This window comes from Hemiscyllium ocellatum, chromosome 5 (genome assembly GCF_020745735.1).
Source record: "Hemiscyllium ocellatum isolate sHemOce1 chromosome 5, sHemOce1.pat.X.cur, whole genome shotgun sequence".
Lineage (NCBI taxonomy): Eukaryota > Metazoa > Chordata > Chondrichthyes > Orectolobiformes > Hemiscylliidae > Hemiscyllium > Hemiscyllium ocellatum.
In genome coordinates, this window is record NC_083405.1 from 35,443,822 (window position 1) to 35,515,910 (window position 72,089).

General features: G+C 40.6%; 3 protein-coding genes across 6 annotated transcripts in view; 1 reads left to right on the plus strand and 2 right to left on the minus strand.

The window, feature by feature from the left end:
* LOC132815656 (thyroid hormone receptor beta) overlaps window positions 1-16,055 on the plus strand; it is a 188,108-nt gene extending 172,053 nt beyond the window's left edge. For both annotated transcript variants that reach the window (XM_060824646.1, XM_060824647.1), the window contains exons 6-9: window positions 1-10; window positions 2,485-2,631; window positions 5,237-5,495; window positions 12,361-16,055. The exon at window positions 1-10 is cut by the window's left edge and continues 196 nt beyond it. In XM_060824646.1, coding sequence (XP_060680629.1) covers window positions 1-10; window positions 2,485-2,631; window positions 5,237-5,495; window positions 12,361-12,602 — 658 coding nt within the window. In that variant the 3' untranslated portion in view covers window positions 12,603-16,055. The remainder of the gene's footprint in view (window positions 11-2,484; window positions 2,632-5,236; window positions 5,496-12,360) is intronic.
* A 4,795-nt stretch (window positions 16,056-20,850) lies between these two features.
* nr1d2b (nuclear receptor subfamily 1, group D, member 2b) lies at window positions 20,851-48,889 on the minus strand. Of its 2 annotated transcripts, none has more exons than XM_060824649.1 (8): window positions 48,619-48,889; window positions 41,303-41,578; window positions 41,059-41,147; window positions 33,809-33,953; window positions 33,093-33,652; window positions 32,643-32,828; window positions 30,355-30,565; window positions 20,851-23,081 (listed from the first exon to the last, which is right to left on the minus strand). In XM_060824649.1, the coding sequence occupies exons 1-8, from the start codon at window positions 48,635-48,637 to the stop codon at window positions 22,885-22,887; spliced, it is 1,683 nt and encodes a 560-aa protein (XP_060680632.1). In that variant the 5' UTR covers window positions 48,638-48,889; the 3' UTR covers window positions 20,851-22,884. The 2 variants fall into 2 exon arrangements, with proteins under 2 accessions (XP_060680632.1, XP_060680631.1); XM_060824648.1 differs by lacking the exon at window positions 48,619-48,889 and adding an exon at window positions 47,064-47,120.
* Window positions 48,890-68,080: 19,191 nt separating this feature from the next.
* rpl15 (ribosomal protein L15) overlaps window positions 68,081-72,089 on the minus strand; it is a 5,127-nt gene continuing 1,118 nt past the window's right edge. For both annotated transcript variants that reach the window (XM_060824651.1, XM_060824650.1), the window contains 2 exons: window positions 70,995-71,131; window positions 68,081-68,438 (listed from right to left, as the gene is read on the minus strand). In XM_060824651.1, coding sequence (XP_060680634.1) covers window positions 68,133-68,438; window positions 70,995-71,131 — 443 coding nt within the window. In that variant the 3' untranslated portion in view covers window positions 68,081-68,132. The remainder of the gene's footprint in view (window positions 68,439-70,994; window positions 71,132-72,089) is intronic.

The following is a 72,089-nucleotide window of genomic DNA, read 5'->3' on the forward strand; positions in this document are numbered from 1 at the left end:
AAAATTCCTGGCAAGTTGCTGAGCAGCTGATGAAAAATTAGATGTGTTAATTCCCAGTATTCCATGAAATAAGCAGTGTCCCTTGCTGTTTTACATTTTGCAAATGCTTTGGTTATCAACTTTATTTCCAAATGTTTTGAAAAAAGAAACAATTTTCACAGATATATAGAGAATCTGTGAGAATCTGAAAACATTCCTTGGTACTAAGCCATTTAAAACAGTTAATACGAAAATACATGTTAATGTACTATTTGCATTCACATAGTTCCAACAAGTTGAAGTTGCCAGTTTTAGTCCATTATAGCAGGAAATCATCAGCAATGATGGTTTATTATTACCAAAGCAGAGATAAGATCACGTAACATTATACAAGGAGACATGTCAGAATTATAACATGACATTTGACATCTTGGGCTGAACAATCAGTCTCCCCTTCTGAACAGTCTCCCCTTCTTGGGCTGAACAATCACTGCCTGCCTGTGCAGTGCTTTCTCTGTTAGCATTGTTGTTGTGTCCTGATGAGTGTACATTTAAGTGAAGCAACTTCAAGCAATTACAACCAATGTAATAGCTGTAATTAAGTTTTGAAAGAATTTTCTCATCTCTTATACCATGTAAGTTTAATCTTGTACATTCTTAAATTTAAATTCCATCTTAAATGGAATATTTTTCAAAGTAAGATCAATTTTAAGATCCAAATGAAATATGTTTAAAAGTAATATGGGGTGGAGTATTATTGCTAGGCTGTTAATCCAGAGATCCCAGTTCTGGGCATCCAGGTTCGAATCCCGTCACAGCAGATGATGGAATTTGAGATCAAACCCCAATAAAAATCTTGAATTAAGAATCTAATGATGACCATTGAAATAAATGTTAATTGTTGGAAAAACCGGTCTTATTCACAAATGTCCTTTAGGGAAGAAAACTGCAGTTCTTACCTGATCCACATTCCATTTGTCTCCAGATCCACAGAAGTGTGATTTACTCTTAATTGCCCTCTTGGATAGACAATAAATGATGGCTGAGCCAGTGACACCCTCATCCCATGAATGGATCTTTTAAAAAACCATCTACTTATGTTCCATCTCATCAACTCTGTCCTTATTCCCTGGCTTCTCCCACTAACCATTTTCCTCCTGTTTGCCATCATCTCCCACTCACCACTTCCCTCTACAAAGCATTTGCTGTGAGAGAGGATGAAGAAGATAGTGGGAGGGCCAAGGTGGGAAGTGGCTATGGTGAGCGTGAGCACATCAGGGAACAGGAGTGGCATTTCCACAATGACACCAAAATGAGGACGCGTGACACTATATTGGCTCTGGCCAGAAATGGCACTTACGCAGAAATCCCAATGTTAAATGCACACAGAAGTCTTATTATAATCCATGGTGTGAAACAACTCTGTATGAGGCACCTTAATATGGGGATTCACTGCACTTGTAAACAGAAGGCTGAATAGACACAATATACCAACATACTTCATTAACTGATCTCATGCAAAATATTATCCCAAGATTGCAAATTTCTCTGGAGTCAGAGTGAACAAATTACTGGGATCAAATTTGGAATCATAGATTCTAAATTCCTAACAAACTTGTCATTAATTCAGAATCATTTAACCCTGTTTATGAACTCTTGGTATCATACTCAGCCTTTTTAAAGTGATATACAGGTTTATCCATATTCAATGGGGAGTGTGGGGGTGGAGGGGGAATTACCTGAACAATCATTCCAACTAATTGTCATCCTTTTCATTGTCACATTCTCTCCTTCACCTCAATGCTGTCAGTACAGACACTTCTCCAACTCCTCTCACTGCTCCATGCTGTCGGTATAAGAAGTTCCTCTTTAGTTCCCAATTTGCATGGACTTTCCCAATCATTAATTTGTTTTGACCGTGACTCCGGAATGATTTTGTTACTTTACTCAAGGATTTGATTCAATACTGCAGGTAAAGCATTAATTTATTCACAAACCCAGGATGCAGCACAAAATCTGGTCCTGAAGTAATGCAGCAGTTTTAATTACAATTTCAGCTGAGATGGATTTTATCAGTGGATGAATCACAAGTGATATTTTTTGGCTAGAGCCTGGCTTGCAGGCTCCTAGAATAAAGAATGTACAGACTTTGCTGGATCTGACAACCACAATCCATTTAAAAGAGACTGGCTTTGTAGGTCTGATAGACTTCCTCTTCTCTCCCAAGAGCCCGATAAGTTAACCCAAAGCCATATGAGCAAATGGCACCCAGGATCCCTGGAATCCGATCCCTGGCCAGTTAACGTCCTGTGAAAGACGTATGGGATGAAGCTGACATTTGAAAATGTAGTTGATGGTGAATTGGCAAAAGTAATGTTAAATGCATTGATAAGTATTAATACTAATTGTTGCCATAATAATAGGACAACATAGCAATATTGAGAAAGGGACCAGCACAAATCAATTCATGAAGCAATTACATGTGTGGTTTTTTTCAATCTCTAGCCTGAAGATATTGGGCAAGCACCAATAGTGAATGCACCTGAAGGGAGCAAGGTAGACCTGGAAGCGTTCAGTGAGTTTACAAAAATTATCACACCCGCAATTACAAGGGTAGTGGATTTTGCCAAAAAGCTACCAATGTTCTGTGAGGTAGGGATTTTTGTTTCCTTATTTATGATATCTGTGTTAATGGACTATTTGAATCTCATTTCTCCAATGTTAACTAACTGGGAGGAGCTGCACTGATCTGGTTCCACTGCTATCGGTCTAACAATAGGCATAGATTCACTCGGCTGGTACTCTTTCCATTCTCACACTGTTATCTCTAGTGTTCGTAGTACTGATTCACAACTATTTTTCATCTATACTGGTCCTTAGTGATATCATCCAAAAGCATGGCGATTTTCAAATGTCAAATGGCTGAAACCCATCACCACTGCTGTCTGACATCCAGTACTGGACTAGCAAAAAGTCCCTCCAGTTAATTATTTGGCAAGAACAAACCCATTGTCTTCGATTCTGATCACAAACCAAACTGTCACAAAGTTGATGTAGCATGTGATTCTGAAATGAGTTTTCAATGACCTATCTGCACTATCACTAAAACAACCATTCCCAAATCCTAACATCGCCTGACACCACCATTACCTCAGCTCATTGTTGCTGAAACCCTTCTCCTTGTCCTTGTTACCTCTAGACCTGATTGTTTCAATGCATTTATGGGTGGCCTTCCGAATTCTAGTATCTACAATCATGACATAATTCTGTGATCCTGTGTTCTAACTTTCAGGTAGTGATGTTCACCCACATCCTTGAACTCATTTATCCACACTGGCTCCTGGATGAGCAATGCCTTCATGTTAAACTTCACACACATCTGTCCAACTCCTCCACTACCTCGCCTGTCTATCTTTAATCTCCACTAGTTTCACATCCCTCCAAGTTAACTGCACAGTACTATTCCTGGTCTTTAGCATTCCCTGGTTTTACTCATATCACTATTAATGACAGTGGTTTTAGCTGCTGATGCAGCTCCTTTATCCACTGAATCTCACAATCCTGCTTTTCACCTTTAAGGAACCACTTAAACATATCTTCTTGACCAAATGTTTGGTCATCTGCCAAGTGTCCAGACACCAGTTTTATACTGAAATAACTGATTTTGGATGTCTGGTCCCATTCCAGTGCAGCTTGTCCATGTCTGATCGTCTGAAAGATACGCTGTTTATAATGCCACATGACTATCCAGGAGAATTCCTGAGTGGACATTCACTGATAAACTTAGTCCAGATGATTCAATAATGAATAGTATCCAAGTAAACCAGTCAGAGCTTGGGCAGTTTTTTTTTTCTTTTTTTTTCCTTACCCCCGCACTATTGCCTATCTGCAGTAGTGCTTATGTTTTCCCCAGCACCCAGAATGTGTGTGTGCAGGTGTGAGACACAGTGAGAGAGACAAAGTGCACAAATCCTTATTCAATTTCCACCACCAGGAAGATAGGAAAACACCCGGGTGGCCAGTGACAAGCAGTGCCCTTCACATCAAAGGGCAATGCTGTGTGATCAAAACAGTGAAGGGGAGGGCAGGGATTAAATCAAAATAGAGTTGGGGGGGGAAATGATGCACTCCACTCCCTGCGGCGCCCACCTCTCCCTGAACAACTCCAGGGTGTTGGTGGACACCGCGTGCTCCTTCTCCAAGGACACCCGGGCTCTAACGTAACTGCAAAAGAGGGGCAGTCAGTCGGCCCAGCTTGGGCAGTTCTAAATGATCACCTTCCCAGCCTCATTGGTTCAAAGTTGACCATAATCATCTCCAGATCAGTGGGGATGCAGCTAAGGTAGGTTGAAGCGGTCATCTTTTCAGACTGAGTATTTAGACTCCTCCAACCCTTTGACCATGTTGAATTCGCTATTGCTCACAGAGTCTGTTCTGACAGAGAGAACAACAATGACCCAGCAGGACCCAAACCAGCATCTATAGAGTTAAAGTTTGAGCTGTACTGGTTGTAGACTGAATCTCAAGCAAACTAGACTCGAGAGAAATCTGAACTCTCAGCTGGATGAACCATACCTGGCACAAAGGAAGATAGTTGTGGTTGTTGGAGGTCAGCCATCTCTGCTTCAGGACATCTCTGCAGGAGCTCCTCAGGGTAGATACTTTCTAATCAGTCTGTTTAGAGATGTGATTACACATTTCTGGAGCTGATAAGACTTGAACCTGGACCTATCTGGTTTAGAGGTAGACCACATGAAACTCTCCTAGATGCAACCATTTTCAACTGCTTCATCAATGACCTTCACCAATTCAGTCACCATTCACCTCAAATAGTAAAGTCTCTTGTTTAATTTTCCACCACAGTTCACCGCTGGATTTGACAAGACGGCAGAATTAGATTTGAAATGTTGGTTGTGGGATGACTCTGCCCTGTCTATTGTATGATGCTAGCACTCTGGCATGCAAAGTGTTGTAGCTTCAGCAGATAGACACCATGTTTTATGCTGTGTTTGGTACTGCTCCTGACAAGCTGTTCTTCATTTTCATTGAATCTTTTGATACAAACCTTGAGTGTGATTTCCCTTGAAATATTTTGGCAGGAAATTAATTCTGCGAGCATTATGTTTTTCTGTCATTGTTTTGTAAAAAAATTACAAAGCAAATATTATTAATTAAATGTAGAATGCAAACTGCCATCGGTTTTCAAGTACAACTGCCATTTTATGTTGTGAACCGATTGCTTTGTTTTATTTTCTAGCTACCATGTGAAGACCAGATTGTCCTTTTGAAAGGCTGCTGTATGGAAATCATGTCCCTGAGGGCAGCTGTCCGCTATGATCCTGAAAGTGAGACTTTAACTTTGAATGGAGAGATAGCTGTCAAGAGAGAACAGTTAAAAAATGGAGGCCTTGGTGTTGTATCAGATGCAATTTTTGATCTGGGAATATCTTTGTCTGCATTCAACTTGGATGACAGTGAAGTGGCTCTGCTCCAGGCTGTGCTTTTGATGTCTTCAGGTATCATGACATTTTCTGCTGTGTTACATAAAATATTTTTTTTCCCAAATGGATTTGTACCTTCAGAGTTCCCTGCAATAATTCAACACTGATGTAGGTGTTCCTGCAGAAACTCTGGCAGTCACTGAATGCTTAGAGTTAGAGGATTTATCCTTTGTTTAGTTTCTTAACTGAACAAAAGTAGCAAACTAAATAATAGTGCAAATGTAGTCTCTCTCCATCAACCTTGTACAGGTAGGTTACAACTCAGTGAAAAATGCCGAGATTATCTGCCTAAACATTGGATTGTCATTTACAATTCCAGCATTAAATTTCATAAATCTGGCCAAGCTTTTACTGTCAGTGATCTGGCCTTCGATGTAGTGTGACATTTTTAATCATTCTGCTCTCATGTTACATGTGCCATTTTCCAGGTAATTTATGATATTGTGACAATGAAAGAAATTTGATACTGGTGTTACAGAGAATTATATTCCAACAAATCTCCATTAATATTCAGCCAAAGAAGAAATTAAACTTTGTGTAAAATAGAAGAATATTAGAAGTGCACAAAAGGTTGGTTCAAATTTTGGGAGTGATGAAGGAGGTGACTAAATAAGTTCTCTTTGCTGGTACTGTCCTTGCAAAGCTGAAAAACAGCCAAGTGTTTTATTGAACTACGTGAAATGTGGTGGGCACAGAAAATAATTCCAAGCACAAATAGAACATTTGATTAATTGTTGTGCAATGAATGATCTGTAAGCTGTTTAAATGAGACAAGATGTAAAGGTGCATTTCAGTCAATCAGTAAAGAAAACAGAGTAGGAGCACCATGTTACTTTTAATAGACTTGTATTCCAGTGGCCCCGACTAGCCCTCTGAGACGAAAGTTCAAATCAAAATGGAATTTTACTTTAAACACATCATAAATCCAGAATTCATCTTCTAAATAATCATCGTAAAACAGCTGTCCTTCAAATAGAGACCTGCTATTCTTATCTGATCTAGCCTCCATTTAATTCTAACGATGTAGTTGACTCTCTATGGCCCTTCGAACTTCATCAGCGTGCTACTCAGTCATATCAACCTCTACAGAAAACACTGGGCGGACCTACGTTACATGGAATGCCACTTTCTCAAAGACAATTGGGAATGAGCAATAAATTCTGGTCTTACCAACAATGTTCACATTCCAGTGGGATGTGATAGGCCTGTAAAAGGGACTTGTTCTGTCCTGTTCCTCTTGAAAGCAAGTGTTCCCTGCTGTGTGCCCAGCAGTGTGAGAACCTAGTTGGGTTATTTTTTCCAAAGTAGACAGAAGAAGCATGAGTGGGTGGAGTTACGCTCACACAGAGCCACAGTTTGCAGGCTTTGCTTTCATTTGGTGAAGTTAGAATTTTGGAAGTCACAGGTGTGTCTTTGCAAACCTCATGTTCTTCCCCCATTGCTGGATTTGTGTTTTCTTTCTATTTGCCTTCGCCAAGGTTGTTTATGGAACAGCTAATCAGTAGTAATTGACAAATATTATTTTGTTAAGAATTTCGATAGAGTTACAGTTAAGCCAATTTTTGAAAAATTATTTTTTCTGTATTTTAATTGTAGTCTAAGAATAAAGTATGTTTTGCTTACAGCCTCATAGTTTGCCCAATCTGGAATGCCACACCTTAGAGTTGCTTCTAAATAAGAGAAATTAGGGTCGAGGCTATCTCCTTAAAGAATTTTAAGGGGTTTTGGTCTGGTCCATTATACCAGGAACAATATTTTTAAAGTGTCATTGAAATTAAAGATAAAATCATGTGACTAGTCAGTTGTGATAGGAAAAGACAAGAACATGTCAGAGAATTTCAGTTTAAATCTTGCTGGAAGGAGAGATGCATTGCTAAGACTTTATGGTTTGCGTTCATCTACACAAATGCAAGAACGCCAATTGCAAACCATAACAGCAGTTTATGCACCAGCAGGAAAGAATGCTGGTTAGTTGCTAAGTCGACTTTGATTGGCTGAGGTGTTGCCATAGAGAAAACAAGGGGAATGATAACCCCTCATGCTACCAGGTAACTCAAAACTAGTGCAGACATATTGCTTTTGATTGCAGGGAACATTTCCTATTCATGAGATTTCTAGAATGCTAAAGAAACATATGATGAGTTTTTTCTGATTATCTTAGGATGGGCATCAGTGTAGCTATGGGCACACAGGATTATTTCCTCCTTAATTATGAAAATGCATTTAACAGTAAGCATTTCTTTTAGGTTTTGTAAGCCAGGGTTTGTTAAGTATATCTTGTATTCTTCCTATTACAAACAGTCAGAGGACCCTATATTTGAATTAATCAGCCAAATCATTAGAAGAGTACTATCTAGATACCTAGAATTGCACCAGCACTGAAATTTATTCATGATATTGCTCAGTGCAATGGTAGATGGTGAATTGGTTGGAAAGTGAGGAGTCAAAGTTATAATGTCTGTAGCCTGGGGATAAGAGTGTAGTGGAATTTTAAAAGATGCATAAGGCAGAAATATGCCATTGACCTAGATAACTACAGTGATGTTGGTTGCAATAACCTCATTCACTACCAGCACAATGATTCAAAGCACCATCTTCTCCAGAGGGCTGAGGAGACACAGGTACACCTGTGCCTGCTAGTTCTACACTGATTCAAGAAGAAAGAGAAGTGTCAGTTGCTATATGATTAGGGAATGAGCTTGTCATATTTGAATAGTTGATGCACTGGCTACTATGAAATTTGGACATCAAGGTTTCAGGATTGTTAAGAGTGTGAGTTGCGGATATACTGAATGTTAGCAATGGCAGATTGCTGACTTCAGGGAGTTAGCTGGAAGGTTTCTCTCTCTGAGCTCTAGTGAATTATCTCTCACAATTGTCCTCAGCTAACCTCATGCTGTATGCACCAGTTGTCTGTGGTCCTGCCCTCACACTGCGGTTTGCTTACCAATGGTTATAGTAGCATTTGTCATTGCTCTGCATTCTGGGATTTCTGCCCTTGGCACATATTTAAAGTGAAGCCTGCACCATGTTAGTCACTGTCAACTATGAATAGCCTTTCCACGTACACTGGCAAGAGCGTAACAAAAAGCAAGAGATTCTAAGGGCACATTGGTTTCACAGCTGATTTTTAAGAGAGATTAAAGTTGACATTCTTAACTATATTACTTCTTTATCATAGAATCCCTACAGTGTGGATCAGGTCATTCAGCCCATTGAGTCCACACTGACATTCTAAAGAGCATCCCATCCAGACCCAGGCCCCTATATTTCCCATGGCCAATCCACGTAAACAGCGCATCTTTGGACTATTGGGAGGAAACCGGAGTACTCGGAGAAAAACTGTGCAAACAGGAGGAGAACGTGCAAACTCCACACAGTCGCCCAAGGGTGGAATGGAACCCATGTCCCAAGCACTATGAGGCAGCAGTGTTAACCACTGTGTTACTGTACCAACTTATATCATCACTTGTCTGATTGAATATCATTTTAACTGCAGTTCCAAGAATCAAGCCATGTAGCTTACCCATACCTAGTGCCATTCCATCTCAGAGCCATGTCTAACTAAGGCCATGCCCCTCCTCTCTAACACCCAGTATAACATTGCTCAGTGTGGGGCATCATAAGCTGGAAAACTTTCAAGCAGTTGAAAATGTAAGCTTTTATTGAGCAACAGGAAAAGCAAAGAGAAACAAACAAAAATGTTGTATTTGCTTTTGAGAACAAACAGAAGTCATTAGCCTTTGAGCAACAAAACAAAATTACAGTCAGTGGATGATCACTGCACCCAACTCCCATCTGTTGGAAGCAGATTAATCAGACCCTTTCTGGATTATTGTGCCTGCTGCTCCTCTGTCATGCAAAAAGTGATGTTCCTGATGCTCAATTCTTTCATCTTCCTACTCGGAAGGCTGCTGCCACTCTGCCAGCTCTTTAGCATTCCCACTTTGGTTGCTGTAGTTCTACAGGACGCAACATGCAAGGATTATACTGGACACTCTGTACAGTGCAGAAACAGCCCATTCGGCCCATCGAGTCTACGCTGACAGTCTAAAGAGCATCCCACCCAGATCCAGGCCCCCTTCCTGTCCCTATATTTCCCATGGTCAATCCACCTAAATGGCACATCTTTGGACAATGGGAGGAAACCAGAGTACTTGGAGGAAACCCAGGCATACTTGGGGAGAATCTGCAAAATCCACACCGACAGTTGCCCAAGGGTGGAATGGAACCCAGTTCCAGGCACTGTGAGGCAGCTCCTCACGACTAATCCACACATCCAAGCCCTGTCTTTAGGAGGCTAATTGTCTGAGTTAGGGGACTGAGTAATGGGGTCATCTACCCTAGATAGAGGGAAGCAGTAACAAGAGATACTAAGATATAGGTACCATGTCAGCTCCCAGCTTATCTGGTGCAGACTTCTAGGATGTGATGCTAGTGATCACTGGGGACACGTACATTGATGGAATGGAACCTTTTTCTGTCAGGCAAAAGTGAGGACTGCAGATCAAAGTTGAGAGTGTAGTGCTGGAAAAACACAGTAGGTCAGGCAGCAATCAAGGAACAGGACTCTTGACATTTTGGGCAAAAGCCCTTCATCAGGATTTTTTCTTAAAATAACACAGATTCTGACCCATGATCATGACACCATTTGGCTGAAGCCTATGCAGTGTGTTTGCTACATCAGCTGCTGGCACATGCTGGAGCTGTGAGATTGAAAGAGCACACTGCCATACAGCAGCATGTCCACCCCCTTGACTGATCAGTACTGACATTCATGACACACTAGCTCCCTTTATGACTGGACTAAAAGGCAATGCAAAGCAGGACATAAGGACAGTGAACAGTGAGCCTGTATGTTCTGAATAAGGTGGAAAAGTGCAGAAAAGCAGCAGAGCTTCTGTGGGCATCCAAGGAGATGAGGTGAGTAGATGCTAAGAAAACACCTGAAGAGCCCAGAGGTGCTCCGTGCTCTGATGCATGGGATATGTGCCTGTCCCTTGGTGCAAAGCAACCTGGCAGCAGAATTACAGTGAAAGGTATCAGTGCACTGCTAAGTGCAACATTAAAGTGGAGGACTTATCATGAGTGAATCAGAGATGTGCCAACATGATGAGGTTGGCGCATGTCTGATGCCAATCTACACGCTGAGTGGCTGAAGTTCAGGGCCCACTGGTTGAGATGTTGTGGACGATATGCAGGATCTAGAGCCATCAAATAGCCATTCTGACTTTCATGTCAGGATTTATTGCTGTCTAGTTTCTCTCCACACTCTACAAATTCAGATAAATAAGGCAAGAATACGGAATAACATGATATTATTCATGCAAATAGACCTCTCGCCACTCACTAGTAAGAGTCTCATCACGCCATAGAAAACAGGACTCTCTCCCTTGACATCAAAAATCTCATTTTCCCATACCCAACGGATTCAGCATTGCTCATGTCATTCAGGGGTCAGGAGAATTCATCTCTTCATAAAATGAGGCCTCATTGATGCTATACACACACATACGCATACACTCACACACCAGACATAATCACTCACACACCATACACACACACAGGCATTCTCACACCAGACACACTCAATCACTCACACACTCTCACATATTTATGGCAGAGGAAAGCAGAGGTAACATTTTGGCTCCAGTGACCCTTTTTCAGAACTGATTGTATCTAGGCAAAGATTATATATGTGTTTATATTATGTATGTACGATGAGGAGGGTGGAGCAGTAAACATTAGGTGGAGATGGAGCCAAGATAAAGAGAGAGAGAAAAACAAAATTAGACGGACAAAGGAATGGGTAAGGGTCAGTGTGGGAGAATCAAGAGCTGATGATGGGACCATTAATCTTACCCATTCATTTTTCTGTCTGTCAGTTGCTACACTACTGCCGGGCACTGAGCTCCCTATCAGCAGCCAATCAGCAACCTGTTCAAAACGTCAGGGAGAGGAATGGGTAGCATAATGTTTGTGTACTGCCATAAGACCATAAAACAAAGGAGTGGAAGTAAGGCCATTCGGCCCATCAAGTCCACTCTGCCATTCAATCATGGCTGATGGGCATTTCAACTCCACTTACCAGCGTTCTCCCCGTAGCCCTTAATTCCTCGAGACAACAAGAATCTATCAATCTCTGCCTTGAAGACATTTAGCGTCCCGGCCTCCACTGCACTCCGTGGCAATGAATTCCACAGGCCCACCACTCTCTGGCTGAAGAAATGTCTCTGCATTTCTGTTCTGAATTGACCCCCTCTAATTCTACGGCTGTGTCCACAGGTCCTAGTCTCCTCGTCTAATGGAAACAATTTCCTAGCATCCACCCTTTCCAAGCCATGTATTATCTTGTACGTCTCTATTAAAGTCTCCCCTTAATCTTCTAAACTCCAATGAATACAATCCCAGGATCCTCAGCCGTTCCTCGTATGTTAGACCTACCATTCCATGGATCATCCATGTAAATCTCCGCTGGACACGTTCCAGTGCCAGTATGTCCTTCCTGAGGTGTGGGGACCAAAACTGGACACAGTACTCCAAATGGGGCCTAACCAGAGCTTTATAAAGTCTCAGGAGCACATCTCTGCTTTTATATTCCAATCCTCTTGAGATAAGAGACAACATTACCCCTTGTCCAGTCAAGGTGAGGTAGGCAATCATATATCAGAATCCTGTAATCACAAACTGATCTTATTGAACTTCAGCCCATGGGATTTTGTGTGCTAATATTTGTCATTGATTGGAATAAAGCTTCCCCATTGTTGTTCTCACATGATTTAATTTTTTTTGTTATGACTGATTTATGTCCAAATTGAATTAAATTGACTTTTGTTTTCACTGTCTTTAGTAATGGTGGGTTTTCATTATTCTTGTATAGATCGGCCTGGCCTTACCAGCATAGATAAGGTGGAAAGAATCCAGGAGTCCTTCCTTCTTGCATTTGAACACTACATTAATTATCGCAAGCACAATGTGGCTCACTTTTGGCCAAAACTACTGATGAAGGTGACAGACCTGCGAATGATTGGAGCGTGTCACGCAAGCCGCTTTCTTCATATGAAGGTGGAATGTCCAACAGAACTTTTTCCACCATTATTCCTGGAAGTTTTTGAAGATTAGGAGTTGAACTTTGAACGGATGCACTACCCTAATATCTGTGAACTGCATTAGCACTACTGAGCAGTGATTCATGGGATTTCACAGAGTACCTTTTCCAGATATGGTGAGAAACATTCCATTAATGCGGGTACTAGTGATTTTGTGAACGTAGCTTTTTGTACACATTTCTTGTGTTATCTTGTGGACTAATGTTGTTCATGTTTATTTTCAAATAAGATAATATGGTAGAATATTGCTTTGTGGTAAGGAACTCCAATCTCCAGGTGTCATATGAATTTTCTTTTGCATGGGTCTTTAATGGAAATAGTATGACAAAATCTGCTGCAGCTATAGCTGCCAACTAGCTAGCATTGTATAAGATTAAACTCTTAATTCAGTAAGGAAACTGCAGAGCTACACCATGTTCTGGAACCAAAATGCCAGCATGAACACAATAACTGAGAGACTTCCTACCTCTCCACTCACCAAGATCTGAGTTGCCTTTTGACCATTATTCATTGATCATTTAAGTACTCAGTCTGGGTAACATTGATGCAGTTGGAATGTACAGTGTCAATACAATGAATATAAATAAATGAAGGCTCATCACCTTTTCACTACACTACACTGACAGGAAGAACAAAATAGAGGACTAAATAACACGATAATTTCCGCCTTCTCCTTCAAGCTGCCAATTTCAAAATGTAAATGGATGTAAAATTAAACTTTGTGCAACAAATCTCAAACCGAGTCAATCTCCTCAAAGTATCAGCCAGAGATTTCGAATAGAAAAGGCCAGTTTTGCTCTTAGAAGCACTCTCCTTAGATTGGAATTGAGGATTGTGAGCAAAGACTTTTCACAGCTCTGTCCTGGCTTTGGCTGTGCTGCACTGACACTGACATTGAAAACCAGCATTCTTTGATCAAAGCAAATGGTAAAGCTCAGCCTTCAATGTTCAACTGTCATCACATCTGGAGCTGAGAGGAGAAGGAGTAACTTTCTGACTGCTGAAAGTTTATAAAATCATTGGTGGTACACACACACACACACACAAACACACACATTTAAGCTGTTAATTTGGAACTCTTTGTATTAGAGTCATCTTGATCTTACTACACATGAACTTTCCAACTCCAAGGAAAAATAGACACTCAGAAATAATTATTTTATTTAGCTCTTTACATTTGCTCATTACCATACGTTATCTCCCATAGCTTGATAGAGCTCATATTTACTTGGTGCTAATCCATTTGCAGGTAGAGCTTTAATGCCTGCTGCAAAATGGTGCTATAATGTCTGAAGCTTTATCTCTTCAAACTGTGGGAATAAATATTAGCATTAAAAATGTTAATATACATGCCTTGATGCTGAAATCCTTACTGTGCCATTTGGTTGTATTCCTGATTAGCAGTAACACATCCTTGCAACTAGTTATTCCAGTCCTGGTTAGTATTGCTGATGAAAACTGCAGGACTGCAAGCCATGAAAATGTAGGCATTTACCTGCTGCAGTTTTCCCTGTGGTGTACCAATAATAGTTTCCTGCTGAATGCACACCCTAACCAGTCATCTTTGCCATTTTAGGTGCACCTTTGTTGAGCTAATAGGATTATGTTGATAGAAAATTAAAGTTCCATGCATAATTGTTTTAAAAGACCAAAGCCAGACCTTTGAAACAACTGGTAGGTCCTGGCATGACTAAACCAAAGGTTTTTATGTTCGATTGATTTTTTCTTTGGCCACCTATAATTGCACTTCTACCTGGAATGCACTACATAGCAAGAAACAGCAGCAAATTTCCCATGAAACCATTTACCAAGAAGAGAGGAGATAAAACTGGGGATGCAGGGGTATTCGATGGCAGAGGGAAAGATTGGACAAAAAGTTTTAGGGCAGAAAGAATGCATTCAACCAGGGGAGTAAGGTAGGTGATTAAATATTGTTTTAGAGGAAGAATTTCTCACATAACTTTAAATAAATTGGCCTTCTAAACGGACTTTGGTTGATAAGTTACATATACTTTGGCATTCTTTGCAAAGTAACAGATAGGTTATCCAAATGCCTACTAGTCACGACTTAGCTGAACACACAGGCTAAGAATATTGAATGCACAGACAATCAGGATTAAAAAGAAACTGTGTAGAAAGCCAGAATTCTATTTTTGATAAGTGAAGCACATTAATTATTAATTAATAACAGAATGATATGCCTAAGGAAAAAAAGCCACTTTTGTTAAAATAAATCATACCAGGTGTATCATGTTTGCACAGTATCGATTAAATTTATGATATTCCCTGGTATTTGAATAAAAGAACGACCACTTTAAAGAAACAAAGAAAAATACACGTTTTCAATCTTGCTGCAACCCTGTTTTAACAAGTATTTAAGTGCTGTGAAACTATAATAGTTTGTTTTTTTTTCTCTCATTAGCTATAAAGTCCTCTGTGTGAGGAAGACAACATTGCCTAAGGTAGCAAGTAAGCCTAAAGTTGTACTGTAGGAAATATAATTGGTCTGAATTCTGGCATCAGCAACCATTAGAATGTTTTGAATATTCCATAAATTTCATTTCATTTTGCTGTTTGTATACAAACTGATATATTTCTGAATGTAAATCTATTAGGGCCTGTGTCACATAAAGCTAAAATATTCATTTGGGACAGAAATGTTTTGGTGAAGACGTCTTTGCTTTAATTGCCTCTGAACTTAGTATATGTTTGTTGATCAGCTTGCGTTCCTGCCATGTCAACACCACAAAGTTATGTGGTCTTAAAGTAGTCTGTCTGGTCATTCTGAACTTACACCTTTTAAAATGTATTACTTTCTGGTGCTTCGTGAGAAAATTGTATTGTGAGATTCTTGATGCCAATGGCAACTAATATTGAATGTCCTTTGTAACAGAGGGAATGAAAAGCTGATGCAAAATGCTAAACACAATATTAATGTTTCATTACTCTATAACATTTGTATCAGAATTACAACCCAAAATTTTCTGGAATCTTCTCTGATAGGTTTAGGCTATCTAGAGTGCATCATCGCCCCACCACTATTTTCATCCAAAAACTCTCCAAGATTGTTCTGGAACAGCAGATGGAGAATTGGGTAAATTGTAGCAAACTGTATTCTCTGTTCAGTTATGTATGATTTATTAATTCACTCAGTGGAAGACTTTGGAATATGCAGACTATTTCACTCAAGAATGAGGGTATTATCCTTTGATTTTTGTAAGGATTATATCCAGTGCTTAATCTAAATAAACTCTATATCCCTTTGTCTTCAGCCAATACCGTTAGAGATTCAAAAGCAGTGAATGAGCCAAAAGGCTTAGAATTTTCACTTTCAAGTTTTTGGCAATGTATAACTAGGTTAACAGTACCTGAGCACATTGCATAACAGTCCATGAGATAATGAAAAACAGTTTGTTTTTACGTAGAATATTTAAGGTAAATGATGCCAATCTGATAAGTTAATACATTTCCCAAAAGCAAATGGAATGTCATTTTCTTTTAAAAATTAGTCAAGAAAGTGTCAAGAAATAGTGGTGTTTCAGTTTATTTTGTTCAAAACAATTTTCATGTGATATAGTACTTTAATTCTTGGGGACTAATGGTACAAAATAATGCAATCATATTTAAATCTTTACAGAAGTCTGTATTGGATCACCAAAAGTTTGAGGCTAAAATAAAAGAAAGAAATTGCATTTATATAGCACCTTCTGAACCTCAGGCTCTCCCAAAGCACTTTATAAGGCAGACATTGTATGTTTGTTCTCTCCTCCATGGGTATTAGTAATTGGTGGATGAATAATAATTATTTGCAGAAGCTTTGAATAAAAATCATTAATGTACAATCTATAATTTTCTTCAATTGGGGTGGAATAAGATTTGTATGTAATAGTGCACTTCATGAGTAATGTGGTAAGGAGGTATATTGCTAATAGAATAACCTGCGATGCTAGCACTGTAGATTGTAATTGGACCATTTTAAAGCTTAACAGAGTTCAAGCTTCAGTGTTATGTTGTCCTGAATTCACAATTTTGGTTGATAACTTCCAACCACTAATTGTCAAACAATCCAACTTCAAATCTGTCTTGCAGCATTTGTCACTCATCTTGTGTTTATTTATATGCTGCATTACTTTCAGTCCGAATTTTTTTTTTCAGATTTCATTTTACACATATAGCAAATTATAAAACTGCCGCATAAGAACATAGCAATTCTAAAGAAATAATCTTTATTACATTTTTTCTAATCAAATAAATGTCTTTAAGTTTGCCAGTGCATTTAGAGTAAGTCAAAAAGTTACTGTAAATTATACTTGGACCTTTCAACAGTTGCAGAATTTTGCTGGATTGTAAAGATTCTCCAGTTTAGCTCAAGCATGCAATTTTGCCTCCAAAGTCTTTTCATTCTCAACAGGGCCTTAAAAATGGAGCTTCAGTTTTAAATAATGGGTGGTGGGGGGGGAAGATTGGGAATTTTATTTTGGGCCATGTGTGCCCACTCCAGAAACCACCTTCCTTCTCAAGTCAATGCCTATTTTGCCTGTAAATTTGGCTTCTGGGGACTTCCGGATGCAGAGCAAGCCTGGTGTGAATATGGTGGTCAGACCTCACACCTATTTTGTGCTTCTGATACCCAATTCAGCAAAAGCAGGTAGAGCAGCCACTGTGCCAGTCGCACTTGTTTTTTTTTCAAACGTATCATGTTCTAGCCAACGTTCTTGCAAGAATATGCTACAGGCTGCCAAAAACAGGTGAACTTTTTGTTTTTGAATTCTCCTACTGTGGATCTAGGAGCAACAGGAATGTGATTGCAGACCCCCTGTAATACGGAAACGAAGCATTTGTTCTAATTTGGAGCCAGTAAACCTTCCGGGCATATGTCAGGCTTGGAACTGACACAAAGTAAATTCCTGCCCTAAGCTATTTACATCTTGTGGGAGAAAGGGGAAAAAATGTTAGTTTGAACTTCCACTTATGGATTTCATTAATTGGTCATGGAGCAGTCTGATGTCTAGTCTGGCTTGAAATAAACACATGATAGCCAAAAGCATGCAAGGAGAACATTGGGGTCAACAGTAACTTTAAAACGTAATTCAGATTTTGAAATCTCAGTTGTAGAGGACAATTATTAAGCAATTTGCTATTTATTTTATATGGAGCCTATTTATAATACACTATACTTACCTGTGCATGATTGAATTCTAAAGTCATATGTATAAAATTAATAATGGCTGTACGGAGAACAAATATTGTAAGTAGACAGATGAGCAAATATCCTAATATACTTTCTTTCTTTTGTTTTAAGTAATCTAGATTGTTTCCTTTCTGTATTTTCATGCCAGTTCATTGGGAATTGTGCTGGATTCAGTTTCCAATTAGTCTTAAACGAAATCCAATCCAAAAAGCTGAATTCATTATTTGATTAAACAAGAGAGCTTGATTTTTATAACATTGAAATGCAGATGAAAATCATTTTAGCCTTAATAAAGTCCATTAACAGCTTGTACTTTTATTTAGTCAAATAGTTGTATTTTACCATAGGTAATTCACTTCCCTTTTAACTATTGATTTTTCTGTCCTTGACTTTCTGGGACATGTGGATTTATTTTTTGCCTTTGGTACCATGCCCAAGTGGCCATGTGAGATTTGACAATGAATGTTAAAAGGAAGATTCCCTTCTGAATGCTGAAATCAGAGGGAGGGCTAGATATATGAGGTCATGGCAACATGCTGGGGGTGGCTGAAATTCTAAGGGTTGATTCAATAAATGTGAAGATAGATGGCATGCTATCACAATCAAACACAGTCCTACTACTTCTTGCAGAGATCCCTCTGCTAATACCTTGATCCTATCTTCAGTCACCCTGTTCCCTTTCCATTGTAACTTGTCATGAACACACAAGTGCTACACCACTCCTTTTGCCACTTTATTTCTCATCATCCAAGGTGCTAGATGCTCCTTTCAAGTGAAAGTGATTGACCTATAATTTTTTCAATTTAGTATCCTGTGTTTGCTACATGCTATGCAGTCTCCTTTGCAATGGGGATCCCAAAACGCAGATTTTCTAGCCACTTTGTAGGGTCGGCACAGTGGCTCAGTAGTTAGCGCTGATGCCTCACAGCGCCAGGGTCCCAGGTTTGATGTCAACTTCGGGCAACCGTGTGTGGAGTTTGCACATTCTCCCCGTGTCTGCATGGGTTTCCTTCGGATGCTCTGGTTTCCTCCCACAGTCCAAGGATGTGCAAGTTAGGTGGATTGGCTATGCTACATTTTCTGTAGTGTTCAAGGATCTGTAGGTTAGGTACATTAGCCATGGGAAATGCAGGGTTAAAGGGATAGGGTAGGAGGCTGGGTCAGGATGGGATGGTGTGGACTTGTTGGACTGAATGGGCCTGTTTCCATACTGGGGCTCTATATAAGAAATCACCTCCATTCAGACCACAAGCATGACCCTATGCCTTTGGCCACCTCATTTTAAGAATGTATCCACCTCTGACCTTCCTGTCCTTGACCTTCTGCACTGTTCTACTGAAGCTCAGTATAGGCTTGAGAGCCAGCACCTCATCTTTCTATTTGGCACTTTACAACCATCCAGACTGGACATTAAGTTCAAAATAACAGATCATGACCTGTGTCTTATTTTTCTCTTGCCTTCAGATTTTTTTTTTGTTTTCAGACAGATAATGATGATGATTCTGAGTTTTTTGTATACACACCTTCTCTCAACCCATGTTTTGTTTCTTCACTTACCCTATTACCATCTCCCTTTGCCTTACACCAATACCCCGTTTTAATGTTTCCTGCTTTCAACCCAATCACAGGCCTCCCCTTTTGTATTTTCCTTACTCTGCCTTTCCTTACCTCTGAAGTTGCCTACAACCTGTTTCATCTCTTTTTGCATTGGAACAGGGAACAGTCAAATTCAACAAATTCAATGCTGCCATTCCCATATTTGCATCTCCTTCGTTAATTTTGACCCCAACTCTGCTGCTTAACCCCATAGGTACTAAGAACAGTTCTAGTATCCCTATTCACCAAAGGAATTCAATTAACTCAGCACGAGGCTGTCTATTTTTCACAGTTGAGGTGAAGTTTTCTCTTTAATAAAAATCACTCACCCTTTGTTCTGCATTAGTAAAACCTTTGAAACATTATTATGGGCAGGTAAGTTCTATGCAGTTATCCATGATAAATGCTTGCAGTTGAGCATAATTGATACTGAAAATAGATTGAACACACGTGATGGTAGAGTTAAAGATTGTTAAAGGAGGTGGTGCCATCATAACCAGACCACAAGCAGGATTCTATGCTTTTGGTAACCTGTCATTTTAAGACCCAGCAAAATAAGCTTCCTTTGATCCTTTATTCAAAGGTTTGAAAATTGTAATATGGTTTGTACCTGTAACACAGTAACAGATAAAAATTCAATCATTTTAACTAATAATACTTGAGATTGTGATCTTTTTCTTCATATCTTGATCACCCTAAGTGTTAACTCTTATTCACTTGGTTCCCCTGGAACTGTTGAATTCATATTATGAGGATTTATTTTTCAACAAGCTGAGTGTCTGGTGTATAGAAATCTGATCTGCACTCAAATTGCCATAATGAATAGAAATCTTGAATAAATAAAGCTACTAACATTTGCTGATATTCAGGAAAAGATGTTAGAATCTTTATAAAGATGTTCCCGTTTACTTCTTTAAACCTCTGGAATCAAAATAATTTCTGACTGTGTTTAAGAAATTTCCAGTATAACTGATGCAATTGTGTTTTGTTGTTTTGCTATTAAATGGCACATTACTGCTTATGGCTGGTAATTATTATGTACGTGCTGATGACAGGGTATTTTCCTAATAAATTGTAGGATGGAATGCCAAACCCAGAAATGACTATGGTGTAAATAAATAAGCTATGCTGAAGGTTGCTCATCAGCTCTTTGTTAATTATACAAATTTATATTGCACACTGTGAAGAAAGAGGTATATATGATGCAGTTACTTGCGGTCAACTAATATTTGGATAGTTGCTGTTGACAATCACATTGTATGCATTGTGTAATGTGTATCATATACATTTCAGCAATGGTGCAGAACAATATTTTATGTAATTGTGAATGCTGTATTTTAGTATAAATATTTTATGTAATAAAACAAATCTGAGGAAAAAAAAGGCCATAAAATAATTGTGAGCACAATACATTGTTGTTTTATATAAAACATTTAAATTTAAATTTCCAGCATACATACATTACAATGCATTTGAGTGCTTCTAGGAGAGATGGATTTTTTGTTGATTAAGGATACCAGGAAATATGGAGCAAAGATGAGAGAAAGTAGTTAGGTAGCTATAAACCATCATCTAATCGAATGGCAGAACAAGCCTTAAGTGCGATATTCAGTTGTTCAGCACTAGTTAAAATTTACCAATTTTTTTTGATGGTGTTGGCATGTCATGTACTCAGCCCTAATTAATTTCAACACAGCCACAATGGTGGCCATAATCAAAGGAAACGGCCAAGAAAAGGATAGATCTTCTCTATAACAGAATCATCCTGACTGCCTGATAGTTCATCTTTTAGCGGTTGAGAGACCTAGAGAAACAGCATTTGCCTATTTCTTTTCCAATTTGAAATGGTACTTGTCATCAGATGAAATGCTTGTACTGTTATAATAAATTGTTGGTTTTGGTGCCTTTTTCCCTCTAGAAATTGAAGCAAAGATTGTTTTTTCTCCCCACTCCTGTACTCCCGATAAAGAACCTTATCCAATAGCAGTACACGTTTTGAGATCTGAGTGCACTGCTCACCAGTTTCTGATCATAGTCTTGCCAGGCAGACTGACAGGTAGGTAAGTCGTTCAGTTGTGTCTGCAGTTTCATTCTAGAACAAGATGCTAAAAATGTACAAAAGTAGGAGTGCATTTGGCACACCATCTACCAACAATTGCCTGATATAATTCCAAAATTAGATGCACACTTACGTGAAAGGCATTGGATAACCAATTTCCCTGCTCTCAGGTATGCCTCCTGTTTTCTACCTGTCATCTTTTATGTTTCCATTTGCCTACTCATTCCTGATCTGCATTTTCCCATCTCCTAGTGTATCTGCTTTTAAAGCTACAAAATGTGGTTGGAGATTAGAAACTTTTACAATGGCTGCCTCCACAGTTCATCCACTGGTTTACCAACACACTACCTTATTAATGTCATTTAAAAATGCAAAATCAAAAACTTATTAACCAGTTGACTGTCAGCCAACTAGGCATTTTTAGTAATAATTTCTAATGTGTATTTGCTAGACAAGATACCTTTTATCAAGGTTTTTATACTTGCGCTTATCAGGTCAGCTCTCAGGCAAACCCCACCTCTCCTCATAACGGAGAAGTTTTATCTCAGGCAACATCCTACTGAATCTCCTCTGTACCCTCTCCAGTGCAATCACATCCTTCCAATAGTGTGGCAACCAAAGCTGTACACAGTATTTCACCTGTGGCCTGATCAATGTTTTATAAAAAAAACGGATTATCGATTACACAGACAAGAAAGGAAAGTGCATTGCATTGGAAATCATTACTTTACTGCATTGATCCACATCCAAAAATAATACAAATTATAAAGCACATTTTACAGTAGTCAATCCAGGAGGACAATACCAAACTTTAAAATGTTACTCGAGTATAATAACGATTTCATTATATGTAGATTAACAATCAGTGGATGCTGCAAACACAGCTAATAAAGACAAGACATATAGACATGCTGGTTGCAATATGTTATTCAACTGCTTCAATTTGGTGGTTTGAAGAAAAAAGGATCAGGAAGACAACTGGACAATAATCACAGACTCCACAAGTTACTGTCAGGCTGTTTCGAAACTTTTTCTTAACCAGGAAAGTGTTAATTATGGACTTCAGCTTCATTACGCTATGCTCTATTGTCAATCCCACATTGACAGCAATGTTGAATGGAGACTTGCAACATTAAAGCACCAATTTTTTTAAAATCTCTTAAGATTTTAATTTTAAAGTGAAGCCATCATTATCCAAGTCATCTTTAAGGGTGAAATGTAAACAGTGAGTCATATCTATACATATTTGATAGTCTGAAGTTACATACAAGTTAAAATCTCAAAATATATTTTAATTAATATACTTCTAATTTTCAATATTTGATTAATTACTCCCTTTGTAGCTCAAAAATAATGCTGGAGAAAAATGCACTATATATATATAAATATGCATACTCATTCACAAAATATACAGAATAGAAACAAAGGGTGGAGAACTAATTCATAAATTTAAGGATATATTTTGAAGGCCAACAATTCTTCTGAATGCATATTGTTAAGAGAACGCAGGTCAGGTAATTTCAATAGGAGTTTTGTAAAGATGGAGGATTCATTTGGATGATTTTTCATAATTAAGGTTCTGAGTGCTCGAATTAGAGTTTCTTGCAATTGCTCGACTGAGTTAACGTTTTCAATTCCTGAACGATCTAGAAGAGAAAACAATAATTCAAACTCAAAGTCAAACAAAATCATCAAGCATGTTAAAGGTTTTTCTGCAAGGAAAGTAAATTCAGCTACATTTTATTTTTAATGCCTAAAATGTAAGCAAAGCATCTGTCTTACTACAATGCAGAACAAATATAATGAGAAACTGGGCACGTCACTGCCTGAGCTTTGGCAGAACAAGTGCCTTAAGAGGGCTCTAAAGTAGCAACTGTGGTTTGAATTATGCAAGATGCCATATGGGTGCATTGGTAGACATTCCTTGGAAATAAAGCACATGTTGGTGGATGAACCAAAGCTAGTCAGATAAGACAAGGTTTGCAGCAGGAGGCCAGGTTACCCAGAATATTCAGGGATTTCTCCGATTTACCCTATTAGAAATACCATAAGAGGAGTTGAATCTAATTGCAAAGTTCCTAACGCAACTCCATTTTGGACAGCAAATACATCATGTAGGTGTGCAACATTAGTCAGAGATGTACAGCAGGGAAGCAGACCCTTCGGTCCAACACGTCCATGCCGACCAGATATCCCAACCCAATCTAGTCCTATCTGCCAGCACCCAGCCCATATCCCTCCAAACCCTTCCTATTCATATACCCATCCAAATGCCTTTCAAATGCTGCAATTGTACCAGCCTCCACCACCATTTCCCCTGGCAGCTCATTCCCTACATGTACCACCCTCTAAGTGAAATGTTGCCCCTTGGGTCTCATATCTTTGCCCTCTCACCCTAAACCTATGCCCTCTACTCCTGGACTCCCCCACCCCAGGGAAAAAAAAACTGTCTATTTATCCTAGCCATGCCTCTTAATTTTGTAACCCTCTATAAGATCACCCATCAGCCTCCAAATGTTCCAGAGAAAACAGCACCAGCCTAATCAACCACTCCCTATAGCTCAAATCCTCAACCCTGGTAGCATCCTTGTAAATGTTTTCTGAAGCCTTTCAAGTTTGACAACATCTTTCCAATAGGAAGGAGACCAGAACTGCATGCAATATTCCAACAGCGGTCTAACCAATGTCCTGTACAGCCGCAACATGACCGCTCAACTTCTGTACTCAATACTCTGACCGATAAAGGAAAGCATACCAAACGCCTTCTTCACTATCATATCCGCCTGCGACTCCACTTTCAAGGAGCTATGAACCTGCACTCCAAGGTCTCTTTGTTCAGCAACACTCCCTAGGACCTTACCAGTAAGTGTATAAGTCCAGCAGCACCTCGCATTTATCTGAAATAAACTCCATCTGCCATTCTCAGTCCATTGGCCCATCTGACCAAGATCCCATTCTATTCTGAGGTAACCTTCTTCGCTGTTCAATACATTTCCAATTTTGATGTCATCTGCAAACTTACTAACTATATCTATGTTCACATCCAAATCATTTATGTAAATAACAAAAAGTAGTGGACCCAGCACCAATCCTTGTGGCACTCCACTGGTCACAGGCCTCCAGTCTGAAAAACAACCCTCCACCACCACCCTCTCCGTCTTCTACCTTTGAGCCAGTTCTGTATCCAAATGGCTAGTTCTCCCTGCATTCCACGAGATCTAACTATTCTATCAAAGGCCCCTCATCCCGGTGCAGATAGGTGCGGCAGCTGTCCACGACCTGTCCCTCACTTAGACAATCATGTTCATGAGTACCACAACAGCTCTCGGAGATTTTCCTGCCAATAACAAGCAGTCATGTCAGAACAGATCACCAACTCCAAAGCAGAGCTGACCCAATTGACAATGACGTGACGGCATGGTTTTGCAGTCCATTATCAAAAGGGCGATAGTTTGCTAATTTCTAAGTTCCTTCATCTCCCTCCATCCACATATGGATAAGGGTGATGATACTTGCCCAAATGGATTCAGACATGTAGCCAGACAGTTCTTACAATTCTATACTTCCAGCAAGATCTGGTGGATCAAGTTCCACAAGAGTTTAATACAACTCAGCTAGTAATTGTTATTTCCAGCTAATAACTAATTTTACACTTTCTAAAAGGGCTCAAACATCTTAGTCAAATCATCCAGAGTTAATGGTTGTCCAGACTCTCTTGCATACTGTTGCCTAAGATAGTCATGGTAGGGGATTCATCTTTTACAATCTGATATAAAAGGATTTGCTGATCATCTCAATATCAGACTGCAATGAATTTACCAAGCTATTGTCTTCCTTCAGGTTGCTCTCTCTGTCTCGACCTTATGTAGGTAACACGCATGTTTCATTCTACTCCATTGAGCTGCAGACTCTGAACCAGAAACTGGTGCATGGGGCTTCCCCCTGCCACCTGACCTCCTTGCCAACCCACCTCATTAGCTGCAGCCCACCCAGATTCTGCATGCTTTTCTGGAGTGGGCACATATCCTGCAATTCCTTACTTCCTTCCCACTAGAGTCCTGAAGACTCAAAGGAGGTATTCACAGTTCTCCAAATTTAAAACCTTTTCAACAGACTTATGTTTGGTTTCCACGACCCCTAGCCAAGCTTCTGTTCTTCCTGTACGTGACAGTCAGCCAGTAAGAAGCAGGTGGAGAATATGTCAGTAGATCTAACAGTGAATGCACAAGACACAAATAGGCAGCCTCTCCAGAATGAATAGACCCATTCGGTCTCTACCAAGTATATCTACGCAGTGTTCTATCTGCAGCATGATGGAATGGACAAAATGGGCCAAAGAGCCTATTACTGTGCTGCAGACCTCTATGATTCTACACTGGGTTATTGAAGACATTGAGAAGCCTGTTAAATGTCTATTAGGAGTCTGGACGGGTGTCAGAAATTAGGGTCCCCTTTAAACCTGAGATCATTTCCCTACTTCCGGTGTAGCATGAGACCTCATTTAACACATTACAGCACTAGTTAACCATCCACAAGCATAAAGTCATCAGGTGCCACACTTCCATTCATGAATGTAATATTTTCAAAAATAAGGTTGGTTCTTAGCAGGAAACTAATCTTCAGATGGAGGTAGACAAGAGAACAATGGCCAACTGATATTAAGAGCATTTAGCTCCTTTGGCCATTGACCAGGGGACAAGACAATTGCTGGCACAGCTAAGTTACCCACCCATAGAAATAGTATATCAGCAAATGCTCGGGGCAAAGGGCATCCTCATTCAGGCGGTCCTCATCAGGCAGTCTTTATAGAGCTGTTTTCTCCCAATGGAAGATGAACCAGAAGAGGAGGAGAAAGACTTTCCTGACACCTCAGCTGGAGAGCTGGCTTCTGTTTTTACAGCCTTTCAGACTGACAGATTCCATGTCATCAGCCTGCTTGTCCCCAGGTATCAATGAATTTCTAACTATTGTACATTATCGTTTAGCATTTTAACTTAAGCATATCAAGACTGCTGTTTCTGAACAAACTTAATTAACTACTGCATAATTCTCTTGTATCCCTTATTTGTACTGGCTTAAAAAGGTTCTCCCAGCTACATTTTAAGAATTCTTATCCCTCTAAACCTATCACACTGTGACTAACTAGTTAATGCTGGGGATGTTGAATTCCGCACTATCATACCCTATTACTTTTACGCTATGTTGCCTATCTTATCTTTCTATTTCTCACAGACTGTTTTGTGGGTTGGTAGTAAACACTCAACAATGTGAATGCTCCTTTTTGGTTTTTACGTTCTCAACAAATGGCTTCATTTGAGCTATATTCTAAAGATGTCATCCCTCCTTACTGTTATAATAGATTCTCTGATCAATATTGCCATACCCTCTTTTACTTCCATTCCTGTCTTGCCTGAAAAATTGAGCCCCCCGCTTTTAACCTTGCCTTAGTGGCAGCAATGACGTTATATTCCTATGTATGAATTTTTGCTTTCAACTCACCTTCCCTGTTCGTCAAACTCTTGACATGAAAATAAACATCATCCAACTTTGCCAAATTCTCTTGCGTCCAAACTGGCCTCTACTTCCTATAACGTTTTGAATTGCTTGCTGTCTTTTCTAGTTCTGGCTGTGGAACACTTTCAGCTGAACCTTCTCAGGATCCTATACCCTTGCCAAGATAGTTTAACGCTTCCCCAGCAGCACTATACTCACTAGCAAGCACTACTGAAAGTAATCCATAGAATACTATCTTTGAGGTCACTTCCAATACAGAGGAACCTCAATTATCTGAACATCAATTATCCAAATATCTGATTATCCAAAAGAGATCACGAGGCCCAGTTAGAAATATTACATCAAAAGACGTGTTTCCGATGCTGATCATGCCTTTTGTTTACAGTGATTAAAAAAGTGAACTCTGCTTCCTGCAATGCTGCCAGGGAGTGTCCTGGACATCGAAGGGAGCCCAGACACTATCTCCAAATGACTGACCTCCTGTCCTCTCTCTCCACACTTTCCCTGGAGTTCTACACAGCGGTGTACCCTAAACCCAACCTTCTCTGTATAATCTCTCCAACAGTGTCCTTTACAGGGTAAAGATGGAACCTGTCAAAAAGTAGCAGTAAAAAGTTGTGTGCGTGCACGCACGCTATTTGGAGAATCACACCCTTAAACGGCGGCAGCAGCAGTCTTGTTGTTGGTGTCCAGTCCGGCTGCCACAGAGAGGGGGCAGGGGGTGGACAGTGTTGGGGGTGGGTGGGCAGTGTTGGATAGGGCTGGGGGGTGATGTTGGACGGGGTTGGCTTGTGGGTGGTGTTGGACGGGGTTGGGGGCGGGGGCTCACGCGTGGTGTGCTGCTGCCTAGTGTCCTGAACAGGGAGCAGACTAAAACAGAAAACTCTAAGCCCCAGAGGAAAGGCAGTTAATCGATTAACCAAATAATCAATTATCCGAACAAGACAGTGCCTGCCCATCTCATTCGGATAATCAAGGTTCCTCTGCAGGTACCACATATCTGTTTGCCCTCCCCTTCAGGAAACCCTGCAATCATTGAATGCCAACACACCATCTTGGATTATGAGTTGAGTGAGAGAAAGAGAATGAGGGCATGAGTGAAAAAGCACACGTGCATATGAGGGAACTATTCTGTGAGAGAGGGCACGGTTGTGTGCCTGTGTGTAGGAGAGCATAAGGACATATGAGTGCGCATAAGGGCATTTAGGTTGGTGAGGTTTAATGGGCGTGTGAGCGCAGATGGGCTGAAGTGAACAGGTGAGTGGCAGAACAACGGGAGGATGTTTGTGAATTAGTGAAGAGTGCACAGCAGCGAGTGCGACAGTCTGCGCAAAAGGTGTGTGTGTATGGAGGTTCAGAAAGTAATCAGGAAAGCTAATGGGATACTAGCCTTTATTATGGGACAAACTTAATATAAAAGTAAGGATTTTATGCTTCAGTGATACAGGTAATTGGTACCTCATTCAGGTAAATACAGTTTTGGTCTTTTTATTTACAGAAAGAGGAGTAGAGCATTTGGCCCTTTGAACCTACTCTGCATTAAGGATGGACGAAAATGCATTACAGGAACTTTACTAGATTGTTATCTGAAATGGGCAAGGGATCTTACAAAAAGAGATTAGAATTCAGTGGTGCGTGCAGTGACTAGACTGAAGTTTCTAAGATCTAAAATGATCTTGACAAGGTGGCCATGGAAAAGTTGCTGAAGCTTGCTGATGAATCCAGAATTAGGGGACATGCTTTAAAACTGGGAGTCAACTTTTTAGAAGCAGAGACAAGAGGATTTTTATTTCCTCTGAGGTTTGAGAGAATTTGCAATTTAGAGTGTGGGGGACATGGGGTCAGTGAATATTTTTAATGGGAAGGCAGATTGCTTCTCTTACCTAATAAGAACCTAAGGTGTTTAGGGATAGATGGCAAAGTGAAATTTCAAATACAAACAGATTAGAAATCAACTTATTGAATGGTGAAGTGGTGGATCAGGCCCAAGGTCCTACTTTTGCTCCTAATTCAAATGTTTGTAAGGTGGTGCTAGAGGGGGTAAGAGGTACATAAGTGCACAGTTTAGAAGGTTATAAAAAGGTATGGGATGAGGAGAATGTGGGATGAAGAAGGATTATATAGGAAACTACCATTATCCTCAGTGTTTCAGCCCACTGTTGATCACAGTTTAAGCAACAGACATCTTAATAAAAGTCAGCAGCACCTCCTCCAGGCAGCAAGACAATTGACACACCTGTCCCTCCCTTTGAGTAATTGGTAATATGCACAATCTGTGAGACATACGTGCAAACCTTGCAATGGTGCCAACTGTCTGAAGGTGAGGTGAAATATATGAATGTTAGGAAGCCTATTCGATAGATTTTTGGTAGGGAATAGGAGTGTGGTTCTTTAAAAGGGTTTGAGGCTGCTGACACAGTTGATAGAATATAAGATTAGAAGATGACATCCGACCTTCACCACTTGAGAGGTCACTGAACTTGTACATTCTTGGTGCTTGATTTCTGGTGTTGAACTTCATGCCCATTTGTTTTCCACTCAATCTTGGAAGTCTCCTTCTCAATTTTATGCATAGGTCAAAAACTGTCCTCAAAAGTAGGAGAGGAAGAAGAAGCTTTATTCATTCACATGGGTGTTGTGGCTGAGCCTGCATTTATTGCCTGTCCCTGGTTGCCCTAATTCTTTCTTAGGTTAGACTTGCTTCTATTTGCAAAGGAGAAAGTGAGGTCTGCAGATGCTGGAGATCAGAGCTGAAAATGTGTTGCTGGAAAAGCACAGCAAGTCAGGCAGCATCCAAGGAATAGGAAATTCAACGTTTCAGGCATAAGCCCTTCTTCCTGATGAAGGGCTTATGCCCGAAACGTCGAATTTCCTGTTCCTTGGAGGCTGCCTGACTTGCTGTGCTTTTCCAGCAACACATTTTCAGCTCTATTTGCAAAGTCTACTGCAGTAACAATGCACCTCCCACTTAAGCGACATAGGCTAGGATTTAAAGTGGTGCTAACTATTCACTATATTGACCCCTGCTAATATATTCAGGCAAAGAAAAGTTACTACATTCCAATGGGCAGGTAGTGTAAAGTTGGTATACTGCCTGTGTTTTAAGCATGGGAGAATGTCACATTCTGGTCCCCATAGCCACTTTTAGAGGCTTCCCAATTTTGGTCTGCATTGCCCAACAATAAGAAATGCAAAAGGTCAGAGAAATGATGGCATTACAACAATAAGGACAGAAATAAATTTGAGGGGTATTAAGAAGATAGTTAATATATTTTCTTGACGTGTTTTAGTTTTCAAATTATTTACAACTCACAACAGGAAAAATACATTTTCTACAGAAATGACGTAAAAGTGGCATTCATGTACAATTTTAATGAACATACTAATTATAGCAGCTATTCTTACCAGCAGAAACCAGGACAACAGCTGTAAACAGGCTCATTTCCTCTTCACTCAGCTGCAGGGCACCAAGCTTCTCACTAAACTCAAACATGGACATCAACAAATCACCTGCTCCCAGTAACTGCAACTCTTCCATGCCATAACTTTTTCCACTGAGAAACGTGACCGTGCGCTCATGTACATCAAATAAAGCAGCAAAGCGTACCATTAATACCTGCCAATGATAGAAATGGGTATTAATTACCACATCATTCAGAAAGTCTCTGGACGTGGAATATCTAAAATTTTACATTAAGAAAAATAGTTTCTAAAAGTACAACTTCAATGTGAAATATTTTCCGGGGCTGAGTTGCAATCCTAATGTTAGCTTAAGTTTCGGCTCAGAAACAAAATTGTGATCATGGCAGGACGCTAGACATGATCTTCCCAGAGACAGCCAGCTGGAAAGAAGTCCTGTCCAATTATGGACATTAACTGTGTTCTAAAATCAAGATATACAGAAAGGGCCTCGAGCTTTGGCTGTAACATGGACATAGCTGAGGTGTCAGTAGCAGCAATGTAAGTGGTGCCAAGGAGTCACCTTAAGTAGAAGTGCAACGACTGCTATAGTAACTCACTAGTGGAGACATCAGGTTGCAATGAGATACTTTTTTGCTTGAGAAAACCTGAGCACTACTATTTAATCCCAGCAACTTCAGAAAAGGGGCTCATTTGCAACTCAAACGTTCTGCTTTGCTGCCACATGGACCCATGTTCCATTTTCAGGCTGCTTTGGTGTCCTCTCATCCACTTTCCTGCTCTCTCCTTATTTTCCTCAATTCCCATTTTGATCAAGATTCTCTTTCAGCTTTAAAGTATACACAAGGACCCTGCCCTCGCATCTCTCTATGGCAAGGGATTTTTAAAACTCAACTCTCAGAAGAAATTCCTTCTTATCTCAGTCTTAAATTGGCACCATTATATTTTGAGACTATGCCCTCTCGTCAGAGACTTTCCATAAGGGGAAGCATCCTCATTATTTACCTTGACAAGCTCCTCAACAATCATATGTTTAAATGAAATAATCTCATTCTCATAAATTCCAACAATTAAAGCCCCAACCTGTTCAGTCTTTGCTCATAAGACAGTCTCTATATCCCGGGATCATCCTCTAACCTTCTCTAAACTGCCTCCGATAAAATATTTCCTTAAATAAGGGGACCAAATCTTCTCAGTACTCCAGATATGGTATAACCAGCCCCTTCCAAGGAAGGTTGGTCCCAATTGCCTTATGCACCTATATGCTAGTTTTCATGAACAAGTACCAAGTCCCTTTGTGTTACAGCTTTCTGCAGTTTCCCCCCTTTTGTTCTCCTTTCCAAAATGAACTGCAGAAAATTAGCTACATGGTACAAATTTATTAACAGCACGTGTACATTGAGATTGGAATGGTGCTGAGCAACACAGGCTCATAATTTAAAATAAACCCATTCACTTGCTTTATCACAGTTTGAAAAAAGAGCACAGTCCCAAAATTCTGGTGCCCCTCACCTTGGCCGTGAAGGTAAATCTTTATTTGGCCCACAGCAAAGGTTCCTTATCAACTGCAAGGATATTCATTCAGCCTAATATGACCACACAAGACATAAAATTCTCAAGATTTGAGAACTTTCCCAGTCACACTGAAAAACAGAATTTGGGTGCAGGAATGGTGGAAGATACGGTCATCTGCCTACAAGATGGATTGATTGGTGTTTTCCATGGGAGGTTTTAGAAAGGTCTCCATTCTGCACTTTTGAGTGATCCCACCAAAGTTCAGCTCTACCATGCCACCAGAATTTCTACCCTGTGATCTACATTCTAATTGCAAAATCATAAGTAAGAATTCTAAATAAATGTGTACTGGTCTTCATACTGTTCTTACCAAACCACTCAAACCAAAAAGGCCTTGGTTTGGCTCCTGATGCACTGAGTTACCCATTCTCTGTGGACTGATAACAGTGTCCACAGCTAGGAAATAATAATTCATTGTCCATTTGCTCCCATTTAAAAGAATGACACCAGGAAGGCGCTTTGTTCTTGTTCTCACATCATCCTACAATAATCAAACAGCCTAAAACACCCTGACGTGCACATGAAGTATGTCTACTCATTGACTTAACAGAATGACGAAAAGATATGAAATGTGTATATTGTATTTATATAGTCAAAACACAAAGACTGTTTAATACTGCTGAATTCGCAATTTCTGAATTTCCAGTGCCTAGATAACCGAAAAGTATTGGTGAATTTTTTAAAACTTCTGTACGTACCTCAAATGTTCCAGCTTTAAGCAAGCTAACTTGGTCATGTTGGGATAGATCTTTGAATCCTGGAATACGTTTTGCAAATTCTACCACTTCTCTAACTGCAGGTGTAAAGCTCATGGAGAATTCTTCCCAGATTTCCTGTTCTGATTTATTGGGATTTACATAAGGCGACATACTCATCGGGCACACCTAGCCAAGACAAACATCAAAATTCAGTATGAAAACCAGAAACTGAAGTTTTAACTAACAAATAGGTGTTCTATTCAAAATGTATAGGAAGAAAATACCGATCTTAAATAAGGAGTTGTAAGAATTAAATATTGTATTGCAAAATATGAACTCAATTTTTTTCTTAATATCAATAGTTGATCTCAATACAGAACTTTCAAACAAATAGGCAATCACGTTGCAATAAATGTATGATCCTTTTCTAAACATAGATAGTGTATTTACCAGATGCATTCTCCTTTCCGTGGTACAAGAATGGTCAAACATAGCGTTGTTCTGAGAAAATTCATCTTCTGCAATTGCATTTTGAGTATATTCATTCAAAACAGTATGATAATGCTTACTTATGAATCTATCGGACACACCATTTGGGCAAAATACATGGTTATTAATCTTATTTGTGTTAGAGATTTTGTGCTGGTTTGCATTGTGAAAACAGTGGCTTCCATTGAGGTTATTTGTAGACTGATCAATTATCCAATTATCATCACTATTCTTCTGAGTACTCTTTCTGTTCTGGAGCTTCTCAGCTTCCAGCATTTTGCCCATTTTTTCTTGAGTACAGTAGAATGTTTCCTTATGGGCTTTGGCCACTGTACCAATTACATCATCTTCAATGTTTTGAAGTTGTTTATGTTGTAATTGTGAAGAAGCAATCTCATCTTGTGATCCTTCAGTCTGTGCATAGCCGTTCAGCTGATTATTCATCATCTTCTTCATTGCACTTTGCATTTCAATCAACATTCTCTGCTTCTCACGTTTAGGAATGCGTCCAAATCGAACAGCTGTAACAGAATATCCCAAAGATTTTCAACATTGTACTGGAACAATTTGCATTGCAAACTTACCTTCCAATAGTTTTAAAATATGGCCATATCTGATGTATCTGCTGCCATAATTATACTATTGTAAGTATTGTCCCTATCTGCAATGGTACTCACCATCTCGGGACATGCCTACAGCTAAACACTTCTTAAAACGACACTGCTGACACCGGTTCCTATTCATCCTCATTATGGAACAGTTTTCATTTTTCAGGCATTTCTTGTATTGGATATTCTGCTGAATGCTCCTTCGGAAAAATCCCTGCAAGAACAAATACAAAACATTCCAGCTAATCCATATTTTTAGAAATTGCAAATTTACACCCAGTTGCCTGTAGCCATAGTTGTTCAAGCCTTTATAGTTTTAAGCAATCTGGAATGTTAGTCAATTTGTGCATTTTTTAAAGAGAAGTTACTAATGGTACAAACACATATTAAACTGCTTACTATTTCTTTGCAACGTGACAATTTAACAACAGAACACTTCTTGGTCAAAATCTGCATCTTTGAAGTGGTAAGCACCAGAGAAAATAATAGTACAGCTTTTTCACATCCAAGGCTCCAAGCTTATGAACAATAATTTCTCACATACATGATAAATGTAGGGGAATGGGTCTGAGTGGGTGGCTCTTCAGAGGGTCAGTGTGGACTTGTTGGGCCGAAGGGCCTGTTTCCATACTGTAAGTAATCTAATCTAAAGAAACTCATTTTTCTGCAAAAAATACTCTAGAGGAGAAATAATTAACCTCTTACAAGGCATCAAACTTTCCAAAGGATCAACAAATATCTACTCACAAGAAGTACTAGACTCTAAAGAGTCAAATTAGGAGGAGGAGTGAAGCACATGCTACCTTACGCAAGCGATTTTTTGCAAATATCCACTAGAAAGAGTATGATAATACTTATGAATCCATCTGTGCAAACTAGATGAAATTTGTTAGTTTCCATTGCAAAAAAAAGTGGGATATATTAATTTAGACTGCTGTTAGAAAAACTGACGACCTTCCCCCGTATATACTGTACATACATTCGCACACACGAAGCAGTATTTTTAGATGTTTATATCAACTCAAATTCTATTTTGAATGAAAAATCAAGAGACAGTCTAGAGACAGTCCTGAGAATGAGGTATTATGACTCCGGGAAGATAAAGCCCTTAGAACATAAGACATCCGTTAGCTGCCCTGCAGTCAGTCAATATACTGTACGCTTGGCCAGGATCCAATTCACATCGTTCCCACCAATCTCCTATTTCAACTGAGAAATGGTGTACTTACAGAGGGCCTTTAACGTATGTAGACTTCAAGCCTGTGGAGAGTGCGTATACTTCACATTGGAATCAAGCAGCATGGAAAGGATACAGCAAAGCTTAGCAGATAAGCTTTAGTTATTTAGAAAAGCTTAAAACAAAATTGGGCTTTCCTCACCAAATGAAGTTAAAGGTGACCTTTCCATTTTACAGAAGTATCTAACAGTAAACTGTAAAAGTTCGCTTCTGCTGATTTGAACATTTATATCAAGAAGGATTCGATGCAAAATTATATTTGAAATTAAAAGAATTTATAAAGGTTTTATTTTCAGAAGGACAATTAAAACATGGAGATATTTTTACCGCAAGTAGTTATCAAAAGAGTTATCAAAACCTCTTAAAGAGAATTAACTGCTATATTTGAAAAGGAAGAATATTAAATGAGGAAATGGGAAGGAAATGAGATTAAAGTTTCAGTTGAAGTGCTGGCATCAGAACAAGCACAAGCCAAATTATGTATTTCTGCATTTTAATACTAATTCTTAGTTCAGTTCTTAATTTATCATGCAATATTACACTTAGACTGAAAATCAAACAGCAAATTTCACCACAACTTGAACTGCTACAAAGTATGGTTATTGCTGGAATGAACTCACTTGTTAAGGAGATATAGGTTTGTTGATGCAAGTTAAAATAGCTTTAAATTTAATGCTATATGTTTCAGAAGGTGGCTGCATGAGTGCAGGGGGTCCTGATTTAGAAACATCCAATTTATGAATGCTTGTACTTAGAAAGTGATCCCATGTAGAGATGTAATTTCAATGATCCAACATATGAACATTTTCTGTGCTTACAAATGGTTACTTCACATTGTCCTGCATTGTGTTCCAACTTGTATCAAATCAACTTGCAAGTGGACTCAAGACCAGAATTTGGGGACTACCTGTATTCTAATATACTTGAAGACAAAAGAAAGCAGACTTATTTTATTGGAAAACAAGTGCGCTTCATACTGTGAAAGGCTTCACAGAAATGTAAGTCTATGTTATCCTCACTTTGCAAAAATCTAATTTGTTATTTATATGTTTTAGAAAATAACTTTTGATTTAGCAGTTAAAGTTTGAACTATAGGAAAGTAGGGAAACCAGTAAAACTTCTGATATAAATCCAATCAAATAAGCCTGAAATTAACACATTTAAAAGGTGGCTTGTGTTTGAGTGTGCTGAATGTAAAATAATTTGTTTACATTTCTGGTTGAACCAAACAAAATATGCAACAGTGCCATACAGATAATAATTTAGAATGAAGCCTTGACTAGAGGTGCTTTTGTTTAACATAGCAGTGTTTTTATTGACAGAAGCATGCGGTGATATTTTCAGGAGCATATGAAGAATGCAGATGCAGAAATGAGGCCTCATTCCTAATGCCTGAAATGTCGATTCTCCTGCTCCTCAGATGCTGCCTGACCTACTGTGCTTGTCCAGCACCACACTTCTGATAGTGATATTTTTACATTTGGTCTTGTGTAGGCTGCACTTAAGTAAGGAGAGTCAAGGGAAATAACTATTAGCCAGTAAGGCCTGAACTTCAAGCAGAATATTAATTTTATTATTCAAATACAAAATGCAGACAGGGCACTATGTCAGTTTGAACCTCGAGGGAAAAGCAGGTGGAATATTTGCTCCATCTTTCAACTCATGGACGTCTACGATGGTCCCCACCAATTGTTGTGGGAGAAAGCATTCAGTTTGGAAAGCTACAGGCAAATAGCTAGGTATTAAGCAGCAAAAAAAGTCATATACAGTATAATGTCTTCACAGAAAAGATGAGTCAAGTAGGCAAAAGTTAACGGAAAGATATTCTTACAATCTAATCTCCAAATAGTTGGAATGCTGAGAAGTATTAAAGTGAATGCAGGACTGTGGTATATCTTTGGATTGGCTCCACAAGAGTGTGCAAACCTTCAATATTTCATAAATATACAGAATATTTGCTTCCCCTGTCCTCCATCCCATCAAAGAGTAAAAATACACATGATGAGTTAATCACATATAGAGTCATACAGCACTGAAATAGACCCTTTGGCCCAACTCATCTACACCGACCAGACAACCCAATCTGACCCTGTCCGATTTATTAGCATTTGGTCCTTATCCCTCTCAACTCTTCCTAGTCATATACCCATCCAGATGTCTTTTAAATTTTGCAATTGTACCCGCCCCATCACTTCCTCTGGCAGCTTGTTCTATAAACGCACCAATATCTGCGTGAAAACATTATCCGCCAGGTCCCTTTTAAATCCTTTCTCTCTTGCCTTAAACCTGTGTCCTCTACTTTCAGATTCCTCCACTGTAGGAAAAAGACCTTGGCTATTCAACCTATCAATGCCCGTCAATTTTGTAAGCCTCTATAAAGGTTACCTCTCAGTCTCTATTGCTCCAAGGAAAAATGCCCCAGCCTATTCAGCCTCTCCCTATAGCTCAAACCCTCCAATTCCAGCACATCCTTATAAATCTTTTCTGCACTTTCTCAAGTTTACCAACATCCTTCCTAAAATTGTATGCATACACCAAAAGTCATCTCACCAATGTCCTGTACAGCCACAGCCTGTTATCCCAACCGCTATACTCAACACTATTACCAATGAAGGTAAGCATGCCAAACACCTTCTCACCACCCTGTCTACCTGTAACTCCACTTTCACACCAGCACCCCAAGGTCTATACAAGCATACCACCTATATTCACATCCAAATCATGATAAAACACTAGTCTAAGCACTACCCTCTGTCTCCTACCTTCAAGCCAATTTTGTATCCAATTGGCTAGCTCCTCCAGGATCCCGTGATCAAACCTTACCAATCAGGACCTTGTCAAATGCTTTGCTGAAGACAATATAATCAATGCATGACACTCCTGCCTTGATCAATCATCTTCGTCACCTCTTCTAAAAACTCACTCAAATTAGTGAGACACAATTTCCTATGCACAAAACCATGCTGACTATCCCTGATCAGTCCTTGCCTTTTCAAATGCGCATAAATCCTGTCCCTCAGAATCCCCTCCAGCAACCTATCCACCACTAACTTCAGGCTCACCGATCTATAGTTCCCTGACTTTTCCTTACATAATGGCATCATGTTAGCCACCCTTCAGTCTTCCGACACCTTATCCATGGCTATCAATTTAACAAATATCTCAGCAAATTGCCCAGCAGTGTCTTCCCTAGCTTCCCACAATGTTCTGGGAAACATTTGGCTATAGTGTTTAGTCAGTGGTGTTTTTCTTTTTCATTTTAATTTCTCTTTATGTACAAAGTTTGTCCTTGTTTAAACACACAAAATCTTGTGGCATGGTGTTGAGTGTTTGGATTTCTTCTATGAATGTCCTTAATGGGATCTTAATATTTCACATGATATGAGCCCTGACAATTTGATATGTCCACCTCAAGAAAAGACATTATTCTAAGATACAACCAAAAACGTTTGAAATAACACAGATATGCAATAATAAAAGGCCAGGAAGAGAAAGAATTCTGAAAGGCAAATTTGGGAACTGAGCTAAGAAATATGTATTTGCATAGAGTGTAATCAACAAAGCCCAACCATCATCTGCTGCTTTATCAACGGCCTTTCCATAACAAAGTCAGAAATGGGACTGTTTGCTGACAATTGCAATATTCAGTAATATATCTCAGAAACTGAACCAATCTATTCCTAAATGCAGCAGGAGCTAGGCAAGTGACATTGAATATTACTTGTCCACACTTCATATGAGTAATAACCACCTCCAACACAAAATAGTCTAAGCATATAACATTTAGCATTGCTTCTCACCACCAACATTCTCAGGATCACCACTGACCAGAAACATGAGTGGACCTGCCACAAAAATAATTTGATTACTGAAGCAAGACATTCTGTGAGAGTAACTCACCTCCTGACTAGCTCAAGATCAGAGTTGAGAGTGTGTTGCTGGAAAAGCAGAATCTGAGGAGTAGGAAAATTCATCAGATTCCTGATGAAGGGCTCCGGCCCAAAACGTCGATTTTCCTACTCCTTGGATGCTGCCTGACCTGCTGTGCTTTTCCAGCAACACACTCAATCCTGACTAGCTCAAGCCTAACCACCAACTACAAGCACAAGTGAAGAAAGTGATACAATACTCTGTACTCAGCCAGATGAATACTAATTCCAATAACGCTCAAGAAGGTCAACACAAGGTAGGGCGAAACCTTCTTCAATAATTACAGGTGAATAACCATCCAAGCCCTTCATGAGCATCATGCCTTGACTGCAGTGTGTACAACCTGAAGGATACGCTGCTATATCTCATCAGCAGCACCTTCTAAACCTAAAGAGTTGATTTCGCTGTTCGTTGGATGCTGCCTGAAGTGCTGTGCTCTTCCAGCATCACTGATCCAGAATCTGGTTTCCAGCATCTGCAGTCATTGTTTTTACCTTGTTGATTTTAACCCTACTGCGAATCCTCTTGCAAGGATGCCTGCCTTGAAGAAGTTTTCCTCCTCTCTCTACAAGAATCTCAGGGAGCCCCTCTGCCACTGCAACTCCTAGTCATTTCCTACTGTATGCTACTCTCTCCCCACCCCCAACCTTCCCAAGCTTATTCTCCACGCTTCAGTCTCTCTGCCTTTATTCCTGATGAAGGGCTCTTGCCCAAAACGTCGATTTCGCTGCTCGTTGGATGCCGCCTGAACTGCTGTGCTCTTCCAGCACCACTGATCCAGTCATCTAGAAGAGTCCAGTTAGAACAGCACCATTTCCAACTCACACCCTCCTGATCTTGGGCTTATATCATAGTTCATTCATCATCTCTGTCACAATCCTAGAACTCTTTACCTATGAGTACCGTGAAATGGAAGTTCACACGGACTATTACCATTTTCTCAGATGCAGTGAATTAAAATAATAGTAATAGATGCCAATCAATCTTTAAAAGGATGCACTGAAAGGAAAGTTGAATTTATAGTTATAACGTGCCTAACTAAGAATAAATTACACCTAATAATTGGCTAGAGTATGAAGATTAAATTCATTTTCTATTAATAAATCATCATTCTGCAATAACACAATACAGAGGAACCTCGATTATCCAAATATCAATTATCCTAATTTCGGATTATCCTTAGACAATCTCACGGTTTTGATAGAAATGTTACGTCAAAATGATGTTTCCAACTGATCGCGTCTTCCGTTTACAAATGATTAAAAATGAACTCTTCTTACTGAAATGCTGCCGAGAACAGTCCTGGACATCCATGGAAGCCTAGGCAGAGTCTCCAAATGACTGATCACCCACCCTCTCTCTCTCTCTCCACACATTTCCTAGAGCACTGCACAGGGCTGTACCTGAAACCACCCCCCTTCCCCAAATAATCTCTCCAACATTGTCCTGGAACTTGTCAACATGTTGCAGTAAAAAGTAATGCGTGTGACTGCACGTGCATGTGTGAGTACTATTTTGAGACTCACCCCCCCCCCCCCCCCCCAAAAATAGCAGCAGCAGTCTTGCTGTTGGTGTCCAATCTGGCTGCCCGTAGGGGGTGGCAGGGGTATCAGGGCAGTTGGAGCAGTCGACTGGCACAAATGGAGGGCAGACGGGGCGGGGTTGGGGTGGGACTCTCACACGGTGTGCTGCTGCCTAGTCTCCTGAACAGGGAGCGGACATATCAAGTGTCACTGTGTTAATCCAATTGAACTGATGGGGGGAGTAAGGCTTCAGCAATGCTGCAGGTCCCTCAAGTATGCGTTTGCTCAGAAACAAACCCTGAGACAGAGGGAGGGAGCAAAGTAGGCAGAACGAGGAAAAAGGAAACCAGAAGACTCAGAGTCCCAGAGAAGAGGCATTGAAACGATTAACCGCATAATCAATTATCCGAACGAAATACAGCCCATCCATTTCATTCTGATAATCAAGGTTTCTCTGTAGTGTGATATCTCATTCCCCATGGAACTATGGGAGGTTTGCAACATGTCAAAAAATGCATAAGTTAATTATGCCAATTCAATTAATAATCCAATAAATTTGTAGATATTATTCAGACTACAGAGATGTCATATGATTATTTATTAAAATTTACAGAGAAACTATACCTTACCTTGCAACCTTCACATGCATGCACACCATAATGGAATCCAGATGCCACATCTCCACAGACTTTACACAGAAGGATCATCCCATTAATTTCTAAAAGAAAGCACATACCCAATGGATTATAATCACAGAAGTGGCCTAGCAATCATAAAATCAAGTTTATATATGTCTGTTTTAATTAAAAATTTTTGGATGTCAAAATATACTAGTTCTGTGATTAAATTTTAATTACAGCATTGTCCACTCACTAGTAATGCCGCTGGTACATTTGCTCAAAGGGTTTGTGTTTGACCCATCCCCTTTAGTTGAACATGCAAGCTGAATATTACTGGAACTTCCTAGTTTCAATGTACAGTTATCAGCAAGCATGTCATTGGAGTTAACGTGGTTATCAGATACAAAACTGTTAGGTGACGATGGAACAGAAGACGAGACTGACTGGAAGCTGTTCTCCGAACTGTCACTGTGGTAAGAGACAGGACTACAACTGGAACTTGATGAACTTATATATGCAATGACACCACCTGCATAAAAAGAAATAAAAATGATAAAGCTAAACAAATAAATTATAAGTTATTCATGCCTGTTTTAAACTTTCTTTTCACACATTTTATTTTCCTCCTGTCCCATTAATCCATTTAGTCTGAAAAACTATGGAAGCCCGAGTTGAATCACATTTCCTTCAGAACCATAATTAAGCCCAGCAGGAAGACAGTCAGCCCTTTGAACCCATGTTAACTCTGAGACAGTAAACCAGTTAACCTTGCGCATTGTTTCATCTCTTGTCTGTGGCCATATGATCATTTTTCCTCAGGCATCCAATTCTCTGAGAGCCGTGATTGGTGGTGAAGGCAGAGCCACTTATTCAGTAAGTGCACTGTAGATCCTAACCACAGGTTGCATCAAAAAAAGGCATCTCATTTCATTTTGATGAAAGAACTGATCACCTTAAATTTGTGCCATAGTTCTAGCTCATTCTAACAATTGAAAAGGTTTCTCTATTTACTCTGCCACAATTTTGAACACCTCTCAAATATCCTTTCAAAACGTCTTTTTTAAAAAAAAGAGAACAACCGTAGCTTCTCCAAGTTCTCATTATTCTTGAAAACATTCCAGTAAATATTTTCAAAACCTTAAGGTTTGACATCTTTCTGAAGTGTAATACCCAGAATTAAACACAATATTTCAATTGTAACCAAACCCACTTTAATCATGGCATTCAATCAAAATATGATTCTTTGGAACGATATATAGACATGGCCAGCTGACCATATAGGCAAATTAGGCAGTTGCCTAAAGTGCCAGGTTTTAAAGGAGCACCAAGTGTGCTATTTCAAATGCCATGGAAATAAAGGTAAAATTTCTGGACTTCTCATGTTTCTGTTTATTGAATTTTTGGGGTTGCACTAAGGTTATACAATATTTCGCCTAAGGTGCCAAAAAGACCTTTGGGGCCTGCCTTGGTATACAGACCACATTGCCATCATCAATCCTGTCTGTTACTAACTCAAAAACTCAGCAAGTTAACTTTTCTTAATTAATCTTCACCTGCCCAAGTTTTTGAGAGAGTTGGTACAAAGTCATGGGTTTTGGTTGATCCCAAGTCATAGTTTGCCTTTAGCACAGACATCCAGGGTGTTAATAAGAATCATTTTGGTGCTGTGGCAGGAACAGAAACCTGACTGGAGGTAATCAAACATGGAGTTCTGGAACAATAAAGCACAAAGTTGGAAGGTAATATTTTTCAAGAGTTTGAGGGGAAAGGGAAGTTGGAGAGGGGCAGCAGTTTACAAGCTCAGAGTGGATAGGAGTTTATTCTTTAGAGAGTAAGACATTTAACTGACTCTTAACTGTCCTCCAAAATGGCCCACAAGTCACTTGATACAATGGCCTACAGCAGCTCAAAGAGGCTGTCCATTACCTCCTCAGTGGAAATTAAGATTTGACAAAAACTGCCAGCCTGACCAGCATCACCTCTGTTCAGTGAGTGAATAAAATATTTTTTTTTAAATGATGAGTTTCATCAAATAGTACAACATGAAGTAACATTTGGCACATATTTTCTAACCCCAAAATGAAAGCTACTCACTGCCAAGAAATCAAAAAGCTTTAGCAATCTCTGTGGCCCAGCATTAATTTGATTTCAGACACTCCAATTATGATGAATAATTCTCACAAACTTCAAACCAAAAAGAAGATGCACCGATTATCCACTACTTTTTAATCATGAGAGACAAGAAATAAAGAGTGGGGCATACAAGAAAGATTAAAGTGGAAACAAACTTTAAAAAGCTATTGAATACATTTATTACTTTCATCACAACGGAGAGATTTGATATCCAATAAACATAAAATTAGCTTTACAGAGCAGAGGGATTGAACAAAATAATAAAAAAAAAGTTCACAGACCTGTTCAACAAGATCTGGACTATAGAGGATATCCCAGTTTGTTTGAATACAAACAAGAAATAATCATCAAGGTGCCAAATAAAGGCAAGATCAGTGATTGCAACAAGTTGAGAAGTACAGCAATTCTGTCAGTACTTGCAAGGTCTTCAGCATGGTACTCCATAAAAAATAGCAAGCAGAAGTACATGGTCGTGTTTGTGAACAAGAGGAAGGTTTCTGCAGTGGTGGATCATGCTGTGACTAGGTCATACCATTCAATAACATCAATAATAACAAAGTCTTGAGTATCAGAAGTTCTTTGATTTCAATTTTATTGATTTCAAGGCTTTCAGAAGCATCCATCAGCAATCATTCTCGTACATCACCAGATGTACAATATTAGTGGAGTGTTATATTAACATCTTCAACACCTTATACATAATCAAGGCGAGCACAGGTACCTCCAGACTTCAAGTGATAATGGCAAGGCAGCATTAACTCCCCTACTCCTTTTGTTGATAACATCGTGAGAAAGACAATGCTGGGTGCAGACTCTGGTATCATCTAGTAACACCAGTGGTTGACAGACTGGATTTCAAAGTTGGCACTGCCTTTTTTGCCAAATTGTGCATGCGCCAGTATATGACCACTAACTTTGACAGTGGCCTACATATCATCTGAGAGAAGATGATGACAATGATGACTGGACTGAAGCAAGGCTTCCCCATCATCACCAAGCAAAAGAACATAAACAATGTTGATTACTTCCCCGATCTAGAAAGCAACATCTCAAAAGGAGGGTGGTGTAGGTAATGAGCTCCATTCAAGAATTAGCAAATCAGTAGCAGTCTTCCAGTAACTCCAAACCTTGCAGGATTTCAACACCATCAAAATGACCAATCATTTCTATTACAGAGCTAACTGCAATCCATGACAATAAAGTATGGAACAGAACTGTAAAGGCTGGAACACATGTTTGATCTTTCATGAATGTCACGCACACAAGATCTTGAGCATCAGAACCTCTCACAAGGGAAAACAACCTCTCTACAACTACCTTGTGAAGTCTCCTAGGAATCTCTGTTTCAATAAGGTCACCTCTCAATCTTTGAAATTCGAATTAAAACAGGTCCATCCTGTTGCAGCTATACAAAACTCTGGTGTGGCCACAATTGGAGTACTGCAAGCAGTTCTGGTCACCGCATTATAGGAAGGATGAGGAAGCTTTGGAAAGGGTTCAAAGGAGATTTAGTAGGGTATTACCTGGTATGGAGAGAAGGACTTGAGGAAATGTTGAGTTTTCATTAGAGAGAAGGTTGAGAGGTGACTTAATCGAGATATACAAGATAATCAGAGGGTTAGATTGGGTGGACATTGAAGCCTTTTTCTTAGGATGATGATGGCTAGCACAAGTTGCAAATTGAGGGGTGATAGATATAGTACAGATGTCAGATGTAGTTTCTTTACTCAGAGTAGTAGGGGCTTGGAACGCACTGCCTACAACAGTTGTAGACTAACCAACTTTACAGGCATTTAAATGATCATTGGATAGACAAATGGACGAGAATGGAATAGTGTAGGTTAAATGGGTTTCAGATTTGCAACATCGAGGGCCGATGGGCATGTACTGCACTGTAATGTTCTATGTTCTAACCTACTCTATCTTTCATAAAATGATTCCTCTATACCCAGGATTAACCCTGGTAATCTTCTCTGACTGCCTCCAATGCCAGAATACTTTTCCTTCGATAAGGGGACCAAAACTGTTCACAGTATTTAACTAGCACCTTGTATTTTAGCAAAATGTCCCTATTTTTATTAAGAGCAGGGCATCGGCTCTTGTACCTGTTCCACTATTCAATAAGATCATGGTTGATTAGATTACTCCCCATTCCCACTTATCAAGGTAATGTTTTCCCCTCGTTATCAATAATTTACCTACTTATACATGCCTTCAAAATATTCAGACTCTGCTTCTACCACCTTTTAAGGAATAAGAGTTCCAAAGTCACAATCTGAGTTAGAGGCTGCCAAACTATGACAGAGATTAGTAGGGATTTCTGCTCTGAGGGTAATAAATCTGCAGAATTCTTGACTGCAGAGGGTTGTCACAAGGCTGGTTCACATGGGAATCAACTGTTATAGGGATAAGGTATCAAAGTGGAGTCAAGGAACTGGCTCAAAGGTAGAAGACAGAGGGTGGTGGTGGAGGGTTGTTTTCAGACTAGAGGCGTATGACCACTGGAGTGCTACAAGGATCGGTCCTGGGTCCACTACTTTTCGTCATTTATATAAATGATTTGGGTGTGAGCATAAGAGTTAGTAAGTTTGCAGATGACACCAAAATTGGAGGTGTAGTGGACAGCGAAGAGGGTTACCTCAGATTACAACAGGATCTGGACCAGATGGGCCAACGAGCTGAGAAGTGGCAGATGGAATTTAGATAAATGCAAAGTGCTGCATTTTGGGAAAGCAAATCTTAGCAGGACTTATGCACTTAATGGTAAGGTCCTAGAGAGTGTTGCTAAACAAAGAGACCTTGAAGTGCAGGTTCATAGCTCCTTGAAAGTGGAGTCGCAGGTAGATAGGATAGTGAAGGCGGCATTTGGTTTGCTTTCCTTTATTGGTCACAGTATTGAGTACAGGAGTTGGGAGGTCATGTTGCAGTTATATAAATCACTTTTGGAATAGTGCACGCAATTCTGGTCTCCATCCTATTGGAAAGCTATTGTGAAACTTGAAAGAGTTCAGAAAAGATTGCCAAGCATGTTGCTAGGGTTGGAGGATTTGAGCTATAGGGAGAGGCTGAACAGGCTGGGGCTGTTTTTCCTGGAGCGTTGGAGCCAGGGGGCAGACCTACAGGGTCTGGTTTAGGGAGAGAGGGAAAAGATATAAAAGAGACCCAATGGGCAACGTTTTCACACAGCAGGTGGTACGAGTATGGAATGAACTGCCCAAGGAAGTGGTGGAGGCTGATACAGTTGCAACATTTAAGAGGCATTTGGATGGGTATATGAACAGAAAGGGTTTGGAGGGAAAAGGGCCAGATGCTGGCAGGTGGGACTAGATTGTGTTGGGATATCTGGTCGACGTGGACAGGTTGGACCAAAGGATCTGTTTCCATGCTGTATATCTCTAAGGATGATTAGATTTGAATGATGGAACAGACTGGATGGGCTGAATGGCCTTCTGCTCCTACATTTTGTGATCTGAGGTGCTAAGATGCTATCACAGCTGATCTAAGGTTCTAGAATATACTGGAAGTGTCTTTAAAAAATTGTTTATGATCAATTATGGAAAGTTATTTATAGATGGACTAAAATAAATTCAGTGAAACACTACTTAAAACAGCACAGTGGGTTTTGCTTTCTGACTTCTATCTCTTAACTTAATCACCTACAATTAATAAAGCAGTCCAAACTGCAGATCTTTGCTAAGTGAGGTATAAAAGGGTGTGCTGAAAAAGCGCAGCAGGTCAGGCAGCATCTAAGGAGCAGGAGAGTCGATGTTTCGGGCATGAGCCCTTCTGTCCACTCTCCTGCTCCTTGGATGCTGCCTGAGCTGCTGCGCTTTTCCAGCCACACATTTTCAGCTCTGATCTCCAGCATCTGCAGTCCTCACCTTCTCCTATAAAAAAAGGGTGTGAACAGCCACACATATCATTGTAATTTGATGCAGTGCTCCTCACGTTATCTGGAATTTGTCAGTACTAGGTTACGTCAGCTGACGACTCTCCTAAAAAAAATATTCACCATTAAACCTCAAGAAACGGCTGTTTGCTGCAAAGTTACAGGGGACTGGGGGGGCAACAAATCCTCAGGAGGGGCACAGACACGAAAGGCTGAACGGCCTCTTTCTGAGGAAGGAAGGGTCAACTCAACGTTAACTCCTGACTTCTCTCCACAGATGCTGCCAGACCTGCTGAGCTTTTGCAGCTTTTTTTTTGTTTTCTCTCTGCTTTCGCCTCAGGTTCCCAACATCCGCAGTTCTTCCGGCTTCTCGAATGCCGGCGTCGGACAAAGTCGGAAAGACGGCAGACGCAGCTCTTTCCTCCTCTTTCTCTTCCCCCCCCCCCCGAAAGCTTGCGATTTCGGATAGACCTGTCGGAGGAAGGGGCCACCGGACCCGGAACGTTAACTTCGACTCGCCTTCACAGAGGCTGCTGAGCTTTTCCAGCAACCCGCGTTTCCGTTTGTGTTTGTGTCGGGGCCACGGTACAACCTGGTGTCGCGCGACCCCCGACCTCTTCCAGCGCGAGGCCCGAGTGGTTCGAAAGCTTTTTGAAGTCTCGAGACATCGCCGGAACCCCGCCAATTCAAAACGGTGGCCGTTGGGCTTTTAAGCCACGCGCCTACGTGACGTTATCCAGCATTGGCTGCGACATCCTTCATTGTCGGGTGGGGACAGAGAGAGAGAGAGAGAGAGCGCGCGCCGCTGCAGTTCCTCGCGTGGCCACTGCCGCTGCAGGCGGCGCTTCGCTGTCCTTCTCCAGGATTTTTTTTGGGGGGAGGGGGAAACACGTGCGCCGTCCTCGCGGCAGAAACTGGGTCACATAAACACGGAGGCGGCTCGGGTCACATGCGGCCGCCGCGAGCTCCCCCTCCCGGAGGAGGAGGACCCGTTGTGCGATTGTGACGTCACGCGGGGAGCCCCGCTCGGCCAATGGCTGGCCGCGCTAGGCGGCGGCGTAAACACAGGGCGCACGTGGGTCGGCAGCGCAAGTCCACGTGAGGGAGCTTTGCAAGGTTCCCTAGCGCGGCCGGAAGGGGCGAAACTCTCCCCACACACACACACTCACTCAACTCACCCACCGACCGAGCGACCTTTGTTGCACAGCGAGGGGCGGAGAGGGAGAAAAACAGAAAGCTTATTTTGCGACGCCTTCCCCCACCGCACAGACAAAAATGAAACCAAATCCGGGGGGGGGGGGAAAAAAGGGAAGAGAGAGAAAAAAAATACTCACGACGACGCACTCCGGCGGCGCCGGGCTGCTGGTCCCTAAAACCTGCGGCAACTGTTTCGCTTCTCAAACTCACGACCGAGCACATCCTAACACCTTATAACATTTACGTGCTGAAACGCTGCAAGCCAAAACATAGCGGACATCCATTTCGGACCAGCCTTGCGCGGATTGCATTCACAGTAAGAGCGGCAACGCAGAAAATCAAAATTTTACCTGCACCGTTGCCATCCATTGCAGTAAAAAAAATGTAGGAAACCTCCGATTTACGCAAGCAATCTTAGGAATACATTCCTTTTCAAGACAAAAGACTCGTTTCGGAGCTTGATTTCTCCAGTTCTCTTAATCCCTATGTATCTCCGTTGATGAGTTCGCGATCTTTCCTCCTATTCTCAGCAAAGTGCAACGCGCTCGTCAGTGCTGTACTTCAATCCATGTACCTACAGCTGGACTCCACAGCAATGACTCAGTGTGTCAGCTCCTTGCAGCTCCAGCTTGCCATGTGATCCACTTCCCATTGGCCCCGCCCCCACTTTTGGGCCTCCCTTTGCCCCAGAAACACACTTTCTGAAGTAAGTTCAAAGTAAACCAGGCGTACCGGGGGCGGGGATGGGGTGGGGAATCCGTGGTGGGACGAGGGAAAGCAGAAAGCTAGCTTAAAAATAATTCGAAGTGGTCATTCGGTCGTACGTGTTTCCCATTTCTGAACACTCTCCTCCCTCCTCACAATTTTTGCAGAGCTGCCACCACAGGAATTCAACGCCATTTAACAGCCGCTGCATTTTACATCATGGCTAGGATAGATTCAGTTTATATGGAAAAGAAGAAAGCAACTTTGGATTTTTTTTCCCAAACCAACATGCAATACTAAGCTATGAAAACTAAAGGTTTATACATTAAGGTCACTAAAATTGAATTGAAGTTTGTACTAAACATCCAGTGATTGTGGCAATATCTAACATGTTGTGCTTTGATAAATTGCATTTATTGTATTTTTTAGACTTATAATACTGTATGCTGTTTCTTTGTCTGGACTGTTTGTCTGTTAGTGGATATATTTGTAGCCAAGAGCTTGCCCATGTGAAGGCATGTTCAGTTTCAGCAATGTTTTTGACTAGGACAATGTCACAGACTTTTAAAAATGTTATTTCAGGAATGTGATTGCTAACAACAGTCCTTTAAAACCCCATTTCCATTTTTTGAATCAAACTTTGGTTAAGGACTGTGGCTGGTGGAGAAATAAAACGTAAACACAGAGCTTCAGTCAAGCAAGTTGCCGACTTGATCTCTATCTGGGGTACAGTTAGACAAGATTGGGTGCTGAGTATGTCCCTCTTCTCAGGTATGGTCAGGGGAGGTGCAAACCTCTGTTTCTGCTGAGGATACAATCAGGTAAGATACTGACTTTGTCTCCAGGGTAGAATGCAGGCAGCATACAATGGCAGATTGATTTGAGTGCTACAGGTACAACATGAAGAAAAGTCAAGGATGGAGTAGAGTGGGGAACAGACATTGGTGCCATGGTAAGGCTAGAATAGCAAGGGATAGCATGGAAGGAGAGGATGAAATTGAATTGAAATAATGATGGGTCCAATTAATTTGTCTTTGGATTGCCTCTTCATCCTGTCCAAGAGTGGAATTGCAAAACTTCGCTGACAAAAACTGACAAGGAATCAGAATGAAGGATTAGCAGACAGTGAACCAAAGGTGTGCCTTTGGGCAGAGTGCAAATGTATAAGATATATAAAACTCATGATCTCAACTCCAGCGTTCGATGGGGAAGCATTGAATAGAGGAATGACCTCTCCAAGTTTGAAGAGAGAAAGAGCAAAAATGCTTTTGTGGTTGCTGGAAGGAAAACTGGAGCAGGAGCAATTGGGGAAAAAATTCCAATAAGAAGAAATCATTCGTCTCTTCCCCAACTTCCAGCTATATTTTATTTTTAATCTCTCTCTTCAAACTTGGAGCTGTCTTTCCTCTATTCAATGTTCCCTACCGTGGCTCAGTGGTTAGCACTGCTGCCTTACAGGACCAGAGACTTGGGTTTGATTCTAGCCTACGACAACTGTCTATGTGGAATTTGTATATTTTCCCCATGTCTGCAGTGGGTTTCCGTTGAGTGTTCCAGTTTTCTCCCACAGTCCAAAGATGCGCAGATTAGGTGAATTGGCCTTGCTAAATTGCCCACAGTTTTCAGTGATGTCTAGGTTAGGTGCATTAATCAGGGGAAATGTAGATTAATAGGGTAGGGGAATGGATCTGGGGGGGTTCTCTTCGGAGGGTCAGTGTGGACCTGTTGGGCTAAATAGCCTGCTTCCACACTGAAGAGATTCTATGATTCTATTCTATGATTCAGGATTTCAGAATGAGGGACTGAATCTGAATCCTACTACATATTCTCTATTAATGTAAAATAATTATTTTAATTTTCTAATATAATTTCAAAACCTGCAAGATGGTGAACTTTTAAGCTTTCAATTCATCATGTGTTATTTTTGGAGTCATAGAGATGTACAGGACGGAAATAGGCCCTTCGGTCCAATGCGTCCATGCCGACCAGATATCCCAACCTAATCTAGTCCCACCTGTCAGCACCTGGCCCATATCCCTCCAAACCCTTCCTATTCATATACCCATTCAAATGTCTTTTAAATGTTGCAATTGTACCAGCTTCCACCACATCCTTTGGCAGCTCATTCCATACACATACCACCCTCTGCGTGAGAATGTTGCCCCTTAGGTCTCTTTTATATCTTTCCACTCTCACCCTAAACCTATGCCGTCTAGTTCTGGACTCCCCCATCCCAGGGAAAAGACTTGTCTATTTATCCTATCCATGCCCCTCATAATTTTATAAACCTCTATAAGGTCACCCTTCAGTCTCCGACACTCTAGGGAAAACAGCCCCAGCCTGTTCAGCCTCTCCCTATAGCTCAAATCCTCCAATCCTGACGACATCCTTGTAAAGTCTTTTCTAAACCCTTTCAAATTTCACAACATCTTTCCATTAGGAAGGAGACCAGAATTGCGCGCAATATTCCAACAGTGGTCTAACCAATGTCCTGTGCAGCTGCAACATCAACTCCCAACTCCTGGACTCAATACTGTGACCGATAAAGGAAAGCATACCAAACACCTTCATCACTATCCTATCTACCTACGACTCCACTTTCAAAGGGCTAAGAACCTACACTCCAAGGTCTCTTTGTTCAGCCACACTCCCTAGGACCTTACCATTAAGGTATAAGTCCTGCTAAGATTTGCTTTCCCAAAATGCAGCACCTCGCATTTATCTGAATTAAACTCCATTTGCCACTTCTCAGCCCATTGGCTCATCCTGTTGTAATATGAGGTAACCCTCTTCGCTGTCCACTATGACCTCCAGCTTTGGTGTCATCTGCTAACTTACTAACTATACCTCTTATGCTCACATCCAAATCATTTACATAAATGATGAAAAGTAGTGGACCCAGCACCGATCGTTGTGGCACTTTACTGGTCACAGGCCTCCAGTCTAAAAAACAACCCTCCACCACCACCCTCTGTCTTCTACCTTTGAGCCAATTCTGTATCCAAATGGCTAGTTCTCCCTATATTCCGTGAGATATAACCTTACTCAACAGTCTCCCATGGGGAACCTTGCTGAATGCCTAACTGAAGTCCATATAGATCACATCTACTGCTCTGCCCTCATCAATCGTCTTTGTTACTTCTTCAAAAAACTCAATCAAATTTGTGAGACAAGATTTCCCACAGACAAAGCCATGTTGACTATGCTTAATCAGTCCTTGTCTTTCCAAATACATGAACATCCTGTACCTCAGGATTCCCTCCAACAACTTGCCCACCACCAATGTCAGGCTAACTCGTCTATAATTCCCTGGATTGTCCTTACCACCATTCTTAAACAGTGGCGCCATGTTAGCCAACCTCCACTCTTCCGGCATCTCAAATGTGACAATCGATGATGCACAGATCTCAGCAAGAGGCCCAGCAATCAATTTCCTAGCTTCCCATAGAGTTCTAGGGTGCACCTGATCAGGTCCTGGGGATTTATCCACCTTCATATGTTTCAAGACATCCAGCACTTCCTCTTCTGTAATATGGATATTTTTCAAGATGTCACCATCTATTTCCATACAGTCTATATCTTTCATATCCTTTTCCACAGTAAATACAGATACAAACTACTCGTTTAGTATCTCCCCCATTTTCTGCAGCTCCACAAAAAGGCTGCCTTGCTAATCTTTGAGGGGCCCTATTCTCTCCCTAGTTACCCTTTTGTCTTTCATGTATTTGTAAAAATCCTTTGGAGTCTCCTTTCTTCTATTTGCCAAAACTATCTCATGTCCCCTTTTTGCCCTCCTGATCTCCCTCATAAGTCTACTCCTACTGCCTTTATACTCTTCTCAGGATTCACTGATCTTTCCTGTCTATACCTGTCATATGCTTCCTTCGTTTTCTTAACCAAACCCTCAATTTCTTCAGTCATCCAGCATACCTTACACCTACCAGCCTTTCCTTTCACCTTGACAAGAATATAATGGGCGGCACGGTGGCACAGTGGTTAGCACTGCTGCCTCACAGCGCCTGAAGACCCGGGTTCAATTCCCGACTCAGGCGACTGACTGTGTGGAGTTTGCACGTTCTCCCCGTGTCTGCGTGGGTTTCCTCCGGGTGCTCCGGTTTCCTCCCACAGTCCAAAGATGTGCGGGTCAGGTGAATTGGCCATGCTAAATTGCCCGTAGTGTTAGGTTAGGGGTATGGGTGGGTTTCGCTTCGGCGGGTCGGTGTGGACTTGTTGGGCCGAAGGGCCTGTTTCCACACTGTAAGTCTAATCTAATATACTTTCTCTGGACTCTTGTTATCTAATTTCTGAAGGCTTCCCATCTTCCAGCCGTCCCTTTACCTGCGAGCATTTGCCCCTAATCAGCTTTTAAAAGTTCTTGCCTAATACCGTCGAAATTGGCCGAACTCCAATTTAGAACTTCAACTTTTAGATCTGTTGTATCCTTTTCCATCACTATTTTAAATCTAATAGAATTATGGTCGCTGGCCCCAAAGTGCTCCCCCACTGACACCTCAGTCACCTGCCCTGTCTTATTTCCCAAGATTACTTACTACCTTAAGTTTGGAAATTTTGGTCAATATTTGTGGGAGTGTATTTTACAGTTTCATTGTTTTGCAGCTCTTGAGAAAAAAATTCAATGTCCTTGTTAATGGTGTACTGGAATTTAAAACTGAAATCTCAAAATAAGATAGATAATAGCACAGATAAACTCAACTTTGGCATTACAATATTTAAACACACATGGTTGGAGACCAATATAAATTGGTGAGACTAATTTGAGATTATTCTCCATAGATAACTGAAGGGTAACCACATTAGGTAGCCATTTTGCCTAATGGATTAATTACTGATAGAATGGCGCATCCGCTGCTGAGTCAAACAGGCAGATAGTGCACATCCAAACTAGGTGGAAAGGTGCTGCTGATTATATTGATTTTGGTTGAAAAACAGGCCATTGTTTGTGCTGGATGCAGGCATTCAAATGCTTTGCCTATGCCAACAGGAAACCTAATGCATTGAAGGTTGTGAGGTGCCCTGTATGAGGCTGTCTGTGCCCCAATGTTCAGACTGTTTGTAATCTAAAAATGGGGATTGACAGAATCTTACATGGATTCATGCAGCTTTTGAGCAAAATAAAATGTAATTCTGCAAGGATAAATTCCCCCTATAAACTTATATGTGTATGTGTGTGTGTTACGGTGGGTGGGGGAGGGGGCGCAGTAGGAATGTCTGTAAGAGAGTATGTGTATGTGTGTGAGTGTAAAGGGGAATACATCAGTGAGAGGGTGCATGTGAGAGTGTAGGAGTGTATGTTGAGTGTATGCGAGAGAGCTTGTGTGTGAGAGAGGGTCTTCATGAATGTATGGGTCTGTAGACGTGTATGTGTGTATGTCTGTCTGTCTGTGAGTGTGTGTCTGTGTGTGTAGTGCAGTGGGGTCACCTGTAGTGTGACATGAACCCAAAGTCCTATTTGAGGCCATCCCCATGGGTACTGAACCATGGGTGTTGCACTTTGCATTGTTGCCTGTCCCGAAGTCCACCTTGGAAGATGGTCACCCGAACGTCTGAGGTCAAATGTTCCGGACTGCTGAAGTGTTCTCCGACTGGGAGGGAACACTCCTGTCTGTTGATTGTTGTGCGGTGTCCATTCATCCGTTGCTGTACCTTTGCTCAGTCTCACTAATGTACCATGCGTCAGGGCATCCTTGCCTGCAGCGTATGAGATACACAATGTTAGTCGAGTCACATGAGCATCTGCCACGAACATAGTGGGAGGCATTCCCACGTGTCGTGGTGGTATCCGTGTTGCCACTCTGACAAGTATTGCAGCATCTACCGTGACAGGGTTATATGGTGTTGTCCTGAAGGCCCAGCAGTTTTCTGCAAAAATGATCTGTTTGAGGTTGTTTAAAGGCAAGAAGTGGAGGCATGGGGAAGGTCTTGAAGAGATGCTCATTCTCATTGATGATGTGTTGCAGGCTGCGAAAAACATGGCATAGTTTTTCGGCTCCTGGGAAGTACTGGACAACGAAGGGTACCCTGTTGGTTGCAGCTCATGGCTGTCTCCTGAGGAGGTCATTATGATTTCTCGCTGTGGCACGTCTCAACTGGAGGTCGATGAGTTGAGCATCATACCCCATCCTTATCAGGGCATCCTTGAGTACTTCCAAGTGTCCATCATGTTCCTCCTCATCTGAACAGATCCTGTGTAGGGCTTGTACATAGTGGATGGCTGTTTTAATATGTTTCGGGTGGAAGTTGGAGAAGTGTAGCATCTTGAGGTTATCCATGGGTTTGCGGTAGACTGAGGTGCCCATCCTTGATGGAGCTGCATGTGTCCAAGAATGAGACAGATACTAGAGAGTAATCCATGATGAGTTTGCTGCTGGGATGAAATTCATTGATATCATCATGTAGTTGTTTCAATGACTCCTTGCCCTGGGTCCAGAGGAAGAAAATGTCGTCAATATACTTGGTGTATGGTGTTGGTTTTAAGTCCTGCATAGAGAAGAAGTCTTGTTCAAATCTGTGCATGAAAATGTTGGCGTATTGGGGTGCAAATTTGGTCCCCATGGCTGTTCCATGTGTCTGGATGAAGAACTGGTTGTCAAAGGTGAAGACGTTGTGATCGAGGATAAAGCGGATGAGTCATAGAACGGTGCTCGGAGGTTGGCAGTTGTTGGTGTTGAGTACTGAGGCTGTTGCTGCGATGCCGTCATTGTGGGGGATGCTGGTGTAGAGTGCTGAATCGTCCATTGTGACAAGGAATGTTTCCAGTTCGATGGGTGCTGAGTTTCTGTAAGAAATCTGTAGTGTCGCAGCAGAAGCTAGAGGTCCCCTATACAATGTGTTTCAAGATGCCTTCGACATAGCCAGAAAGGTTCTCACACAGGGTCCCATTTACCTGACACGATGGGATGTCCTGGTGTGTTGGCTTTGCGTATCTTAGGAAGACAGTAGAAGTCATCTACACGAGAAGTATGTGGACAAAGGCGCATGTGAACTCTGAAGGACTGGATCCAATGTCCTGATCAATGTGTTTAGTTCACGAGTGTGCTCTTTGGTCAGATAGCTGGTAGTTGCCTGTAGTTTTCCTGGTTATTCAGTTGTCAGCACATTTCCTTGCAGTAATCTGTTCTATTTTGAATGACGACTTCTCCTTTATCTGCTGGTTTGATGACAATGTTGTAATTGGTTTTGAGAGCATGGATGGCGTTGCGTTGTGAACGGGTGATGTTTTGCTTTACCTTATGGTTGCGGCTGATGAACCTGGTATTTGTATATTTCCTGACGGTTTGAGCATATATGTCAAGCCCAGGGCAGTGGCTCTCCAGTGGGGTCCAAGTTGACTTCTTCTTTGGTTACCCCTCTACGGATCCTTGTGATGACTGTTCCGGTTCCTCAGTGGGCTCACTGGGATCACTGCTGGCATCTTGAAAGAATTCCTAGAGTCTCATTCGTCTGTTGAATTCCTCAGTGTCTACTGCAAGATCCATGGGGTCCATTTTTGTGATGAGGCAGAAATTCATACCCATGCTAAGAACTTAAATCTCTTCCGGTTGAAGGGCATGGTCCAATAAGTTGGTGATTGACTTCCCCACGGTGAAAACGTTTTCCACTATGGTTTTACACTCACACTCACACACACATACACACTCTCTCACAGACCCTCATACACCCCTGTACACACAGACCTACATGCACACACACACATATAAGTTTGTGGGGTGAATTTGTACTTGCAGAATTACATTTTATTTTGCTCAAAAACTACATGAATCCATGTAAGATTCTGTAAATCCCTTTTTTAGATTAGAATCAGTCTGAACAGACAGCCTCACACAGGGCACCTCACACCTTCAATGCATTATCTGGGCCAACATGGCACCTACTGTTAAAGTTCACTTGAGAATGTAACTTTAAAAAAGTTCTAGGATTTACATTTGAAAGAACTGAAACCAACATTCTAAAAGATGGGAGACTTAACAAATAATCCAGGTCTTTTTTCAATATATAATTTCACTTACATCACACTGTAGATGTTTGCTATAAATTCTGTGTCCGATGATCTTATACTCCACAACCAACTGATGAAGGAGCAGTGCTCTGAAAGCTAGTGCTTCCAAATAAACCTGGTGTTGTGTGATTTTTAACTTTGTACACCTCAATCCAACACTGGCACCTCCAAATCATGACTCCTGTTACAGGTATACATTTTTACATTCTTTGGCCAAAGCATTAAAACTAGATGCGTGAAGCAAAACTGAGAACGCATACTGAATGTTGTCAAAAACACTCAAAGCTCTTAGTTACCAAAACATTCCCTGACTTAAATGAAAAATCAGTGACATGAGTGTCAAAAGATATTGTTTCTTCACGAAGCCCTATTGATACAACTGATAACCTTGAAATCAATGAAAAAGCTACACCTAGACCTGCTGGTCATCTGTTTACTCATGACTTCAGCTCTCTGTTAAAAAAAAGGGCCTCCCACAGGTCCAGACAGAACCAGATTTATGTCCCCTTTCGCAAACCATTTCCTGGCGAACAATCCTGAAAGCTTATCTCTTTAGTTTGGTATTCTATATTGTCAAGGCAATTGTGCTCTGGATTCTGAAGAGATTCTTCTTCCCCTTTCCAAAGAAAGGCAGCTGGATTTAAACGATTGTCCGTGACCAACACTGGATCATCCTTTCCTATTAATATTGCCTCATATTTCAGAATCTGTGAGTCTGTCAACCATCACCCAGCTTTTTGGTTTAGGATCGTTCTCACTTGGTGTGGAGTGCTTACTATTAGGGCTTCCCCAAATGTAAACTTTCTGCTTTCCTCCACCAACAATGCAGTGGCAGCCACGGCCTGCACACACTCAGGCCACCCCCGGGATACTGGATCCAATAGCTTTGAAAGGTATGCTACTGGCTGTTTCATTTCTCCCCCCCCCACCCCCTCCCCACCTCTGGGTTAATACTCCCAAAGCCGCTCCCTTATCTACGGTAGCAAAGAGGTGGAAAGGTTTATCTAGAGAAGATACGGCTAACACAGGGGCATGGATCAGATCTCTTCTAAATTCCTCAACTAGTTCTTTTTCCTCATCATCCCAACTTAGACACTTTGGTTCCTCCTCTAATAGTTTGAGATATAATTTCTTAGTCTTTTGAGCATAAGAATCAATCCACAATCTACAATATCCCATTAGACCCAAACATTTCACGTTTAACAAAAAGCATATTATAGCAGATCTTTATCCCAGATGTTTGAAATGCCATGTTTCACAAACACTAGAGTTTCACACACAAATCTTGGATATTAATGAATATAAAGTAAAATCAATGCATGGTTTTTGTGGTTATGATTGTCTCAGTCTCTCTTTCCTGACTGTCCTTTAATTTCTTGGATTAGTTGGTGGTTTAGTTTTAGTGCAGGTCATGTTACGCAGATTGTTCTTAGCAAGTCTTTTTTTTATTTTACTGGAGTTTGATTTTCAGGTAAACCCTTTGTTGAAGTAAGTTTGGGAAAGCCCTCCTACTTTCAAGGTAATGGGATAAATTTCATTGGCTGCTTAAATTAACCTATAACTAGTTTGATGAATTTCAAATGGAATTCTGTCTTTGCAGAACAACCTCTGTTTTATGTTGAAAATATGTAGCAAAGTGAGATCCACATGATTCTACTTGTACACATTTAAAGTTCTTTTATCAAAGAAGGTGGTGTGTTCATCGCACATCCTGTCGTGTTGCCTGACACCCCAAGATGTACTCAACCTCATCTAGACATTGGAAACCATCATAACACCACTAGGAAACTGAATAGAATTATTTCACATTCATCAAACATAGATTGGGTTTTCATGGAAAAAAACAGTAATAACTGGATTGGTAGCACTTTGGAGAGAGAAAGAGAGCTAACACTTTAAGCCCAATGACTCCAGCATCCACAGTACTTTGCTTTTATTTGAGTTTCAACGTGTTTTTTATCTGTGCTGACACAGAGAGATGAGGTAGATAAAATGCTACCGATGTCATATTGATGATCCACCTTAAAACACAGGGATGCACAAATTCCTGAATAACTATAAATGTCTATATTTATTTATGTATTTGCTTGAGACTCAAGATTGGATCTCAAAATGTGAAAGGTCACGTGATTTGCAATGGCCATGTTAACCGTCTGTTTGTATCCAACATTGTAAAGTAGCCTTTGCTGGATTAGTCAAATGAAACAAGAAAGGAAATAGATATAGCGTACTCTGTTGAAATGTTAATCAATCAGATGCTGATGACCTAATAATTAGAAAGGCCACTGGTCTTAATGATTTCCATGTCTGAAGGAATGTGTGCGTGCGTGTGTGTTTAATTAAGTATTGTAACTCAACAGTAATTGACTGAACTGTTCAGTGACTCTGAAAGGCTGAAGTTGTATTAAGAACAGACTAGGAAATCAGATGCGTAATGTGACTATTTATCAGCTAAACAGAAAGTGCTTAATCGCAGAATTTGGCTGTGTAAATATCACATGGTTGGGTGGCATAAAAGTAGCAACAGTTGGGCAAGCTAAGCCTGGGTCAAAGTTTTAAAACCAAGAGATAAGCTTCTTTCCAGGGAAATCAAGCAAGTCTGAATGAGTAATTGATCAAACTGACCATGAAAAACATTATGTTTGTGATGTTTGCCAGTGGTCAAACTGCTAAAATTCTGGAGACTGAACAGTGTCAAAGTTTGATCACACAGCTTTGATTGATATACAGTAAAAAGTGTCATTTTATGCTCTATACAGGCAGATCATACTATACAAAGTGCATCAGGGGAGCAGAACAGAGTGCAAAATACAATGTTGCAGCCACAGAGAAGATGGAAATAGAGAGATCAGAATTGACAATTGAGAGGTCCATTCAGAAGCCTGATAACAGCAGGGAAGAAGCTGTTCTTGAAATTATTTGTACGCTTTTTCAAACTTTTATATTTTCTACTCGATGGAAGAGGATGGAAGACAGTATAACCGGGGTGGCAGGGGTCTTTGATTATGTTAGTTGCTTTCCCAAGGCAGCGGGAAGTATAGATGGAGTCAATGGATGGAAGGCTGGTTTGTGTGATGGACTGGGCTGTGTTCATGACTCTCTTGTAGTCTTGGATAGATTAGTTGCCATAATACATTGTAATGCATCCAGATAGGAGGCTTTCTATGGTGCCTCTATAAAAATTGGTAAGTGTCATTGTATACATGCTAAATTTCCTTAGCCTCCCGAGGATAGTAAAGACATTACTGTGCTTTCTTGACCATTGTGTTGACGTGGGAACAACAAACACCCCAATCTATACTCAGCAGGATTCAACCTGCACAGGGAAATCCCAATGGATTTCTAATCCATCGCATTAACTATTCAACCATGACTTCACCAGTAGCTATTTACATAAAGTTTAGAATAAAGCCTACTTCAGACTGGCAGTTAGTTAGCTCAGGATGGGATTGTCTGATCAACAACTGGAGGTTGAGATGGAACAGGCTGACACCTGTTTTAAATACCGAAAGAACCACGGATGCTGTAAATGAGAGACTAGAATAGAAATTGCTAGAATAACTCAGCAGGTCTGGCAGCATCTGTGGAAACAAATCAGAGATAACGTTTCAGGTTGCATGACTCAAAGGATCTGAGGAAGGGTCACTGGACCTGAAACATTAACTCTGATTTCTCTCCACACGTGCTGCCCGACCTGCTGAACTTTTCTGGCAATTTCTATTTTTGACACCTGTTTTAGTCTGATCCTTAGACAAGTCTACATAAATGGGTGACTTGCAATTGTAAGCATTGTATACGTAAACATATGATGTATTGTTGAACATTGCAAATTGTTAAAGGTGGCAGGACAGGGTAAGATGCAGTAAAAAAGACATTTGGGAACTTGGGTTTTATAAAGAGAGGCAGCGAGTACAAAATCAAATCAGCTGTGATGCAAGTTTATCAGTCACAAATGGAAGATCGTATCTGATTCTGGGTACTGCACACACAGAAGGATGTAAACAACTTTGACGGGGTGCAGAAATGGTTTATTAGAGTGATTCCAAGGAAGAAAGACTTCTGTTGTGTAAATAGTTTGGAAAAACTAGGTCATTTTCTATAAGTTTTTCCTTAAAGCAAAAACAGTTTGAGAGACAATTTGATAGAGGTGTTTAAAATTATGAGGGATTTGGACACAGTAGATGCAGACACATTGTTCCTTTGATGAAAAAATCTACAACTAATAGGCAAATATGTAAGATAATTGGTAAACCAAATAAATGTGCTGTAAGGAAAATCTTTTTTTAACACAATGAGTAACTATGATCTGGAATACACCACTAAAAGATTGGTGGATGCAAATTAAATTGTGAGTTTAAAAAGGAAATTCATTTAAGTACTTGAAGGAAAAGAGACTACAGTGAAAGGTGGGGAGGAATTAATCTTGCTGGATTGTTCCTGCAGGAAATCAACTTGGACACACAAACTGAAGGATCGAAAAGTGTGGCACTGAAAAAGCACAAGTCAGGCAGCATCCAAGGAGCAGGAGAATTTACATTTCAGGCATCCTTCCACATCTAGCAGAGATTTTCCTGCATATCCAACACCTCATCTACTGTGTCCGTTGCTCTCAATGTGGTGTCCTCTACAGAACATTTGAGGGAACATCTCTGGGACACATGGATCAAACAACCCCGCTGCCCTGTGGCTGAACACTTCAACTCCCCCTCCCACTCCACCAAGAATATGCAAGTGCTGCGCCTCCTCCACCAACAAATCCAAGCTACCCCAATGCTTGGTGGAAGTTCACCTCATCTTTTGCCTTGGGACCCTTCAACCACACAGCATCAACATCGATTTCACCAGCTTTCTCACCTCCACTACCTCTACCTCATCCCAGATCCAATCCTCCAACTTGGCACCATCCTCTTGAACTGTCCTACCTGTCCATCCTCCTTTCCACCTATCTGCTCCACCTTCCCTTCCGACCTAACACCATCACCTGCACCTGCACCTACCTATCACCTTTCTAGCTACCTTCCCCCCAGCCCCACCCCCATCCTCTTTCCTTCCTTCCCTCCCCCACATTCCTGAGTAGGAGCTTATGCTCAAAACATCAATTCTCCTGCTCCTCGTATGCTCCCTGATCTGCTGTGCTTTTCTAGCGCCAACACTTTTCAACTCTGATCTCTAGCATCTGTGGTCCTCACTTTCTCCACATCAGCCGAAGGGTCTCCTTCTATTCTGTAAGTATTCTTTGACTTTATGAGTGTCAGATTCTTAATTAATTTTGTCCGGTTACTCATTACCTAGTAGGAATGGCCTGCTTTATTGTTGGTTCTAAAACAGTATTTCCCAAATGTGATCCTATTTTAATGTCTCAGATTTTAAGTGATTACAGAGTGAAAATATAGAAAATTGTTATGGACGGCACAGTGGCAAGCACTGCTGCCTCACAGCGCCAGAAATCCGGGTTCAATTCCCGCCTCGGGCGATTCTCTGGAGTTTGCAATTTCCTCCGGGTGCTCCGGTTTCCTCCCATAATCCAAAAATGTGCAGGTTAGGTGAATTGGCCAGGCTAAATTACCCGTAGTGTTAGGTGAAGGGGTAAATGTAGGGGAATGGGTCTGGGTGGGTTATTCTTCGGCGGTTGGTGTGGACTTGTTGGGCTGAAGGGCCTGTTTCCACACTGTTAATAATCTAATCTAATCAGTGCAGTTGAGTTGGCAGGGGTTAGAGGTGGCGGTTGATGGTAAGAAAAGGGACAGCTTCAATTCTTGAGCAGAGGATAGGAGTTACATGTTGGAAACATTGATGAAAACTTAGGGTGTTTACAAAAAAAAATGACCAACTACCTTTTCACAGAACTTTTTTGCAGCAACAATTAGGTATCAGAAAGCAGTTTGTCAGGCTATGTCCAGCAATAGAACCCCTACTGTCTACACCTGAGGATCTGACGGGGTCTCATAGCTGACAAGAACAGTCCAAACTCCAGAGCATCAATTATTGCATTGAAATTTGCAACACTAAAATCCCATTTCACAAACCCACTGAGGGCCCTGACCACACTTTTGGAAACTCTGTTCTAAAATATGTTGCAAGTTAATGAGAAAAATCAAATAAACGAGCTCAACATTCCTGTTTGAGAGATTAAGGAGACGGGAATGCAACATTTCAGTTATCATATTAGATATCACAATTATTTAATCTTTCATGGGCTGTCAAAGATAGATCAAGGAGGGATGTCTACTAGTGTATTACAATCAAAGACAACAACTGAACAGTTAATTAATGTGAACATTTTACAGATACTTAGGGATATAGATTATAGGAGCAGGAATAGACCTTTTGAGCCTCTTCCATCATTCAATATAGTATAGGAAATATGGTGAGCAAGTTTGCAGATGACACCAAAATTGGAGGTGTAGTGGACAGCGAAGGTTACCATAGAGAACAGCAGCATTTTGATCAGACAGGCTGAGAAGTGGCAGATGGAGTTTAACTTAGATAAATGTGAGATGCTGCATTTTGGAAAGGCAAATCAGGGTAGGACTTGTACAGTTAATGGTAAGATCCTGGGAAGTGTTGCTGAACAAAGAGACCTTGGAGTGCAGGTTCATAGTTCCTTGCAAGTGGAGTCACAAGTAGATAGGATAGTGAAGAAGGCATTTGGTATACTTGCCTTTATTGGTCAGTGCATTGAAAATAGGAGCTTTTAGTAAGTGCAACTGATAATCTTAAATTGCTTTCTAAAACAGAGCTCATGAATTGACATGGATATACATAAATGTAACACACTTGCAGAATATTAGAATTCTACACTTCAATATTCCTGATTTTTTTCTGACTATAATACCTTAGGTACAAGTGAAACTACGTTTAAATTAATTGCTTTAAATGTAGAACTCCCACCCTTATAACTGTCAACTCCCCAAGATTAGTATGGCAAATTAACTTTTTCTGTATCCAAAAATGTGCTGTGATTCGTGTCAGTTCCACAAAACTCTTCTCACCCAATTGTCTCAGTGAAGAATATTTCTGCTTTATCTGTTGTAGCATTGCAATAGCTAAAGAGGATTTTCTGGTTGTTGAATTTTTATTACCTTTAATTGGGTGTTTGTACTAGACTGTAAATAAATTGACCCTCCAAGCTGAGAATAATCAATTCCTTAGGCCCTTGCTTCTGGACTGTGTAAGAAGTACTCACATCCTAATAGCCCTTTGAAGTGCTAATTGAAAATACTTCAGTTTCTTTGGTAGCAAATGAATCTTGATTTCTGGGTCCTGAGGCTTGCCACTTCTGCAGTGTTACTATCCTGGAAGAACTGGATCTATCCTGTTTGGTTGTTTATTTTAATTATTTTTTAAGCTTAATCTTTCATGTTAATGCTTTCACCATACAGAAACATACAAAACTGTATACAGAGGTGTGGGGGAACAAAGATACTGAAGCAAAGGGAGAGAGGTTAGGAGGGACGACTAAATTGAGGTGGATTTTAAAGTGGGTTTAAAGAATGAGAGGGAGTTAATAATGTTGAGGGATGTAATCAAAGGATGGGATTTAAGCAGCTAATAATTGGTTAGTAAGAGTGCCCAAGATGATGTGAAGTGGCGTTAATCTTTCCTTTGTGATCTGCCTTGAAGGCTCATTAGGTAAAAGCACCACACGAGGTTGTAAGGAGCCATCGGTCCTACGGGTGATTTCAAATCAAATTTACAGTTTAATCATCGATGCCATAAGTTTTCTCAATGAAGTAAATTAAATTCTCTGTCTGAAAAGAACCTGTTGATGTGCTAATTGATATCCCACTATAGCAGATGGTGGAATTTGAATTCAATTAAAATATTTTTTTTTTATAAAAATGGAAATAAATCAGTCTTTTTGAGTGGCAGGCAGAAATCGGTGGGCTACCATAGGGATTAGTGCTTGGACCCCAGATATTCACAACATACATTAATGATTTAGATGAGGAAACTACATGCCTTATTTCCAAGATTGCAGATAACAAAGCTGACTGGGAGGATATGCTGGAAGTAGGACCTAGAGAAGTTTCAGTATAGTTTGAATAAGTGGGCAAATATGTGCACTATAGCATGAATAAAAATGTTATTCACTTTAGTATCAAACACAGGAATGGACTTTATTATCTGACTGACCACAGATTGGGAAAGGTGCAAGTACACAGTGACCTCAGTTTCCTTTTACCCCAGTCACTGAAAGGAAGCATGCAGGTGCAGCAGGCAATAAAGGCAAATTATACATTGCCGCTCATAGCGAGAGGAATAGGAACAGTGATGTTTTGCTGCGACCAGAACTATTAGTCAGCCCCATTTGAAGTATTGTGAAGTTTTGGTCTCCTTATCAGAGGAAGGCTAAGAATTGAGGGAGTGCAAAGAAAGTTTACCAGACTAATTCTTGAGATGGGAGACTGACAAATGGAGAGAAACTGGATTAGTTCAGACTATATTCACTTGGGTTTAGAATAACGAGAGGCAATCTCAGAAACCTATAAAATTCTAACAGATGCAGAAAGGATGTTCTCAATGAACCAGGGAGTCAATAGTCTGAAGATACACAACAGACCTTTTAGGAGGGAGATAACGAGGAATATCTTCACGCAGACAGTGAGGAGTGTGTGGAACTCTCTGCTACTGGAAACTGTTGAGGCCAAACCATTGAAGACTTTTGCAAAAGATGTAGATATAACTCTTCGAAGATCAGCCATGATTCACATCCAAATCATTTTTATGACAGACAACAGTGAACTAAGTACTGATCTTTGTTGCACACCACTGGTCACAGGTCTCCAGTTTGAAAAAACCCTTCACCGCCATCCTGTGTCTCTTACTTTCAAGCCAATTTTGTATCAAAATGGCTAGCTCTCCCTAGATTCCATGTGATCTAACCTGGCTAACCAGTCTATCATGCAGGACCTCATTGGATGCTTTGCTGAAGTCCACATAGACAAAGCCCACCACTCTGCCTTCTTCAATTTTGTCACTTCAAACAAAACTCAATCAAGTTAGCGAGACACAATTTCCCACTGTCCCCAGCATGCTCCTCCACTGACACCTCAGTCACTTGCCTTATTTCCCAAGAGGTCACATTTTACTCTTTGTCTAGTAGGTACATCCACATACTGAGTAAGAAAATTTTCTTGTCCGCACTTAAATTCCTCTCCATCAAGCCCTTCATCCTATGGTAGTCCTAGTCTACGTTTGGAAAGGTGAAATCCCCTACCATTACAATCCTATTATTCATAGATATCTGAGATCCACTTAGAAATGCTAGTCTTGCCCTTTCCTGAGCCATATTTCTTTAATAGCTAGGATATCCCACTCCAATGTTTCCAACCATTCAGAGTTCATCTGCCTTACCTGTCTTATCTCTTGCATTGAAATAAATGCAGTTTGTCAGTCTTACCTTGTACTCAGCCTTGAGTATTTGACTTGCTCCTCTACTCAACCGTACCAGTCTCAGGTGTTCCTCTTTAGGTCCCACCCCTTTATGAGTTTAAAGCTCTGGACTAGCACTAGCAAATCTCCCCAGCAGGATATTGATCCCTTTCCAATTCAGGTGCAACCAGTCTTTCATTGGCAAGTCATTCCTATTTCAGATGATTTGCCGATAAACCACAAATGCAAATCCTTCCCCCATGCACCAGCTCATCAGCTCTATCCTCGTATTCCTACTCTCACCAGCACGTGGCAACATGACTGGTGATATTACCACCAGAGGACCCACTTTTTAACCTCCTGCTTCATTTCTTATGTTCACTTATCAGAATCTCATCCCTTTCTCTTTATATTTGCCAATACCATGTATAATGACCTCCTGCTGGTCACTCCTAGAAACATCCTTGACCTGGCAGCAGGGAAGCAACACACCATTCAGATAGCTCGTTGTCAGCCACAAACGTTTGTGCCCTTGATTACTGTACCTTATTGCTTGGAATATGACAAATCCCTCAGTACAATACAGCCAGATTCGCGACCAGAAACCCAGCTGTCCATATTAATGAGTCTCTCCCTCCTACATTCTCCAAAAGGCAGTCTCAGTTCTATCTCATTACCACTCTTGATTCCTCCATTGCTTTGTCCAACATCTACTAAACGATTAGCTAAACTTTCCTCCATTTAGTTATTGGTAGTTAAAGCAATGCCTTCAATCTTGATTATGAACGGTTGTATAACACACTGCAGTCAGCCCTTTCTCTGGCAACCCAAAACACCATTTGCAACCTTGATTATTCTACTTACTTAGATGAGATTCAATCATTCCATCACGGGCTGCTGACTGCTACCTATAATGGCATGTGTTAAAGTGATAGCTGACAAGACACTCACTCATTTTCTTTTGGTAGATTTGACCATTCAGTCTCCTATCTCAAAACAATATTGCCATATCTTAACTCCTTCTGCAACATGTTCATTCATTACAAGTATGGGCTTGTATATTTCAGTGCTTGGTCAACACTAACATTTCCTGTCCCTCTCTAAACTCAGTAGCCACAGACCTTCATTTCTTATGCACGCCAATTCTGATAGGTGGTAGATTTAGATTTGAAAAATTGCACAACTAGCTACTACGCCTTCTAGGCTTGGTTGTCTGAAATTTCATACCAGAACGTCTCCTGCCTTTAAACTCAGTTCTGCCATCAAGACATTGACCACATATCCTAACATTTCCTGATGCAATAGCCAACACTACCTCAAATTAGGCTTGGTGCTTAATCATATTACAGAAAAAAGAATGATCAACCTTGATATGATTCTTCAAAACTGAAAGGGACTGGAAAATGGCAGTTTTTATGCCACTGACTGAGGAGGAGCAGCAAGTGAAACAAATTGCAAACGTTTCCAAAACAGAAAAAATAATGCTAATGGTGGTAAAGGAGTGACAGAAAAGTAAAATGGATGTGAAAAAGGGGAAAAAAATCCAGTCTTCACTTTTGATTTCTAGCATTTGCAGTATTTTGCAATCATTAACATCCTCTCATTGAATTTTCTACGTAATTATATAATAATTACGACTGCAGCAACTCCTCTCTAACCAAACAATCCATTCCCTCTAGGGCATATCAACATCAAAATGAGACTCTTGCCAAGAATACAGGAAAAACTCCTAATTTATTTACCAGTTAAAAATACAGATACTACACATTAACGGTAGCGATGGAGCTGCAGTGTATTGCGTCTTCTCCATGCAGCACGACGAGAGCCTCCAATAGTAAGGTGGTATTTGTGACCCTTGCCCAAACCGCGACTCTTCTTGCCAGCAGATGTCAGGCCACGCATCTCTCTGTGCTTGTGTACAGGCTTTGTGATCCATTGAGTATCGGGGTTGCGGCGAATTGCTTTGTGGAACGGATCAATGAGAATAACCTCAAAGAACTTATATGTGGCATCTTCGCCTACCCAGTATGAGGAAAGTACTCTCAGCGCCCCACAGTGTCGACCAGCTCGCTCCTAAAACAATAGAACACAAGAATGGTTAATACAACATACTCAAATGTTGAATCTATATACATAACATGATGTCCAAGTATTGAAAAGACAAAGGTTTAAACTTTTTAAAAAATCACAACACCAGGTTATAGCCCAGCAGGTTTATTTGGAAGCACTAGCTTTCAGAGCGCTGCTCCTTCATCAGGTGGTTGTGAAGTACAATAACCTGGTGTTGTGTGATTTTTAAGTTTGTACACTCCAGTCCAACACTGGCATCTCCAAATCAAGGTTTAAACTGTTAGACCAACTGAACTATTCATGGCAAATCCAAACACACATCCAGTTACAAGAATCTCACAAAAATTGGCACCCCTCGAACAATAACTTACGATGAATACTAGTTCAAGAAAACATTGCTTATGCCAAGTTTAATATTGCACTGTTCTCCTTTACATCGTATGAAGTTACAAAGTAAACGTCTAAACATCACAACCCGAACATTTATCTGCCAAAGGAAAAACTCCTATTATTTCTGTGGAATGTGGCCATGGAGTAAATTTCTAAAATTCAGTTGCTAATCAGCGGATAAGACGATTGATTCAGAATCAGTCCAAAAGTCAGGACACAAATTTCTACAACTTTACACGCAAGTATGTTATATAGTACTGCTGTACTTAAGAGAATGCCTAATGGAAATTCGAAAGCTAAAGTGCATTTGAACTTTGAAACCTACACATTCAAGCAACTGTATCAACTTTTTTAGCTGAAGTGAAAGTTGGTCATTAAGAATATTGAAGCTTGAAAGAGAAATTTTTAATCTGTAAGGGATTCAAGGGTAACAGGAATAAAGCAGGAAGAGTGGAAGATTTTGGTTAAGTTACTGTTTCTACAACTTATTGCCAAACATTTAAAATAAATACAAAACAACTTAAGGCAGGAGTAGGTTGTTCAAACATACTCCACCATTCAAGAGCATGACCTGACATTCTTCATGTCTATTTTCCTGTCCTCCCCCAATAACTCCCAATTCCCCCCACTGATGAAATAATCTTAAAGATGCTTTACCCCCAAAAGAAATTCCTCATCTCAGTCAAACAGCACTCCTTTATTCTGATTTCTACACTGGAAACATACACTCCATTCAGTAACTAGGTACCTAGAAACCATCATGGGACCTTCACAGAAATCAAGAACATCCTCGAAAGAATATTCATGAAGGGCTTATGCCCGAAACATCGATTCTCCTGTTCTTCAGATACTGCCCGACGTGCTGTGCTTTTCCAGTGCCACACTTTTTGACTCTAGAAAGTACACGTATCAGACTGTAAGTTTCCCTTGGTCAATTCAGTAGCACTGGTCATTTGTGCAAACGCACCCTGCATGGGAGTCGGACGTGATTTGATTTATTGTTACCACATGCTCCAAGATGCAGTAAAAAAAGTATGTTTTTTATGCTAACTAGTCAGTCAATCAACAATAGGTCCCAAGTGATCAGAATAGTATATGCTATCTTTCTAAAAAAAATTAATTTCTCTAATCTGTACAGAAGACTCATTATTGGGGGAAAAAAAGCATACAATAATAGTTACTCAAGTCACTGCAAAGACCAATAGTTATCAAACAAATCCTAGTGCAACCGCAATTTCTGTCTCAAAGAAAAACAGACACTACCATGGACTTTGGACGATGGAGGACTGGCAATTACATGAAATTTGACTCTTCCACTCCAACATATACCTCCAGAATCAGTATCCTGCTATGTTCAAAGTAAATGGGTCCAAACTAGAGGGCATAGGTTTAGGGTGAGAGGAGAAAGACTTAAAAGGGACCCAAGGGGCAACTTTTTAAATGCAGAGGGTGGTGCTTGTATGGAATGATCAGCTCGAGGAAGCAGTGGAGGTTAGTGCAATTACAGCATTCGAAAGGCATCTGGATGGATATATGAATAGGAAGGGTTGAGAGAGATATGGGCCAAGTTCTGGCAAATGGAACTAGATTAATTTAGAATATCTGGTCAACACAAACAAGTTGGACCTAAGGCTTGTTTCCGTACCATCCATCTCTATAACTAAGTCTAGGATGAGCAAGCTGATCCTAGTGATGCTTGAGTGGCAATTGTGCACAAAATTGCTACCTAATAGTAAACCAGTAGCAATTTAGTCAGTACAGTAATTAGCTCAGCTAGCTGGACGGCCATTGCATGACTCAATTCTGTATCAGGCGTCACCATGAAGGTCCAACTTTGACCTCTATCCTCACCGGAGGCCTGGTGACCCTCAGGTCAAACTCACCACCAGCTGCTTCTCTAATAGAATAGCCCCCTGGGTCCCCAGACTATGGCAACATTTAACTTCACATTCGATCAGTTAGAAACGGGGTTTATCAGAACACCTACACATTTCATATTAGGATAGTCACTGAAAAAAATGGTCATAAATTGCAAGACACTTTGGTCTCCATTAGATATTAACCGACTTAACATCCACAAAAAGTATCTTTCATTATAACAGCACAGGACAGCAATTGGTTGTTCAGCTCAAACTTAAAGTTGCAAAAATTAATGATGAAACACCATACCTCAGCAACAGATTGAAGGCTTCGTGCAAACTTCAACTGATTGACACCATGATGCACTGGTTTACCATAGGTCGCACCCTTGGGAACGGGCCGTTTACGGCCGCCACGACGAACCCGCACCCGGTAGATAACATAACCTGTTAGAATTAACAAATCAGTCAGTGCTTGTTAAGAACCACACACATACCACTCACAATGCAAAAAGGTACCCCCTCCTTCTGTAAGAACCTACACTTGAAGAATAGGAAGGGTTTGGAGAGATATGGGCTGGGTGCTGGCAGGTGGGACTAGATTGGGTTGGGATATCTGGTCAGCATGGACCAAGGGGTCTGTTTTTATGCTGTACATCTCTATGACTCTACTGTGTCTTTTCAGATGTGGACAATACATTTTGATTTACAAGTTAATCAACACAGTCAACAGTATACCACAGAAGGCCATTTAGCCCAAATCCACACCAACCATTTGCCACCCCAATCTCTCAACTTATTTTCTTTCAGATTTTAACTCAATCCATTTTGAAAGCCATTAATAGACCTGTCACATCCTGAAAGACAGTGCAGATTATAATCACTTGCCATAAACACGAAGATTTTCTCATGTCGTTTTTGGGTTGCTTTCCCGATCACCTTACATCTGTGATCTCTAACACTTAGATGCTGGGGACATTTTCTCCTAAAAGGGTGATGAATGGCTGAGGCAGTGCTTTGACCTGTATGAATCACTCCTATTTTTTAGGCTTTCCAAGATTTTTGAACACCTAACAAAGATCTCCCTGAGCATGTCAAATACCAAAAGCAACCATAGCTTCTCAAAACAATCCATATGCATTCTGGAATTAATTCTCAGGATCTTTTCAACTTGCTAATGCCTTCACAAATATATAGTGGTCAGACAATATTTCAGTTGAAAGGTCATTACTTTCTAACTTTTGTAATGCAATTTTGCTGACAAGCCTTTAATATTGCTTTTTATCAAATACCCTCTACCAAGTGCATTATCCTCACTAACCATGATCTCTTCAGAACCTCAATTCAGGCGAGTTCAGTATAGCGTGTCCTAAACTAAATGCAGCTAGTATAAAGTAAACAAGTA

Bases quoted from the DNA above. Each gene is read 5' to 3' on its own strand.
- nr1d2b (XM_060824648.1), bottom strand. From the start codon at position 47,100: ATGTGTGGCTGTTCACACCCTTTTTTTATAGGAGAAG. The intron at 41,148-41,302 runs GTGAGTGGACAA...GCTTTCTTTTAG, and splicing joins ATGTACCAGCGGCATTACTA to AAATTAATGGGATGATCCTT. The intron at 30,566-32,642 runs GTACGTACAGAA...TATCATTGGCAG, and splicing joins TTAAAGCTGGAACATTTGAG to GTATTAATGGTACGCTTTGC.